Source organism: Protomyctophum bolini, assembly GCF_963924005.1.
Source record: "Protomyctophum bolini genome assembly, chromosome: 19".
Taxonomy (NCBI): Eukaryota; Metazoa; Chordata; class Actinopteri; order Myctophiformes; family Myctophidae; genus Protomyctophum; species Protomyctophum bolini.
Window position 1 is genome coordinate 33671429 of NC_137880.1, and position 72089 is coordinate 33743517.

At 43.6% G+C, this 72089-nt stretch overlaps 1 protein-coding gene across 2 annotated transcripts; it reads right to left on the reverse strand.

Annotated features, from left to right (window-relative positions):
* Positions 1-19280: 19280 nt before the first annotated feature.
* Positions 19281-59488, reverse strand: flrt2 (fibronectin leucine rich transmembrane protein 2). 2 transcript variants are annotated; one of them, XM_080790319.1, is made up of 2 exons: positions 59332-59488; positions 19281-27413 (listed from the first exon to the last, which is right to left on the reverse strand). In XM_080790319.1, exon 2 carries the CDS (start codon positions 26950-26952, stop codon positions 24964-24966), a length of 1989 nt encoding a protein of 662 aa, XP_080646445.1. In that variant the 5' UTR covers positions 26953-27413; positions 59332-59488; the 3' UTR covers positions 19281-24963. The 2 variants fall into 2 exon arrangements, with proteins under 2 accessions (XP_080646445.1, XP_080646444.1); XM_080790318.1 differs by lacking the exon at positions 59332-59488 and adding an exon at positions 30357-31040.
* Between the last annotated feature and the right edge of the window lie 12601 nt (positions 59489-72089).

Consider the following 72089-nt stretch of genomic DNA (forward strand, 5'->3'; position numbering starts at 1 on the left):
TATGTGTCACTCACTCAGAGTAATCTCTCAAGACAGATTCAGCTTTCTTTCTTTATCCAAATGGGTTCCCAGATTGCTCATGCAGGTACAAGCAGTAATATGTTGGCACTGACATAATGTCTTTACATTTCACATTGGGTGACTTGTATACAAATGGAGTGTTATAATTTCTTCCTCTTACCGATGTATGCAATGCATGCACCATTCACCGCTTGACAACATTCCATACAATTCTATGATTTATGTATTACTATTTTCATATGACTGCATGGTGGTGCATCTCTTTCGTCTTAGCGTCATTTGGCCATGTTTTGCTGAGAGCCGTGTGTGTGTGTGTGTGTGTGTGTGTGTGTGTGTGCCAAAAGTAAAAGCACTTATTATACTACACTATTATATTATACAGCACTGAGTAGTGACTCCTGACTGGTTGAACTCTGTGGTGCGTTAGTGGACCCATGGGCTCTGTGTGGTTCAGAGGGCTGTGGACCCATGGGCTCTGTGTGGTTCAGAGGGCTGTGAGGATCTCTGAGATGCACGTTAGCTCAGAGGGACTCGATACCATTACTATGTCGCACACAGAGAGCCATTCCCAAGGCGAGGCTGTGCAGGCTTTTTGGAAGAGGGAGAAAAATCATTATCTATTTAATACAGTCTCTTGGCCTTAAGTCAGGAGATAGAAAGAGGAATCTGTGGTGTACGGAAGGTTACTATGCTGTGAAATAGAAAAAAAGACTGCTAAAAGTTTTCTCTTTGTTGTGGTTGTTTTCCCTTTTGTCTGTCTTGTGTTTGAAGATAATCTTGCCCCCCCACATGTTTTAAACATTAACTAAATATTGCACTTTACTTTTATTTCAGATATACCCAAAGTGGCACTGGTCTCCAGCCGAAATCGAACTGGGGACTTTGCAATCATGTGGTCGGTACACCATCCCAAACAGAAGCCAACCAGTGCCCCCCGAACACCTGCTCGGTTGCCTTTGTGGATGTACAGTAAGTGCGTTGCCCTTTTATGTGTTAATGTATGCATTATCTTCTTACTTATCTCCTGCTGAACTGAACTGCTCTTGGTCTCTGCTCCGCTCTGCTATACAATTATGCCTTTTGTTGGCAGGGTCCCACCTTTTCCTCTCCTGACACTCCATGTCTACTGTAGGTTGTCTGGGTTAGGGTCAGGTGCCCAAATCCCCAAAGGTGTGATCTTGCTAGATTTGTTGATAGGCTTTTTAACAGGTCAATAGGTAATGTGGATGGATGTGGACATCCATGTGCACGGTTTATGAATTGGGTTTATCAACTGGGCTTAACTGAGAAACACTTCTCATATAGAACCAGTGTCTTATATATTAAATATATATATGTGAAATCCTGATTTGTTATTGACGACTCTGAACCTCCCATCAGTTTGCTCTTGGATTATACAGGAGCCTTTTCTTAATGTTTTTATTATTACTATGACTTTGCACTGAGCGGATCATTTGAGTGGTCATGATTGAATCCACCTGCACGATACAGTATATTATGCCTAACCCACATCACCACTTCACTGTTGGTGCTGCCCTCCCAAATGTCTGTCCATGGTCATGATGTTACAGAGTGCACCATTCAGCTGCATCTATAGACCTCTCTGTGATTATTTCTAGTGCTAAATGTCACTAACGCCAGCCCTTCAGAAGGCAGATGACTTTAACCTTATTCATTGTAGGAAATACATTCAAGCTAAAGGGCAATTAAAGTGTTCCCACCTCAGGTAGTGTTAGTTTTGTCCGGTTAGAATATGAGGTCATGGCCCGGGCCGGCCTAGCAGTGAGAGCAGTGCTACACTAGGATAGCTTACACTATCCAATAAAGGAAAACTAAAGAATATAGTATAGGTCATAGTACGTGGCTAATCTTTGTTTCCAGCATAGCAGTGGTCTTCATTGTGCTTATGTAAAACTGTTTTCTCACACCATAGTGTAATTTAGGATTTGTGTGGTGGAAATGTGACAGGCATTTAATTCAACTCTCTTTGTTGATAAAAGCAATTCCCTCCATGTTTGTCTCCACATTGGAACCGGTGTAATCTCCTCAAAGGTCCGACTATATCACCCTATCCCTTAAAGTGTGAGGAAGTATTTATTTAAATACCTTTTAAGCGTCGTGCAAAGCCAACTCGAGTTGTGAGAAATCATGACAACAAACACAATTTTACGGGCAGAACAAAGAATTAGAAAGAAGAAGAAAACGGCAGGTTACAAGACTTCTTTTCTTGTTTTTCTTCTTTGTAATTATTTTTTTGGTCCAAAATATTGTGTTTATTGTCATGATTTGTCACGACTCGAGTTGGCTTTGTACGACGCTTAAAAGGTCTTTAAATAAATACTTTTTGAAATGTCTATGGGGAAAGAAATGCATTGGGAATTATTTCCTGGGCCTGGCGTCGTCATGAAAGGGGGCTGTTCTGCGACGCTCTATGTGTCCAGAACATTAACATTATTACTCAGATCTCAACTAAAGATACATCCCCTTACAACAGCATGTGGTCTGATCTGACGATTGGTGTCTAATGTTGCTCGTGAAGCAAAGTCCTTGCTTACTTCACATCGTCCTTCTGCTTCCAGTCAACTTCTGAGTTTAGCATCAGCGTGATGGAAGCCTTAATTCGCTGGGTCCCGTATTGATTAGGCCCAGCCATCACACTCTTAAAGGCTCCGTCTTAAAACCATGCCCCGACAAATTTATGTGCTTTTCACCGAGGTTTATCTTTGCCTTAATGCCTCTTTGTTCAGCGCCGTATTGGTGTTTCTGTCACGTCATTAACCCATTTTTGGCGGGAACCCCTTTTGGTGTTAGCATTACGTCATGCTTTAGCTTTGAAAAATAGCAGATCTACAAGCTCATAGCGCGCCACCGAGTGGCGCGCTACGAGCTTGTAGATCTGCTATTTTTTTTAAATCGTGGCGCAAATTTGGAAACATAGGTAGAAACATACGTAGGTATTTCAGAAAACTCATGATTTAGAAGACATTTTTTAAATTTCGACGTCAGGCCTAAATGGGTTAAAATCTATGGCGCAATATCAGTGGCTTGGAATGGGCTCGCCGAGGTGTCAGACCCCATGGATCTATGGCTCAATATGGCCAGGGGAAAGACAGAAAGCAGTAAAACCACAAAATACGAGTACTATCTGTATGTTAAACGATTTATTGCATTCGGTTGAAGAAGGAACATTTTGCAGTTGAAAGTGCCTCAAATGAATTGGCTTGATGCAATGATGATCATGATGTTCGCCAAGGACAATTTCCTCTGGCATCTCAACTCATCAGCAGCTGATGACTGAAGATCGAATGATACGTGGATGCCTGATGTTTTTTATTTCAATTAGGTTTCATAATTGTGTTTTCTAAGTAAATCATATCAGATGCTGCATTCAGAGAAGCACCAGCTGTTCAGGACCAGCTGAACGTATACACGTACGCACCGGTATACTGTATGTACGTACTGTAAGTTTCTTAAGGTCGGCATATTGAATGATCAGAATTATCCATTTCATTACTGTACCTCAGACAGGCCCAGTATTAGATGACTGTTGTGTTAAGCAATCGTCTGGAATTACCTCCGGTGGGGACTGGGGAGGGTGTATACCCAAGAAATGTTCTGTTATCTCTTTAAGCCTCTCATTCACATCAAACAACCAAAACCTTGTGAAATGGAAAATTATCAGGAGAAGAAATCAAAGCTGTGCGATTATGACGGAATCTAAAGGCATCCATTTCATGTCATTAAATAAGTGATATATTTTTTTTTTATAAAAAAGAAAGGGGGGGGGGGGGGGGGTTTAAACTCGAGTTTACAGGATCCTCTGACCAGCAATGATGATTTAGTCTCTCTAACCTGGCAGCGTTAACCTTGCAGTTTTGCACACCGATAGATCCCCGCCCTCTCCCTGGCACCCACACAGCTCAGATTGCCCAGAGGAATGCTTAGTTTCAGGCTTCATAGAACAAGCCAGACAACGGCTGTCCTTTTCAAAGGGTATCGGGGATTGGCACGGCCACCCTCTCCCGCTTCTCGCAGGTCTTTTGTGATTCCCTCAGGGAGCCGAGACCAGGCGAGCTCCCTGGCGCCACTCTGCTCTTTCACCCACTGTCAGCCTTCATTAGCCTCTAACCTGGCATTCCTATAGCGCTGGTACTTCAGAAGGAGTCGTCTGTGGACATAGTCTATATCTAATGCCAATGGGTGCCTGCTCGTGAAGCAGCTGAAAAGAAGAACACATTGAGGATTACTTGCCACTACTCATATCAACATATTAGATCTAACTGTGATTTACCATGAGATGATGACAACTAATCTCAAATAAGCACTCCAATTTTGCAATACTTTGCTGCTGACAGTCTCAGGGACCGTCTCATAATCTTCAGAAGTTGAATTGACTGCAATGACTAAATTGATAGAGCACCGATCCTTCCTACAATTATGCCGTGGGGTATAGCATTGTTGACGTGAGGGCACTGGGATCAATAGGAATCGATGGTTTGCATGAGTGGGTTTTGCTAGTTCAGCGCTGAGCCAGGCAATCAGTCATACTGATAGGAAATGACCTCTGAACCCTAAATAGGGCCAGTCGCAGGTGATGAGCCATTTAATCAGAGATGACCTTCCAGCTCGGACATCTACATCAGGCTATCTGCACTATCTTGAAACATAGAGTGTGATCAGCATTTCAGTGACTGCACTAATTGGTAATAGTGCATGTATACGTACAGTACACATATGTATTTTGTCATGCAATCATGCCTACATAAGACTTACTGTACTTACTGTACTGCCTTAATATTAAGCCTTGAGTCATAGTGTGTTTCTGTTGTCAGTGTACTGGTGTGCATGGTATGTGTGTACTGTAATGTGTTGTTTTGTCATCATTAATTAGTGTGATATTTTTTCTTGGGATTTAAATTTGCCTTGTAGTGTACACACATGATCCAAAACTGGCTTGCGATTTGACTCACATGTGAGTGAGCCCGCACGCACGCACACGTGCACACACACACACACACACACACACACACACACACACACACACACACACACACACACACACACACACACACACACACACACAGTCACTCAGAGATTCACAGAGCTCCTAAGCAACATGTCAATGTCCCTGACTAACTCAAACATGCTTAAGGGACGCTGCTTATATATTTTCAAACACTGCCTGATAGCAAATAATAGCAAATGCCACGATAGAGGGGTATAGAGGAGTGAACAAAGTTCTTGTCAGAAAACACGGTAGTACTCACAGTAAAAGATGGTGATGCGTGGTGTTAGCTCATTATTACTCTACATGTAGGCCATGAGACGTACAGATCTGCAGTGTGTAAAATAAACTGATGGGAAAGAAAGAGAGACGAAGATAGACTTCATACGCCATTGATTAATCAGACAGCGCTCAGTTGCATAGCCCAGATTCATTACATTTTGCAATAATGGCAAAAGTAATTCACGCTGCAAGCTATACTGTCTAGAGTGTGTGGTTTTTTTTCTCTTCTTCACATGACCGTCTGAATCACTGATAATGCCTCTGTTAGCGTATGTAATCCAATTCCTGCTCATCTATCATTTAATGCATAGACTATTAAAGCCCCTGAATGCCTTCCTTTCAACACATTGCACTATGGGGCTGTAATTAAAGGCTGAGCAGACCCTACACGTCTCTCATAGCCAGTGCTGTGGAAGTGCTCCCTCCACGACCATTATAAGCTGACTGACACACAGGAGTAAAAGTGGAAAATGAAGAAGACAACTTTGCCGTGTCCCAGAAAGTTCTATGGTGACTGACAAATAACAGGGTATGGGTAGAGCAATAAGCAGGGAGCAGTCATTGTAGGTGGGGGGGGGGTGTGTGTGTCAATTTGTCAGACACAGATGTGAAGTACACAACCCGACGTGAGTTTAGTGTTTTTATACACACATTAACTGTAAGTGCTGAAATAAATGTTTTCAGCTGCAGAACGGTCAACATACAGTACAACCCTGTACAGTTTTCTTGCTTAGTTTTTAGTACTCTATGCTGAGCAGACACTTTCTGTATAGCTGTGCTCTTGATAATACAGTCAGTCAGAAGGTGCTTTCATCCGACCATGCATGGGAATTCAAGAGATTTGAAGATTAAACCCCATGTTATCTTTCACATGAGGGAGCCAAACTGTGGGTCTTGGTTCCACTTCAATTAGTACCGAGTCCTTCAGTATTATTATTATTATCGCCTTTGGTGCTGAGACTTTGTAACTTGTTTTTCATTGTTAGATTTTATGTCATTTTTGTGATCTATTTGTCAATCAGAAAAGGAAATCCGATAACCATCATAGATGGGGAACATGGCACTTGCCTGCCGTTTTTTCTCTGATGGGAGAAAATCCCTCTGATTTAATTATGTTAAAACTCCTCCCTGAGGCTGTTTTATGTTCAACATTGTGTGCGTTTTGATCCTTTTTCTTATGATATGCTACATTTGAAGAAACACATACGGTACCTGTAGGCCTATTGCAACATACAGAGCAGTACAGTATGAAACGGGGTATATGCCGTGACCGAGATAATCTCAGATAATGCAGAGCCTCATGGCTCTATTGATCTAACTGGTGTAAAGGAGCCTTCGCTGGGACTGTATCGACTGCATCTATTGTACCTGTTCTGGAGATATTTTGGAGGCATCACACGCACGCACGCGCGCGCGCACACGCATGCATGCAGAGTATATGTGATATGGAGGCTGTTGTCTGTAACAATTCATAACACATTGAATGCTAATCTAATGAATCAGTTTAAGTGCAGTCCACCCTGTCTATTTATCAGCTAGCCTGTCTAAACTGCAAGCTGATAATGCTGTGCGATGCACATTAAGGCAGAGCCACATCGACACACCGTGGGCACCCATTTCACGCCTTCCCAGTTCAGGGGTTAATGACTGCAGTTAGCATCTCGCATTGTGGTCTATAGCTGGCCACTTTCTTGATCAAACATCATTAATTCCACTAACATTCGTTCTGTAACCAAATCAAAGCCTATACACATACAGTACTACCGGTAGTACTTTAGTAGCGCTGATGGAAAAGTAGAGGCCATGATAAGAGAAATCCCTCTAGATCCTAGTAAATTACGCGCATGAATGCTGCAGACGTCTGTGCACGTTATTGACGGTAGTGGAAGTTCAATATAATCTAACTTCCACTTGTTAATTATGTGAGCGGCTTCTCTCTCGCTCTCTCTCTCTCTCGCTGTTTAACTTTGAGCAAATAAAAAATCCATTTAACACCAGCATTCACCTTGAGTCTCCAGTGCTCCAGAGTAGTCATTATACACTGACTGTATCGCCCAAACACTGTGTAACCTGCTTGATCTATTGTTTAGTCACTATCGTACTATCATTTAGCACATTGCAATTATCCCAGTGCATGTTCCAGTCACCATCCAGAGACTTCTATGAATATGATGATTAATAATGAATACAGATGATTTGATACAGTTGCGTCCACATTAGCAGCACCCCTGGGTACACGCCGAGTGATTGATGAGGGGACCTCTTTTCTATTACTGATGGTTTTGTGTGCATGCACGTTGTACATCAATAGTTGTGGTACAGGGACATGCTTGTGAGCACAACGTGCATCAATAGTTGTGGTACAGGGACATGCTTGTGAGCACAACGTGCATCAGTAGTTGTGGTACAGGGACATGCTTGTGAGCACAACGTGCATCAGTAGTTGTGGTACAGGGACATGCTTCCGTGCACGATTCAATAGTTGTGGTACAGGGACATGCTTCCGTGCACGATTCAATAGTTGTGGTACAGTACAGGGACGTGCTTGTGAGCGGGGATTGGGCACAGTATAGACATCTGCTGTACCTATTTTTATTCCGTGGATGTACAGGAACAATGACAATGTGACCATGGTGGCCCTATCAGCGTTCTGGCTATATGATGCTGAGAAATGACCAACATATACCGTCCTGTACTGAAATCAGGTTACTCCTCCATCTCCTTGTTAGAGCAGTTTGTTCCCCCAACGTGTCTAGTGACAGTGAGAGCAAGTATCCCAAAGCTGCTTATACCAGCAGCAAGGCATGAAACAGGGTATTGTACTCATGTGTGTGTGTGTGTGTGTGTCTTTTAGCAAAATAACTGAAGAACAGATGGAAACAAGGACAGAGAGCAGGGGAAAGACACACAGCAATAACACGGAACACGCTGTACAAGGCATTCTGCACTCATGCAGTACATGCCCTAACCGTTCTAAAATTGGGTCACCCCACAAATGTGCAGATATTCATGAAACATGTTGAGAAGGATTAGTAGACTGCCCTGAAGAGATAATATTATGTTTGGGGGTGGGGGGGGTGGGTGAGACACAACCAACCGCTGATACGAGTACATAGTGTACAGTGCAATGAAGACGTTCAGATGTGCCCACCCAGAACCTCTCATAAAAAACAAGATGTACCCCCGGTACGCTGGCTGACTGTGGTCTTTCTCTCCAGCCCCAGCCTAATGAGTTTTCCAGGTACCCCCCATCAACGTCCCGTACGCTCCTCTCAGAATGACAGGAGACGCCACGGCGCCCAAAGAGCCTCTTCTGCATTTCAACAGCCATTAATTGAGTATCTGCCTGTCATCCCGTCAGTGATTGATGACATAATTATAAACGGACCTGTTTGATGGAGACGTCTGGCACACCGCAAACTCGTCAGCCTGTTGGCCTTTTGTGTCGATGGCAGGCCGGGGTCCCGAGAGCCCTGGCATATCCCAACCTTGCTCTTCAGCATGGGAAGGTGTGTGTGTGTGTGTGTGTGTGTTTTTGTGTGTGACTACTGTTTTAGCATGTGTGCAATGTGCATAGACACACAAACACGCACACACGTGTGCACACGCCACACGCACACACACACGGATACTATATATACAATAGTATACACTAGTGTGCATGAGTTGTGCATGCATGGCTACACGTGCTCGAGTGAATCCTGGTCCCTGGTGCTGCTCTCCTTAACAATGAGCCCAGCTTCAAGCTTGGGGAAGCTGATTAAATTAAAGTGCCTCACAGGCAATCATGCCAAGGTCAAAGAGATGCCGAGCAAACTGCTTTTGGCACCAACTTGCCCTGGCGTGTGGAGGCGGTTATCAGCAGATGTGTGTGGTTTAGGCTCAGGAGTCGCCGAGCCGTCCTGGAATGCGGAAAATTGAGTTGTCACTGTTGATTTTGCCACATGCATATCGGGGAGAAAATGAACTTTCAACAATGGCGCAATATGAGGCCCTGCTCTATGCGATGTAGGACAAAGTGACCACATTGTACGAGAGTCTAGGATCACTGCCTTTTTGGTTACGAGGGGAAAAAAACTAAATATGACCACATTGTATGAGAGCCTAGGATCACTGCCTTTTTGGTTACGAGGGGGAAAAAAACTAAATATGACCACATTGTACGAGAGCCTAGGATCACTGCCTGTTTGGTTACGAGGGGAAAAAAAAACTAAATATGACCACATTGTAGTACGAGAGCCTAGGATCACTGCCTTTTTGGTTACGAGGGGGAAAAAAAACTAAATATGACCACATTGTACGAGAGCCTATAGGATCACTGCCTTTTTGGTTACGAGGGGGAAAAAAAACTAAATATGACCACATTGTACGAGAGCCTAGGATCACTGCCTTTTTGGTTACGAGGGGGAAAAAAAACTAAATATGACCACATTGTACGAGAGCCTAGGATCACTGCCTTTTTGGTTACGAGGGGGAAAAAAACTAAATATGACCACATTGTACGAGAGCCTAGGATCACTGCCTTTTTGGTTACGAGAAAAACAATTAAATAAAGCATGCACTCTGTGCAAATTATGATAAACACTAAAAGATAAAAACAAATGGGATAATATGTAAAACATGGAAGGAATTGAATACAGTAACTCTAGCGTACGTATATATTGTTGCTACTAAAGTTACTAAAGTTCTCTAAACTTTTTACCTGTATCAATAAACAAAAATACACTGTACAATAACATAATGTAAATGCTCATTCAATTTATGCTACAATGTATCTCAATGCAAATGTGACACATTGTTACACGGCTATGAGACAAACGTTTTACATTACTTTAAATAAATAAAAACATAATATATCATATCAGTTAAGAAATTACATAATGTTCTGTAACGTTTGGTTGGTTGGTTGGTTTTTGCAAATTTTACACAGCAGCATGGTAAACTAGGCAACAACTAGGCTAAACTAATTATATATCATATCCAGGGGTGCCCAAAAGATAGATTGTGATATACCAGTAGATCACGAAGGCTGTGCAGGTAGATCAACCCGACATGCCCTAAAAATATATTATTTAAATGTAAAAATAAATAAATAATCTGCAACTTGTATTAAGACAGGGCCTGTTAGCTCAAACCTTGTTTTCAAGTATTGTATCACAAACGTCAGTAGCATAAAACCCTACCAATTCAAAATGTTCCCTCTGTATTTCCAATTCCAAGTGCATTAGTCTTATACTGTATGTAACGCCATCGCCACTATTCCAAAGCCCACTCAGGGACATTGTTTAACTATTTTCAGCAATTGGATAATATCTTTTGGGTGGGTAGATCTAGTTGAGCTTGTCATTTTGAAAGTAGCTCTCAAGTCAAAAAAGTGTGGGCACCCCAAATAAAACAGAGACGATGACGTGAGTATGAAAAAACCAGAAGCAAGGCGCTGAAACGGAGAGAGAAAAAGATAAAGGGAGTGGGAAAAATCAGAGATCAAGAAGGCAAAGTTGAGCGAGTGCGATCCCAATCACCAGCTGCCTTTATTCCTCGGTGGTTTCCATGGGACGTCTGTGGCTAATGACTCAACCGTTGGAGTCCCTCCATGGCCCATGGAGATCTGCAGGCCAAGCCCAAGCGCTATCAGATGGCTGTATAGTCTGTATGAACACCAGTGGTGTCTGCAGCATATGCTTAACCCATTCTGACCTGAGATCAGATTCATACGAGGTTTTCCACTGGACACACACTGGTCTGATGAACCCATTCTGACCAGGGATCAGATTTTTAAAAATGTCAGTCGTTCTTCGATTTTTCAAAAATAGCAGACCTACAAGCTCGTAGCGCGCCACTCGGTGGCGCGATATGAGCTTGTAGATCTGCTATTTTTCAATAGGTAAAGCATAACATGATGCTAACACCAAAATGGGTGCCCGGTCAGAATGGGTTAATTGGCAGTTTGAGCCTCTGCTTTGCTGTCCGTGTTCCAAGTCGTTAACATGTAATGTGCACCCCAGACCCGGGGCCTGGTAAGAACTGTCCCCATCCGCCATAACATTTAAACAGCTATACGAGCCAGGCCTTTTCCCAGCAGTGAGATGGAAGGGGGGCCTCTGCGTTTCGTCTCAAGGCAGACTAGACTCTCTAGCCGGTCCCCTCGTGAACTGACACCACCTCTGAAGGGCCCTGATGCCTTTTCTCGCAGCTTCCTCGTGGGATTCCTGCTTCTGTTCAGGCCTGTGCTGTTCTTTGTCTCTGCTACTTGCTGCACGATGAAACCCAACGAGAGTATAAGGGGGGCGTGAGAGAGGGGTGTCTGATGAGAGTTAACAGCTTGTTAAACATTTGTCTGTTTAATTCAGGACTACTCGTCTCTCACTATCTCAGCTCATCTCTAAACATGTCCGTTTAATTCAGGACTAATCTCACTACCTCTGCTCATCTCTAAAGCGGCAGCATTCATCTTCTCTAATGCTAATTCGCTTGGCTTTATATGGTCCAGAAATGGAGGGATCAATTCATAAAGTCTGGGTTTTTCTTCACTGTGAGGAGATGTGCAAGGCTCATGTGCTCCAGATTTATGTGCCAATTGTTTGTTTTGGGTCTGCCCAGGTTCAATAAGGACGTAGAGTCAGAGAATTAAGTTATGAACAATTCATAATAGGTCGTGGTGTCAGCAACTAGTTGGAAATCTCAGTGGAAGTAATGTAATTTGACTGTGGTTCTTTCAACACAGATCATAGTCTCAACAAAAGTCAAGACAAAATGCTTGTCAAGAAAACAGCCTTGTATGCCCTTGTGTACTTGAATCATCCCTGCCCATATCTTAACAGTTAATGTATGTACATTTTTAACAAGTGTGTTCGAATTTTGGAAAAGCCAATACTGTATAAGTCTTCATGTGCGTGCGATGCATGTGTGTGCATATTTGTACTGGACTTGCAATGGGCATTCATATACACATAAAGACTTGCATACAATCTTTTCGTATGGATATTACACCACATCATTTCATAGCATATCACACAACATGAACATACTTTACATTATTATCAAGACTTCTTTAGGAAAGCAAAAAAAATGCCTAACATTGATGGACAACACCAATTTAGACCGCTGTCTAATCAAAGCCTCATAGAACCTGGCTGCGCTGCTTGGATTTTATGCTGTATCCAACATGACAGCCATGTAAACAAACACACAATGTCATTTACAGCTTTTGAAAACATTTGAAGCGAGAAATTGTGTCTCCCTGTATCTCTAGCTCTTTAGTATTACCTACAGAAAATGTATTTTCACGTCGGATGACAATTTCATCTAATCAGAATTGAGAACTCAAACGGGATAGATGGGATGACACAGAATGAGCAGATACATTTTAATCGGAAAATACTGTCAAATTAAAGCTGATTTATGGGTATACTTTCTCCTGGTTGGATGGAATTTGCAACCCAACTGGAAATGTATTTTCTGTTTTATTAAATAAATGGTGGGACAGGGAGACCCCTGTTACTGACCGAAATTGTGGCAGCCACGTCTATGGACTTTTAATGTTTGTTTAGAGCCTAATTATAAATTCCCTGTAGCCAGCCAAGTCTATCTACTTTAATGTTTGTTATAGGGTAATATGATTATTTTTTTGGGCAGTAAATTAGGTGTTAGTTAACTGCAATGATTTAGTGATAGTGTTTTTTAACAAACTATCACTAAGTATTAACTAACACATGAAGCTAAAACAATCCCATCTGCTGTTAGTTAGTCCAGATCAGAAAGCATTTTACTAGCTGAACCAAATTTCTGAGCTGAACAAATACAATTATGTTTTTGCGTTACATGTGAGATCAATAGAGTTCAACCTTTCATTCAACATGGGCATTTATTATTACACCACTATCTCATTCCATATAGTACAGTTGGAGGATCCTACTACCCATGCATAATATTTATCTAATACTGTGACAGAGTGCGAGGCAGCAGAGATATTTGAATTATAGTGTAATGCTTAACTACCAGGCAGCATACCTCAAATTATCTCCAAGATGCTATTATCATTATCCAGCCCAAGTGTGTGTGTGTGTGTGTGTGTGTGTGTGTGTGTGTGTGTGTGTGTGTGTGTGTGTGTGTGTATGTGTGTGTGAGTGACACCATTGGACTGATCAGCATGAAACTTTGTATACTCCCAGTAGGCCATGGAAAACCTCTGCCCCAAATATTTCAAATTGGCCTCATGGTGGCGCTATAACAGCCCGGTTCACGTTTTGGCCTATTATTCTTGAACCACAGGTCATGTTTTTCCCCTGCATACCCTGGATAATGATGATAATAATTATGATAACTACCCGGATAGACTCCACCATAAACACACACTACTCCTACAGATTAATAGGACAATTACAGGCCCCTTGGCCGGTAATTTTTTGGGGCCCCCCATAGCGCACGTGCGCGCACAATTTTATTTTTTTACCTCAATCTAACACAATCAACTGGCCAATGAAGGGCGATGCCCTTGTCAGGGCTTCAAACCTAGTACTGCACAGTCCAGTTTCCCCAAAGGGCCCCTAAGCCAAGAACCTGGCCCCACCGGCCCAATAGCTAATTTGGCCCTGATTGTCTCTGGAGACTTGTGACTGGCTTCCAAAGTTTGACCTGTGCTCCGAGGAGCACACTTTTCTAGTCTGCTGCTGTATATTGTTTCCCCAAACATAATTGTATGAAGACCTGACCTTTGAAACTCATCTACCAGTTTTTGTCATTCTTGATTTCATGGTAGCTCAGTTGCTAGAGTATAGGCTACCAGCCTTTCTACCAGTGATTGCTTACTTACTTGCACTTAATTTTAGACGATGGATACAAGAAGTGGAGACACTCATGCATATTCATCAATAATGTTAAGGTTTTCGTGTTATCCTCGTAGAGAGTTTTTGTCGTGCCAGTTTAATCAGGCTGACGGTAAACGAGGGTCGGAGATTAAGTACTCGACCATGGCCATGCAAGTACAGTAGCATCGGCCTCAGTATCAAACGATGGTTACTGAATGAAGAACAGGTTGGTTATTAGCATAACCAACCTGGGGCGACAGTGGCTGGTATAGAACGGCCAGATGGGAAAACCGTGAGGTTTCCAAATGGGCTCTCCCAGAGCTTCTGTGGAAGTGTCCTTGAGCAAGACAAATGCTCCCGATTTGCAGGTTGGTGCCTTGCATGGTTTCCTCTGCCATCGGTGTGTGAATGTGTGTATGAATGGGTGAATGTGAGCACTTTGGATGAAAGCGCTATATAAATGCACCATTTACCAATACATTGGACGATTGCTCTGCGATTGGAATTTGTTGTTTGGGTCAAATAGCTGACCAACGGTGTAACTTCATCAGTCAGTCAGAGACGGTAGTGTTTATAGGGATGGCCCCACTGGTAAAGGTCCATGCTGCCGATATAACGTTTTGCCTGCACAGCAAAATCCTCAGAGTTAATTTAATCTCTCTATACAACCAAAAAACGGGCACATCTTTACCATCTCAGGGTTAAATTAACACAGGATCTACACATTCTCTATAAAGGAGCTGAGGCCTCAGATGCCCACCGGTCACAAGCCTAGGTAATCCCCACTGGTAATCCTTTTCCCAGAACACGTATCTCTCCAATTATGCGCTGTAAATCTTAGCACAGTGTCAGTTCCATCTATAAATGTCCATTGATTGAGCCGTCTCTCTCGCACACATCTGACCACAAACTACATTTAAGGAAGGACAAAAAAAATGTTCCTCCTTCCTTCCTGGCCACTTCTCCTGAAAAGCTGGGAGCCTTTCACCTCAGCTATTCATCAACGTCTTCATTCATTATGTGCTTTACCCAGACGGGACGGAAGTCCTGCTCAAGGTCACATCTGCTCCATCCCACCTGGGATTGTGACCCCTCTGGCCCTTTGGTTTGACACGTTATGGGGTCCCTATACCGTACTGCATGCTATCCAGCTGTGAGGCCTGACTCACACGTGACTCAACAGATTGATGTATAGCTGATGCATGAGACTTGTTTACTTTTTTTCTTTTTCAATGGGAGTCACATGGTTTGACACAACATTTTTGTTGTATGAGGGGGAGGGGGGCAGTCGAAACACAGCCGAAAGCCGTACAACAAAAAATGTTGTGTCAAACCATGTGACTCCCATTGGAAATGCATTGGGAGCTTGCATCAGTAAACAAGTCTCATGCATCTAGCATGCATCAATGTTGTATGCTAGATCGAAAGGTGTGAGTCAGGCCTTAAAGTGACAGGTGAAACTTATTATTTTAACCACATGGACACTAGCCTCTCTCTAACGGGGTGAACAGGGTGTAGCGGGGGAAAGGGAAGTGGCCTCGCATAGACCTCTGTGAGACTCCGGTCAGAAAAGGATTTAGGGTTTAAGTGGTTAAAGGCTTCGATTCATGATTGATTAAGCTCAGACTGCCCTTTTCAGTAGTACAAGTTACAAGCAGTAAACAATAAAGTTATTGCCAATGTGGAACGATTTTGTGCATTCTGCCCCTGCTGAATGAGCCATTGCAGGGTGTGCTGCGCATGTGCTGCGCACATGCACTATCTTTCTAATAAGCATCTGCTGCCTGCTGTGCTGCAAACCTTCCTGTTTTTCAAAAATGCAAGAGGCCATTTGGAAGGACTGTAATTCCTTTCAATCAAGGATGCCAAGCGTGGTCTAGAGATGCTGTTGTTCCAATTATTTCACCTGAGCGATATGTTTGAGAATCACCTTTCTCACGACAACAACCTCAGAGGCTGACTCAAACAGCACTGGAATGGGTCCAGGACCAAGAAATTGCCAATTAGCATACAAATATGCCAAAGTTCCTCCCAGCACAAATTCATGTGTTATAAACAAAGACGAAAGTAGGGGACATTGATGAGATGTGGCTGTGAAGCTTTGAATACATAAACAAGCAAAAGGAGCCCACTAGGTTTGCATGTTCAAGTACTGTAATCAATTAATTATAGCCGTAGGTGCTAGTATGTTTATGAACTGAACATACTGTATTATTATGGCATATAGTGGCATAGTATTATGTTTTTATAAGTAAATTTCACATTCTATCGCCTCCTCGTATGATGTATAATCCTGCACTTAATTATAGCGACAAAGCATTTTTCCTACATTAAAACGTCTATTTAACCCATTCTGAACGGGAACCCATTTTGTTGTCAGCATCATATTATAAATAGCAGATCTACAAGTTCATAGCGCGCCACCGAGTGGCGCGCTATGAACTTGTAGGTCTGCTATTTTTAGAAAAATCGAAGAACGACTGACATTTTTAGAATCTGATCTCAGGTCAGAATGGGTTCATCAGACCAGTGTGTGTCCAGTGGAAACCTCGTATGAATCTGATCTCAGGTCAGAATGGGTTAAACATCTATATACTTAGTTAACCCCCTCCCCCCCTCCCAGGGATCTATACTAGGCCTGGTAATTTTCCCCTCTATACCAAATCTCATCCCTGGAAAATAGTAGATAAGCTTACAATGTTGAGCCGCCTATTATGACATGCCCAGAATAGGGTTCATGTGGTTAAACATATACATCAATGGTTAGTATGAGCATGTGCAGTGTACAGTCTACGGAAGACCATGCCATGGGTGACAAGTTCTGGCTTTCAATCATTCTCAAGAAATTAGGTTTTGTAAAGTAAAGCCCTCTATGCACGGCAGCCACGGTACTATAATTATCTGGGTCATCCAGATGATTATCGGGATCATCTGTATAATTTCTTTCCTGTGCAAATCTGCCTATTTGTATAATATAATAATAAATGTCCATGTTAATATTTCAGGGTGAATTACACAGCATATACGTTTGCTAAGAAAGAGCTGGTGCCATGAAGGTGAATCGGACTCAGTGATTTTAGCTGTAACTTTAGGTGTGTGGTCCTCTTTGACTTTAAAATGAATGCAGCAGTGACATCAATGCAGGAATACATCTCCAACGTCTTTCATGGATGGACACCATGGAGTATAGGACCTTCATATAAATGTTACACTTAATGTTTTTACAAATCTCAAGTGGTCACTGAAAGCGTGGCTCGACACTCTATTAACATAAAACATAAACTAGTCAATGGACATAGAACTACATCAAGTTCTGTTATTATTATTATTATTATTATTATTATGCCATTATGGCTCGTCATTAACTCGCTCTGAGAAAATAGAAAGTGATGGGATTTTAAAATGCTGAGCTTCAGGAGAACTGGTAAATTTGAGCACATTTCAGACTTTGATTTGTCCTGTGTACACAAGGTCCTCAAAAGCCAGTGAACACAGGTATTTAATTCCCCTTGCAGGAACTCAGAATTTGTCTTGTATTCAAAATGTTCCTTTTGATAAACGGGCTTTAAGTGGTGTTTATTTTACTATCACTTCACATATTTTCCACTCCAGCGTGCCATGAGTGAACTGCACATCTTGTAGTCGTTGAAAATAATAATCTGGTTTTGAAGGAATTTTTTCCTTGCAAAGCGGTAGGTACAGTAATTCACTGAACTGTAAATGAATACAAAAAGTAATTCGAACAAAAACAATGCATTCTCTGCTCTCTCACTCGCAGCACCTAATATTCATGACTGAGGAAAACTGTGGTGCTTGAGAAGAGAGAGGACATAAAATGCACATTTATTCGACTTATTCTCCTTTTGGCCCTCACTTCCAACAATTCAATATACAACACATTTTGAAAATAGCCTATCTAAATATTTTTGAATATTTTCGAAAATGTTGAAAACATTAGGCTCATGTATGACATATTGACAAAGAAAGAAATATTTGGACATTTTCTTTGTAAACGCACAATACAGTTAACTATTTCAGTTAACTAAAATGCTTTGTCAATTCTAGTTTTTTTGTTATTTTGTTCGTTTTTCTTACCTATAACAACCCTGGTAAGATTATGGTCCTAGATTGAACATCACTAGAGAACACAAATAAGCAGAAATCCATAGGCGTCAACCCTGACACACATAATGTGAAAGAAGGCAAAGATCTCACCTTCTTTCAAGAGCAACCAAAGGCAATTTTGAATGGGAATAGGACCAGGACAAGAGCCCTTGGCAAGTCGGTTCCATATTATGAGCACCAGATGTCCATGCTTGAAGCACCTCAAAGGGGAATGCTCTGAATCTCAATTCTTTGTCTTCTGAATCGAGGCTGTTTGTACACTTAATATAGAGGAAGATGTTTAAACACGGTTTACAGAAAGTGAAGCTGCTCGTGTTCTTTTAATAAACGGAACGACAAAAGCAGACCAAATGTTCTTTTCTGGGGGCTGATCATGTAAAAAGAAAAAAGAGACTGCTAATCAGCAGGAACATCTGTTCACTGAATCGGCTGTAGATGAAACTCCATTATTTCATGGGACTGTATACCCCTATGGAATTTTGAATTACCAGACATTGATCATTTGAATCAATGGAAATGGAAAATGGAAATCAATGAGTCCCATATGGTCCTTTCATGAATGTTGGGAGGGAAACATGTTCTTGGACAATATTTATATCATATGATCATCAATTATAGCAGTGTATGTAGTATGTCAATTACAAGAAGTGGCCTTATCGAACACGTGCTCTACTAGTAGGACTATTAACTTGGTACTCACAACTCAGAGAGAGAACGGCTAATGGTGTTATTTTAGTGCCAACCGCCTGTTAATTGTACCCCTGTGTCCTTTGAAAGAGGCAGCAGCACTGCAGCAACAAATCACATGTAGGCATTGCGGGATTTTAAGACGATTTCCAATTTGCAATTTCCGCCGCAAAATACCAAAGTGGCACACCCTGGTATGTCTCAGATGAATGCATGTGGTTAATTGTCATAGTAAATTAAAATTAGGCTAATGTGGTTTATAGCGAGCCTGAGGTTATGAAGGCAATGTTGGGATGTGGTCTGGATGGGAAAAAATGATTTGGACTTTGAAGACAGGGATTTGGAGCGAGAGAGAGTGTACATACAGGATTTATTTGTGCCATACAAGTCTATTGAAAGTTCCTCCTCGATTTCCCCCAACTGAAAACTAAGCTGTGGTTCCTAAAGAAGTATCAGACTCTCAATAGAAGGCCGCACATAGAAATACGAGGATAACTTGGTACAGTGTGGTAGAGCATAAATCTTTGACCCAGAATTACAAGTGGCTGACCCAAAATAGACTTAGCCAGACCAATGTTTCCACACAGACTCTTGACAACTTGGCAGTTTTAGATGTATATGCTTGCCAGTAAAGAAAACCAATGTAATGTAAAAGAAAAATAAGCAGTATCAATACTCTTAGATCGCAATGGGTTGTTGCACAACTGTAAATTTCCCCTTCTTTAAGTGAGAGTCAAATAACGTTTCCAGAGGCTGTACTGTACAATATGTACTATTAGCAATGTTTGGAAATGAAAGTGAACAATCAAATCCCATGGCTCTTTTATTTGCAAAAAGCTTCACTTAAGTATTTACATTTTGTGCAAAAACATTTAAAGGTTTCAAGGACTTTACATTGTAAGTTGAACCTCAAGGCACATACATGGAACAACATCAATATTTAATCATGACAACAGAAATGTAACTTTGGTTCCTAAAAACGCCTCGCTGTGTATGGTTAAAGTAACACTGCAATGTGTTTATGAAAAGCTAGGATGGCAAATGAATGCAACACAGCCCATGTAATGCACCGCACATTTCCAATATACTCTCTCAAATCACACGAGAACATTTTTTCGTACGGTTTCAGACATGGTAACTCAGTCACCACGTGCAACCCAGTGACTGCATAAAAAATACTTTAATCAGGAAAAAAAAAGAGATATGAAGCTAAATACATGCGAAAATCCTTGAATGAAATTCACTCTTACATCAGCGGTGAGGGATTTGCCTGCAGGAAACAAAATTAAGGAGCTATGTGGAGAAAAACAAAAATGATGAATTCTGCTCTAGTGCTTTGTCTGATATATCTGACCTTTTGAATAGCTTAATGTAATCATTCCAATATGAATAAATGCGCTTTGGGGGAAATTAGTCGTAATAGTTGGCTAATGAACGGAGGATAGCTCTCTAAGTGTGTATGCGCTTTGTGTCATTCCATTGGTCGTGGCGCTGTAACTGTGTTCTTTCATCGCACGGAAGGAAATTAAGACTAATGGAGGCTGCACAACAACCAATGCTCCTTCCCTGCCCGTTTGTTTCATTAGCCCCATACCACTCGAGGGCTGCATGGGGCTGTGGATGGAATCGTTTTGCTGTTCCTGCCTTGCTATTTTTTTTACCTGAATCCCACTGCTCCTTTTTGAAAAAGACGTGAGACAATCGGACATAACACTTTCCACACACAACCAGTGTGTGGAACACAAACACAGCCAGTATGTGGCTCTCACTATAGCGATTTCCCACATTTTCCCATTCAAAAGGGCCAATAGGATTCAAGTTAAGAATTGGTTCCCCCGTATCTGCATAATGCGGTTGATGTTTTTGTCACTCTCAGTCTTGAGGAAACGTTTGCTGTCTTTTCAGTGCCCACTGGGGTACTGCCATTTCCTTTCCACACCTCATCTTCTTAGCTCCCCCCGTCTCCCTCCGCCTTTCTCTGTAATCCCTAATGATTAAATATCTCTGTAACATCCTGGCGCATGTCATTCAGTGCTGCATAAAAGGTAAGGCAAATTCCTGTCTCCAATCTCCATTACACATTCACAGATGTGGACGATATGCTACGATAGCTTGACCTGAACTCACGTTATCTGTGTCTGATCGGAGGGGAAAAAAACGTAACTGTAGTCATAACAGAAATCAGCCTGCATAATAATATGACATGTTTCTATGTGGGGTCAGCTAGGAAGCGGAAAAAGCACATGGGGAGCCGTGTTAGGGGTAACTTATTACATAAAGTAACACATTACATAATAACATTACGTTCATGAGAGTCAAAGTAATGTATTACTTTTTAAAATTGGATAATATACAGTTACTATGTCAAGTAATGCGTTACGTTTAGAAACTGTTATTCATAGGGTTTTTTTATAGCTTCTAACAACTTCATGCACACTAATGACAATGCAGTTTAGTCTACAATTAGCTATTTAGACTTGCACCGATGGACGCTGCAGGTGCTGAGTTGTTTGTGACATCATGAATTTAGGCTGCTAAAGTAGCAGTATAGTAATATTATTGTGGCATTCTTCACTAGTCCATTTAACCTAACAGGAGAACATAGGTCCCAGGCACTCAAAAACTAAACAAAACCAGTAATGTTTCTGTTACAATTTGTATCTACTGCCTGGAACCTGCATTATTTTCTTTTTCTTTTATATATAGTACATATCTTCGTTCTTACCATTTCAAGAGAACTAGATAGTATTTTGTTCAAAGACTTTGTACACAGTTGATGTTTCTGCCATTTAGTCTACCTTTTGTTGCGTGAAGGTAACGCAAACGTGCATTACTTGACATAGAAAGTAGTACTTATAAGTAATGAGTTCAGTGTAATAAATTACATCTTTGAAGTAATGTCCTCAACACTGATAAGGGGCTATTTGCGTACGTAATCTTAAAAAAAAAAAGAAAAAAAAAAAAGATCCTTGTGAGCATTAAGCAATAGCATCTTAGTTCAATAGCAGGTCAGGGTCTGGACCGCATGTACTGGTTGCATCGACATGTCAATTGCTAGGAAAACAAACAAATGCACACAAAACGTCTGAATTCTTTGATAACCACAGAAGACCCCATAAAGTGTATTGTAAATTGTTTGGTAAAAAAAAAAGATAAAGTAATTGTAGGAGTTTTATTTGCCTCAAACCCTGGAGCTCTTTGTAAGTGTCTGCATGTGTCACCTTGAGTCAGTATAGTCAACCGTGTGATTATGCTATCGGAGCGTTTTCTGGAATTATGGATTTACATTATGGATGCAGCTTCTATGCAGTGCCCTACTGCTATGTAAATCCACACGGATAATCTAGACACTTTGGCGTAAATCAAGTTCAAGCCCTTATTAACCACCATTTTTACTGCAAGTACTGTAATACTTGACATATTCAGCCTTGGTTGTCTTGTTGCTTGCTATGTTTTTATGTAGCTTGTTGCTCACAAGGGGTTAACTCACGTTTGCCTTCCCCTTGTTCTCTTCCTCTCCCTCTCTCTCTCAGCATGAGATCCATGCAGCCAAGTGAAAATAAAAGCCTGCATATTTTTCCTCCCTTTTTTGGACGAGGATTATGAAAGGGAGAGGTGGGAGGGGTCAGGAGCAGTGGGGTCGGCGGTGGGAATTCCTTAAGCTTGGCCCCTCAAAATCGAAATCCTTGTCAAAGCAAATAAAGTCTTCTTAAGAAGCGCATAATGAAGACCTCTTACTGGCAGCACAGATCCCCAGAGCTGCCACCAGAACCCATGGGCTGAACCATCAGTATGTGTTTTAATTGAGCCCATGCGGGGATCAGAGGAGAAGAAACCGAGAGAGAGAGAGAGAGAGAGAGAGAGAGAGAGAGAGACGACCGGAGAGTAAGACAGACACAGAGAGAGAACGAGAGAGTGAGAGAGAGACACACACACACACAGAGAGACGGAGGGAGACAGACGACCGGAGTGTAAGACGGAGTGAGACAGACAGAGATCTGATAAGGCTAGGCTCATCAGTGGTAGGAGGACTCCAGTGTGAGCCAGGTGCATTGTGGGAGCAAATGATAAATGCGAACGACAAACAGGCACATGTAGACAAGAGAATAAATGATCATTTATCCTCATCAGTCTAGACGAGCCACTCAGTCAAACATTTCTGCTCAATGCAGATGAGCACCACGGGCGCAACGTGAACGTTGTGTTATGATTTGCTAATTTATCAAAAAATACTAATGAATGGAGGCATGAATGTGAAATAAGTGGGTGTGTAATTAGTGATATGAGTGTGCCTACTAAACATTCATCATTCTCTCTCTCTCCCTCTCTCTCTGATACACACACGCCCCCATGGTAGACCCTGGTGATAATAATCCATATCATTTTGCCAATGAGCAGACAAAACAAGAGAGCGAGAGAGTGCACTGTTAGTTTTAAATGATTCCACATCATTAAGTACCCTAAACAATGCCTTATGAACATGAGTAATGTGGCCAGGGTAATGTGCTCCAAGGGAATACCGGAGGTAAAGTGATCTACGCTGCTCTGCCTGTTTTCTCTACACCCCCCCCACGCACACACACACAGACACACACAACACACACGACACACACGCTGTATTGAGAGAAAGTGCCCCCTTGTGGCTCCTCTTGTCATAACATTTTGAAAAAAGGCAATGCAATGAACAACAAAAATTAAAAAGAGGTTAGCTTTTAAAAGGCATGTAATTTATTATTTTCTTTTACACATTCACGTGTTACCTTCAGGCTATCACGCCTTATAAACACGTTTGCCTGTGTGTGTGTGTGTGTGTCTCTTAACACACATCTGACACGTGATCAAATGTAGTGCAAAAATGACACGATCCTTTCTCTGAAAAACCTCTTGGCTGGGCCTTTGTTGCATCATAAGGGAGCAGAACAAATGATTCTAGCTAGCATTAAGGTGCTGAAAAGGTGTTGAAAACCACATTGAAAACGCTCCGTCATCCCAACGAAGGCTAAAGGCTTGAGTATAATTTAGTTTCACACCCGCGTTGCCCGTTGAAAATGGCCGATCTACAAGCTCACAACACACGTGAGCTTTAAGAGTAAGACTGTCTATTTTCGGCACGCAACACTGGTGCGCAACCAAGTCTAAATCAGTCTTAAGAGGTGTTAGAAAGTGTGCCCTATAGTCCCTCCAATGTCATTCCCACCAAAAGCTAATTCTGTGAATTGCTGCTTACGCCCTTGGTTCCATTAATAAGAAAAGTGCACTTCAATTGATTCTATTTCTGTCTCTCTCTCTTTGTCTTCGTAACAACCCATCACTGGCCCACTGTTGTTTTTCTTTCTTTTTTTCCACAGTGCTTTAATCAGCACTGTTTGCTGCTCTAGTACTGTTCTGTAGGGGTTGTACTGTATGTGTGGGGGTGCAGGGGTCTTTCTTAGCACAAAAGGCCATAATTTTGCTTCTGTGGTTAGCAAAGGATCCCAGCCCTCACGACATCCGAGGCAGGCGTCCATCAGAACCTATAGTATGCCCCAGGGTGCCGTGATTGTACAAAATCCATCCATTCATGTACAGTTACTCAAGACCATTGAACCAACATTCAAAAAACCCTGCTGGTTATTAAAAAAAGGAAAACATTTGTCTGTCTCTTTTTCTACGGATAAAAAAGATAGCAGAGAATCCCCACATTATTATCCACAGTATAAATTACATTGTAGACGGAATTTGGAAATATATATGGTACAATTATATTTAACTAGATTTTTTTTCTTTTTCTTTTTTCTTTTCGTTGTCTACACAAACTGTATGTGTACAGTAAAATCCTCAGTGTTCAGTGTTCATTCGTCCATTTGTAACTCCAGGAGTGTACAAATGTGTTGGTTACACTTGTACACTCAAGTTAAATGAACACTCAGAATTTTAGTGTGGGTTGTGTGTGTGTGTGTGGTGTGTGTGTGTGTGTGTGTGTGTGTGTGGTGGGGTGGGGTGTGTGTGTGTGTGTGTCAGAGTTAGTTCACATGGGCAAGCATCTGTACTACCACATCACGTGTGACAGAACTCTGTACTGGGCACATTGCTGCTCTTGCAGTAGGCTATGCTGTTGTTACTGAGATGACAGTCTCTAAATCCAATGCCCCCGTTGGGTGTGTAAATGGGCTGGATGTGGAAATCTCCCTTGAGCAGCTGCTCATTGTTCAGCGACACTATCTGGAAACTGGTCTCTGTCATCTCCAGAATGGAGTTATCCTTCTTGGTGCCAGCTTCACAGTAGTCGTCTTTTCTCCGGCCCCGGTTGTATTTCCACTTGGTCGTATCCGACCGGCTCTTCTTATGCATGTGCCAGCAGAACAGACTGAGCAGCGTTACCAGGACGATAAGCACCGCCCCGCCTATGATCCCAGCCAATAGCAGCGTGTGCGTAATGTCCTGCTGGGCCGCCTGCTCCGAGCCCGGCGTCTTGACGCTGGAGGCCGACTTGGTCCTGGCCTCCGAGCATATTGTATCCTCTCCGGGCCGGTAGGAGTTGAGGGTGTCCAGCACGTACACGCAGATACGGTACACGGACCGGGGCTCCAGGCTGGTGAGGCTGAGGCGCCGGAGGTCCCCGCTCACCGTCCTCTCCCGGGTCACGTCTCTCATTAGGCTCTGGCTCCTCTTCACCCAGGTGACCTTGTAGGCCGTGACGGTGAAGTAGGACGACCAGGTGACGTCGATGCAGGTGGAGTTGACCACGTGGAAGGAGATCTGGAGAGGGTCCTCGTATGGCGGCAGGGGCCCAGGGGGGTTGTGGGGGTTCGAGGGTGGCGGAGGAGGGGTGGGGGAGTCAAAGTAATAAGGGGTGGAGGTGGGGATGAGCGTGGTCAGCAGGGTGGTGATGGGGTTGGTGGTGGTGGGTGGACGAGGCGGCGTGGTGCGCAGGGTGGGCCAGGGAGACTGGTCCGTGCTCTCTGGGCACTGGATAACATCCAGGGTGAGCTCTCTGATGGCCATGCCGCGCACCTTTTCCGGGCTCTGGCACATGAACCCTCGCACGTTGAGGGAGGCGGGCAGCGACTTGAGCCACACCACCACCCACTTCACGGCGCAGTCGCAGCGCCACGGGTTGTTCCGCACCGTGAGCTGCCTCAAACTCACGAGCGCGTCGAACACGCCCTGCGTGAGCGTCTGCAGCTGGTTGCTCGAGATATCCAGCTTCTCCAGCTTGTGGAGGCCGTCAAAGGCCGCGACCGGGATCTGGTCAATTTGGTTCTCCTGTAAGCTGAGCTTGACCAGCGACTGACCCGGGAGGAGGGGAGGGGGGAAAGTGAGCGAGTTGCGGCTCAGGGCCAACTCGCGGACGTTGACCAGGTCCTGGAAGGTCCCCGGTGCGATGCCCTCGTCCGTCAGCAGGTTCCCGTCCAGCAGGAGGCGCTGCAGGCGCGTCACGTTCTGGAAGGCCTCCTCGGCGATGATGGCGATGCGGTTCTCGTCCAGCCGCAGCTCCTTCAGGTCCTCCGGCAGGCCAATGGGGACGCTGCTCAGGTGGTTCTTGGTGAGGAAGAGGAGTTTGAGGCTCACCGCCTCCCTGAAGGCCCCTTCCTCCACCCCGACCGTGGAGATGGAGTTGTCGTCCAGATGGAGCTCCTCCAGGCGGGTCAGCTGAGCCAGCGCTGCCCTGGAGATGGTCTGGATGTTGTTTTCCTGGAGGTGCAACACTCGGGTGTTCTTGGGCAGGTTGATGGGGAACTCGTCCAGCTGGTTGCCGTAGAGATAGACGGTCTCCACAGAAGCCACGTTGTGCAGCTCCAGTGGGAAGCCGGCATTGTTGATCTGGTTGTTGTGGAGGTAGAGGACCTTGTAGCCCTCCTGCACCCCGAGAGGCACTGATGTCAGGGAGCGCTCATTGCAGTAAACAAAGGTTTTGTCGCAGCGGCACTCAGTTGGGCAGGAGGCACCCGGGCTGAACTGCATTTGGAGGCTCAGTATAACAGTCAACCAAAACCGCATGAACGAGGCCCAATCTTTATTCCAGTGCCCGGACAGAAACTCCATAGTGGAAAAAATAGATGGGGGAAAAAAACAAAATAATACAACCAAAAAAAGCAAATGTCAAACTCAAGCAGGCAACAAAAATATACGTATATCCACCAAGTAAAAAAAAAAAATAGACCCAAGTCGTCCTTGGAGAGTTCGCTTAACGACGGGTCAGTTCATTGGGCAGAGGATAGGGAAACGGTGAGAGTAATCCGTGTGCAAACGCTACAGTAGACCTCAGCCCGAAGAGCTGTCGGTCTCATTAGTGGCGGTCAGTCCTCCAACTGACTCCATCCATGCTGAGACACATCAGACCATCGCAGGACTCTCCACTTGTCGCTTCACGCGGAGCCCAGCCAGGACCAATTTGAAGCCAGGCAGCAGAGGCTCCACTGCGGGCTCCACTGGCCTGTCTGTCACACACTGCTGATCCCCGACCGGGGCCGCATCCATGGGGGTTGACATTTGGATCCAGAGACCTGGTGAAAACGAGAAAATGTTATGTTAATATTTTAAAGGGTGTGCTCTGCTCTTTGCGAATATAAAGGGGCCCTGTCTGTTTCTCTCTCTCTCTCTCTCTCCACCCGTGTCTTTAAAATCTACCATGCTGTGTCATGCTGCGAATGATGCATTGTGAACTTCTGTTGTGAAGATCTGCTATTTTCGTTGGCACCGGCACACAACAAAATATAAATCAGCCATATCTCGACTCTAACCCCTAAAGCTAACCAATACATGCTTTATCCTAAACATAAACCCAACCTGAATCGTTTTCCTAATTGTAAGTCTGACAAAAATAACATTCTTTATCATGAAAACAACAGTGAGGACTCGAAAATTGTCTTCACAATGTCTATTTCTCAAATTCTACTATACACACACACACACACACTCCTTTCCTTCTCTTACACTCTCACTTTCTCTCCCCCTCTCACACACAGAGCCATATAGTCACAAAACACAGCCTTCACTGATATACTTGAAATTATGCACTGGCTATTTCAAAAAATGTCAAGGGATCTGATAAATATTCAGAACCACTCTTGCACATCCGGTTTCACAGACATAAAGGGGGCATTTATCCCTTTTGCCCCATCAAAAGAGGGACTGGAACACACACGTACGTACGTGCGTGCGCGCACACACACACACACACACACACACACACACACACACACACACACACACACACACACACACACACACACACACACACACACACACACACACACACACACACACACACACACACAGATTCACAGAGCTCCTAAGCAACACGTCAATGTCCCTGACTCAAACATGCTTAAGGGACGCTACGAAGGCTTATATATTTTTAAACACTGATAGCTAAGGCCACGATAGAGGGGTAGAGAGGGTTGCAAGTGAACAAAGAAAAAGAGACTATATAAAACAGTCTTTTTGTGTTCTAGTCAGAAGACACGGCATAGTATTCACAGTAAAAGAGGTTGATGCGTGTTAGCTCATTATTACTCAACATGTAGGCCATGAGACGTACAGATCTGCAGTGTGTAAAATAAATTGATGGGAAAGAGAGAGAGAGACGAAGACAGGGGGGGGAGGAAGAGACAAGGGAAGCTGTAGGGATCCTACAACCTCTCCCAACCTTCCCGCCTGAGTGACATACAAGAGCTGTCACATGAAATGGGATTGGAAAATAATTTAGCTCCGGCACCTGCAATAAATGATCGATACAGGCTATTCTTCAACTGGGGGAGGTTCTGAGTCCACAAGGCCATGGGATTACAGTAGAGCACTGATCCACTGTGCCACGTTTTATGACCCATCACACCTTTTTCCCCCCCTTTTTTTATTCAGCCTCATTTGATTGAAAGATACTGGTTGTCAGGGATGCTTTCAACTGATCTGCACGTCCTCCTCCCCTCAGTAAGTGCAGGACGGGCCTTTGAATAAGTAATAGCGAGAGCGGGTTTAATGTTAAGCAAGGAGATGGATTGGGTTTGCATTTAGATGCACTTTGTTGTTTATGTTATGATAGATGGTATATTTAAATAAGAAAATGTGTTAGCCAGGCCACTGTGGGGATCATTTTATTTCTCAGGAAAGAGCTTAATAAGCTTGGTTGTTATAGTTCCTTTTGTACGCTCTCCTGACTCTTGCCAGTAATGTTAGAATAAATGAAAAACATTTAGCTGAGCAGTCCTACTTCTTGAAATATCCTCAGCTGGTCAGTGGTCCCCCATGTTGTTTGTTGATGAGATGGAGACTCCATGGGGCTCATATGCTGCTTGCAGCAGAGATACAGCCCTCTGCCTGACATACATTTGTGATCTACTTCTCTCAATTGAAAGAGCTAAATTTAATCAAATAAGCTTCAGGGAGGGAATAAGCAACCACTCAGGGCGATCAAAAATGTGCTGCCACACAGCAGTGGAATCAACAGCAGAAGGCAAGGCACCGCCATCAAGATGATTATAGCTGTATAAATAAAAGGCACCGCAGAAAACCAAATAATACGTATGAATAAAAACCTTCGCAGGAAACATGAAATTAGCCTACGTTGCTCGCTCTCTCTCTCTCTCTGAAGTTGAAGCGATAGACTACAAACCTGCTATTTGGTGGACTTGGTCATGTCGGTTTAGGATAGTTGTTGTTTGTGTCCAAATCAAGGTGTTTTAAGGACGAATTATTTATTTTATTTGCAGCTGAGGGAGCACACAGTTCTCACTCACTGTCGGCTGAGCAATAATGTGCAACTGCGCCAGGGCAATCCGATTGGATTACTGACGAGAGACGCAATTAAAAGTTTAAAATGGATAGGGTATTTAAAGGCGATGAGATGCGGATCAGATGTATCCCACTTCAAAGCCTGCCAATTGAGCGGCGTTCATGTGAATGCCTTATTACAAAAGAGGATTGAAAACTGTGCAGTGCATTGAGACTGAAAGCCCCCCCACCACCAGTCCACACACACACACACACACACACAACACACACAGGAAAAGTCTGGCGTTCACGGTGTGAAATGTGGAGCTGCGTCAGTGCGTGTTGTGCATTGATCGTTGACAAGATTATGAAAAATCTAATTAGCCTAACTAAGCAATGAATAAATTACAATCGGGTGATTGATAACAAACAAAAGTAATCAGGCAAGACGCACCTTTTCCTCCGCGGTGAGCAACATACGTCAGTATACGTGCATAGATAAAACACGAGCTGGTCTTTTTAATTATTAATATATTTTAGGTTAGCTAAATGGCTGCAATTGCAAATAATTTGACATTTTTAAATCCGAGTTTAAATTTAAAGTTTTGAGATTGTACAATTAAAACCAACTCGAGACTCACGTTAACTCTTTTTTTAAAGTCAATTGTTTTCTGCCGTCGCCGACTGCTGTAAAATGTGTGGACAGGGTCCGAGCAAATGCATTCACTGTAGCCTACCTTTGATGAGGCTTTATCCGTATCCACCGAGAACCACATCATCACGTATAGGCTACTCAACTTTTTTTTTCCTCTCTCTTTTTGTTTTTCTGTCCTTCATGCGATCCCGCTGTATGAGCGTGCGTAATGGCTCGGCGCCGTTCTGTGGTGGCGGTGGTGATGTTCGTGCGAATCGGCTCCGATCGGCACGTTGCGACCCGTCAGTCTGAAAAACAACATCATGCCACTGAGCTAGTAGGGTCCCGGCCCGGGCGAGAGTCAGTCCGCAGTGCCGTCCGACTCCGATCACTTTATGTAGGCTACTGTACTCCCCCAACCAACCGAAGCGAACCGACCGACCCAGCAGCAGCACACGGAGGGAGCCTCGGGGTTCACTCAGAAGAATTCCTCCTCAACGCATAGCGACGACATCGGAGAGCGGCGCTCACTTCTCCGGTCCACCAAGTCTCCCGAAACACAGTGAGTGAGGAGGACGCACTGCTGGCCACCGTGTGGTCCGCCACGGGCCATGACCATGACGGCCTGCGCCGACTTGATGGACGGTGGTTAAAAAAAGAAGAAAAAAAACAAAACAAAAAAAACTTGCCTTGTTCTTATGTTCGTAGCCTAATCCGTGGGAGATGTTTTCGTAGAAGAATCCACTTGATAGTGATCCGTGTGTTCCTCGCACCTCTCTCTCTCTCTCTCTCTCACTCTCTCTCTCTCTCTCTCGCTCACACACTCTCTCTCTCTCGCTCACTCTCTCTCTCTCTCTCTCTCTGTCCCTCCTACTCAGAATAAAGAATGCGTCTCTAGCAGCTCCTAGATGGCTGTAAGCCACAGAACCTCCCCGTTGCCCTCCTACTGCAGAAAATAGTTTCTTTTCAAGACGTTTTTAGCTTCGTGTGCAATTAGTTAAGCCTAACTAGGCATGTAGTATATTGGAGTTAATTGGCGACCTGAAAATCGGTCAGCAGCACAAAGGCAATGCTTTAAGTAGGCCAGTTTAGCTTATGAATTATGATAAACATGAACAATTTTAATTTCCCCTAGTCCCCCCAGATAAAATCAGAAACAACATATGGTATAATATTGTGAGCATAATCGCCCCATGGATATTTCTTTTTGACCGTCGACGAGAAGCATTAGACATGCACTGTGAATTGAATTCTGTCTATTTTGCACACACACACACACACACACACACACACACACACACACACACACACACACACACACACACACACACACACACACACTGTCTGTGACACACACACACACACACACACACACACACACACACACAGTGACACTGTGACACACACGCACACACTGTGACACACACACACACACACACACACACACACACACTGTGAAACACACACTGACGCACACACAGTCACACACACACATGAACCCACATCTCTGTTTCTGTTCACCCTTTCTCAGTCACACACGTACATTATGAACTTGGTATGTTCAACAATCGTCTGTGATCCATGGTTCTGGGAAACCGTGTTGTCATATAGTTCTCAATCTTCCTGAGACGTAAACGTTGACCCCTGCATGAAAGGCACACGTACGTACGTGACAGAGTCATATCAGTCCCACAGATCAGCAAGTAAAACAAACGTTGTGCCTTTTGATCATCTGGCTTCAGTTGCCAAAATTGCATTAATTTAACTTTTTGACATTTGGTGACCCACATCTAACATCCAGCATCGAGGGGCCGTAGAGTAATGGCGAATAAATGATGTCGCCCGTGGCTCCCGTTCAAATGGCCAGCCTCATTTTGAGCAATCAGGGAGTCTGGTGCGCGTGCTAGCTATTGAAAGTCTTCTAATACATCAACTCCCCAGGAGATGATTTGGTTGTTCTCACTCTTTGCCTTTCATGTTTAATTTTGGCAGACACATCCCAGAGATGGACTGCCTTGCCAGGCTCAGTCCACAGCATTTAATTCCTTCATAAATCAACCAGCTGTACATGGCATGAATTATAGATTGCGAGAATTCAGAGGAGGCGGCGTCCTATTTTTATTTTGTTGCTGATGGACATGTTTCACAGCAACCCACCTCGTGTCATTCTACCGTGTGTGTGCTGTGTGGTCGCCAGAGGTGTTATGACATTTCTTTTTTCAGCTATGAAAAAAAAATGTTTTTCTGGTCTTGAAAATGTTGCTGCAGTTTTCAATCAGACGGTTAAACGGTGTCATGGGGTTCCAGGGCAAGTAGAAGCTCAGCTATTTTCATGCCGTGTTAATTTGTTCTGCTGATTGTTGTCAAACTAAACGGGGGTCTGGCTTTGTAAGAACATTGTTCTTGTTCACGAATATTGATTGCGCTGTCATGGAGGATAAGAATGACAAACAGGAAGTGCTAAATTGAGCTGTATTCCCCTTAAAGGTGTTGTAGGCTACGACAGAAGAGGGAAACAACCTTTTTTGTGCCTTTGCCTTGTCGCAATCGCTGCAGTATACAACAAGGCAGGTCCTCGGCATTACGGTCAATAAATTAAAGCATTACTTAATTCCAGCCTTTAATTACAGAAAAGCAGTGAAACAGTGAAGCATGAAGCACCTTTTGTTATCTGAAAGTGGAAACTCCCTGATAGACGCCCACCCCGTCTCCCTCATAAACTCCACTCTCGCCTTCAGAGACCCTCCTAACTTTTGGTGTGTTTTGTTTACACAGCAGAATTTTATCAAGATGATGATAAAACCTACAGTACTGTAGTATACACTGCCCCCGGATCTGCTCCCTGTGGAAGTCACAAGATTTTTGTTTCTTCTTCTTTTTTTTAATGGCAGGCTATGATGCTAAGATGTGTTTATTCCTCTGCCATATATTTTTCTCCGGCCCCAGGAGATGTCATTAGCTTATCACATTGCTTCTACCATGTGTCCATATCTGGATGTTAAAAAGGTTCTACTTCAAAGAGGTCTCAAAAACACTACTGTTTAAAACTCCTTTTGGGAGAGACCAAACTAAAATGTGATGGATTAAAAAATATGTGGCTGATCAATTGTGTTTACTTAAAAAAACCATGCCACTGTAATTATGTTTGTCCCTGTCAATTATCAATCTACACGCTATCTTATTTCCCAGTGTGACTCCCAGAAAGGGATGATTTATTGGCTGTAAAAACTAGCTCATGACTCACACTGCATCTTGCGCGAGAGTGAGCTCAAAAGTAGCAAGGCCATTTCATGTGTCCTACAACACCTAAAGCCTGCTGGGTCAAGACCATACATTTAAGTGCCTGTGGGTGGTGCAGTGACGTAGCAGGCACTTAACCCTCCATCCCACACGCACCCCCAAAGCTGTCTTCTCAGACTTTAAATCATTTTAGCCTTCTGTCCTGTACTTCAAACCCCACACTGTGTCCCTTTTGAACTTCTAAAATGCCTACGTAAATACGGGGATTGGAAGCCCCTCTCTAGTAAAAAAAATATTCTAAAGCTTGCTAATGTACAAAAGCGTAATTGCTTATTGCTATATGTCCCTGATTATTATTTTTTTAATCTTTTTTTTGTTGCTGTTCTTGGCTCCATCTGAAGTTTATCGGAACTCAACGGAAAGACATATATACTGTACACACAAGAAAAAACAAATAGTGCATGGATGGATGTAATGAGAGGACACATCTCTACGTTTATAAAATATATCCCTCTAATTGTAGATCAAGAATAAAAACAAAATACTACTTCCCTTCTTCCCTTCCTTCCTTCCTCATTAAGAACAAGCTGACCACCCACTGTCCGGCATATACAGTACATTCAGAATGAAGGGACTCATTCACATTTAGAATGTCTTATGCATATTTGTTGTTCCAACTATATTTAAGACATTATTATCCATTTGCAAAAATCATGCTGGCCTCAACTAACTTCGTTGATATCTATGTTCTCTTTTATGACCTGAGCATGTGTGTGAGAAAGACGAGTAGGGTACAATTACTCCACTGCTTGACATGTCATTACTAATTAGTCCATGACGTCCTGTCACATGTGATGTTGTTTTGTAGCCACGGGTTTTACTGCTTGCCTTCATTCTCTAAATGATGTGATGTTTATCAGGCTCTTCCATAACTTGCACGGCTTATACTGTGTTCTATCAGGCCCTTTTTGTGCATCCACAGTATAGTCGAAAGCGTGGTAGTCTCTCAACATTGGCATGTGAATTATAGGGGGAAGGTAAATGCAGGGCCCTGACTGAATGCTGTCCTGTGCTAATGCCAGGCTGTAAAAACACTGACTGACAACAAGCAGGGCCCTGTAGCTCCGCCGTGAGAGCGAGAGAGAGAAGGAGAGAGAGAGAGAAGGAGAGAGAGAGAAAAGGAGAGAGAGAGAGGCTAAGAGACACACATACATACACAGGGAGCTAGCTGAAGAGAAAAGGGAGCAGGCAAACAAATCGCGAGAAATAAGTCGAGAGGAAGAAAGAGTATAGACAGTTAACTGCATGGGGTGGTGGCGGCTTGAACGCTATTGGACTGTAATTGTAGAGGCTGAGACAGTGAGATGATGTAGTCTCTTGCCAAATGGCAGAGGGATTTGCAAAATAAATACAAAATAAAGTGGTTGATGTTTAACGTAAATCGCCTTTTCGGCACTGGACAATTGCCATCTTTGCTGACTCAACACATGATAGTATATATTCGTGGTATTGAAAACGATACACTTCACACACCCACGAAGCAAAATGTTTGAATTAGCATTTAGCATCCTTGATTGAAATCGAATAAACAAAGAAGCTACTTAGTTCCGCCAAATAAAGGGTTTTATAATCTTATGGAGGATGGCTGATTTTAATCAAATTAAGAACGACACAGCAACTTGAACTGACTTCACACAGTGACATCAAACCAGAGACGCAGACGGAGAACGAGCGAGAGAGAGAGAGAGAGAGAGAGAGAGAGACAGTCAGACAGAGAGACATATGCCAGGAAGGAGCAGGTCTTGGGGTCATGCAAAGGATGGGCTTGATCCCACCTCCAATCCCTGCAGCTTTTCTCCTGTTTGAAGACACATCTGGCCTGAATTTCCCTTCACGAACAGATCGTAGAGGAAGTCTTAGCCTGCAAATACTCTGGGTGGATGGAAAAGGAGTTCCAGGCAACTCCAGCCTCCCAGGCTAAACTGTACAGATACTGTATGTCCATGAGTCACCTAGCTGGGCCAGACCTGTAGCCCGGCCTTCATCACAGTGGATCCATCCTGAGTATTAAAGGCACGGCTATTATATATGAGTCATTCATATGCAGGCAACAACGTACTGGGCAGGAATTATGTTTGAGCTGTAGTTATACTTGACCACACTGGATCAACTTGCCTCCAGTGTGGGTGTATTGTGTGTGTGTGAGATGAGGAAACGTTTGTGCTATGTATCCCCCCCCCCCACACACCCCCCACCCCCAAAAAGTATTCCACAATTACGGAACTATTTATTTGACTCTGTGAACTTGTGAGGCTTTAACATGGAGACTTGCAAGCTGAAGTTCAAAGTATTTAACCCGGCGCAGACCCGTGTGCTCCAATCCTAATGTGTCAGACTCAATTGAAGTTCCCCTTCACTGGTCAATATGAAATCAACCAAACTGTTGAGAAAGCCCTCGTAGATCAACAATAGGACTATACTGAAAATTAGTTTTCACTCAAATTAACGGGGTGTTTGTGTGGGCTTGCTATCTAAAGCTCCTGCCATATCACTTCACTGTGTTGTGTTTAGACCGTATTGTGAAAGGCTCCTTCTGCTTGAATGAAAGTCAGTGCTTATCATTAGCTTGACTTCTGGCTAAGTAACCAAGCCCCCAAACGCCATGCTCCGTGAACCTTCGCTTTCTGACGGCAGTCGCATCCGTCTGAGTTAGGTTATTGTATTATTTCTAATTAGAGTTTAAGGTGGGGAACGCCTCATACCAATTTGCACCCGCATGACCTGCGATGCTTATTCATTTTTACATTTCTAATTAAATGTAATTACAATATTTCATAATGGGACTTGAGTGTTTTGTCTTAAGCTCACGGGTGGCTTTAAAGTTTTAATGTTGACGTGGAGTTTATTTCTTGTCATGTTAAACAAGAAAAAATAGCAGAAATCTTTTAGAGCTCTGATTAAATTAAATTTGTATATCTTGGTTGTTTACATTCAGCTTGAGAACACACACACACACACACACACACACACACACACACACACACACACACACACACACACACACACACACACACACACACACACACACACACACACACACACACACACATCTCTCTCTCTCTCTAGAGGGTTGCTGGGGCTGAGGCAGGGGGAATTTTCTTCCTAATGCCTGTATACTCCGGTTGCTTGCTTGGCTTTTGGAGTCAGAATCAGCTTTGTATTCTTTGTTAATGCCTCAGAAGAGTTGTAAAAGGCAGACGGGGAAGGATGATGAAATCAGGCGGGGTACCAAAAAGGATTCCGTAGTTTTGATCTGGCTTTTTATCACCTATTGTTGTCAGCTTTTTATCTTGTCTTTCAAGTTCAAGGGGAGGAATAAAGGGGTGGGCAGGAATTAGCATAAATCCAGATTACGTCAGAAGGCAGGTGAAACAGCTTTGAAAACAGACAGTTAACCCATTCTGACCGGGCACCCATTTTGGTGTTGGCATCATGTTATGCTTTAGCTATTGAAAAATAGCAGATCTACAAGCTCGTATCGCGCCACCGAGTGGCGCGATACGAGCTTGTAGGTCTGCTATTTTTGAAAAATCGAAGAGCGACTGACATTTTTAGAATCTGATCTCAGGTCAGAATGGGTTAATCAGACCAGTGTGTGTCCCGTGGAAACCTCGTATGAATCTGATCTCAGGTCAGAATGGGTTAACTAGATGATTATGCTATCAGACGACGTTCATAAGCCGCTGGTTTTAATCCTCTGCTATGCCGTTGTTGTAGCTTGCCTTAACTGTTGGTATTTTTATGTTTTCATTTCACCTCTAGGCCTATCCTTGCTTAATTCATATTGTGCGGAACATTTGGCTTAACAACAATAAGCCTCACTCACTGTCGCAATGTTTGAGATATTTACTGTAAACTAAAAGCTTTGCTTTATTCAATTGACTATAAGTAGGCTACTTTTCAAAGTTGTGCATTTTGCTCACATCAAAGTACAACTCTTGGATTCCTTGCTATGTTGCATATTCTTTGCTGCTTTATAGCGTGACACTGTCAGACGACAAAGTAGCCTATACCAGTAAGACGCCCCGAGGGAAAGAAGAAACGACAGAGCTTCTTAATATGGTTGAGAAGCAGAAGCTAAACTATTAATCTGGTGTCAATGAGGCCAGATGTAGAGTTGCTGGCCGGCTCATACGTGCAGATGTAGTACGTCAAACCATGTATGGCTATCCAGGGTTTGATGAGGTCAGTGTTGGGATCTTCATATATGGAGATCCAGGTGATGTACCAACTTGGTTCATTTGCAAGTGTTACACTCGTGTTGCTGCAACCACACTACACTGGTGATCATGAGACTGGCCTAGTATTGATGACATCAGCGATCTCCATATATGGACATAACAGGGATTGTATTAGTAATTAGGGCATGACGTCACGTGATGTCACGAGGCGTGACCACAGATGGAGACGTGATGTCATGAGGCGTGACCATATATGGAGGTGTGATGCCACGAGGCATGACGTCATGAGGCGTGGCCATATATGGAGGTGTTACGTGACACATGGAAATGCAGGTTTTCATTGTAAATGTGACCTACTGTCGCAAAAATAGGTCAAAGTGTTTAAAGATGACAGAGTAGCCTATAAAATATAGGTCAAAGTGTTTAAAGATGACTAATTACATTCATTTACCAGTAAGACGCCCTGAGGGCGAGAAGCGACCTCGCCCTTTATCCGCTTGTGTGACGGCAGACTGCTGGCCGAGTGCTGGCGCTTTGGCATCAACATATGGAATGGATTCTGTACTGGCCATATATGGAGCGTGTCTTGAGTGTACAGGTTTTGATGAGGTCAGATCAATATATGAAATGTCAGAACAAGTCAGCTCCATATATGGAGATCTAGGTGTGACGGACTGGTGATATATGGTGATGTGACGGAGTCACTGATGGAATCACTGACAGGTTTTGCAGGGTTTCATAGTAATCTGCGAATTATGGTCGCAATGAAAAACTGCGGTTCCATCTGGTCATAGCGGTTTCACCCCCCTCACTAGTTTGTCCCCTTTTGCTTTCACTTAATGCCACAGCAGGACCACAACCGTTTGAAAATAATCTAGCACAAAACCTCCGTCCTTTGGGGGGTGTCTACACGAGCATTGCCACTCTTTACGGGGGGCTTCTGGGACGCCTGATGGATCAGCGCTGTGTTCCAGGTCTCGGTTCTATTGGCCGACATCACAGGAGGGAGGGAGAGAACACAGAGAATGCAGCTAAAAGTCAACTATATGAGAGTACTCGAAGGAGAAGGGATGAGTTTTCTGTGCGTGGGAGTGATGGTGTAAGTCATATTGATTCGAAGAGGATCTGTTTTCATTGCTCATCCTTCACTCGGCCAGGCAGAGATCAGTCTTCCTCCCTCCCCTAGTCCCTCTTGCTCAGGTGGCACGGGGCCCAACCCTGGCGCCTGCCACCCTGCCCAGATTAATTGAGGCATGGCGTTGTAAATGAATCACATATGGCTAATATCTCTCCACCCCGACTCCCTCCCACCCCTCTCACCTCTCTTCTTTTTTTTCTATTTTGGGAACAGCAGCTTTCGCTCTTCTGTGCCACTATTTCCTCTTCTCAATCCTTCTTCTCTTTAAAGAAATACAAAAGGGAAAGAGAGAGTGGGGGGGGGGGTGACAGAATAAATGAACCAAACCGGAGGAGCAGACAAGGTCAGGTACTTGTTGGCTTGAGTTTGCTGCAAAATTCATGACTTTCCCTTTTTGGTTTTTCATTTTTCACGCTCTGCAGTCCAGTCTCTGTCCTTAAACTGGGCACCGAGCAGATTAATTGCATTGTCCAGGGAGAGGTATATAGAAGGAACCGCTGCTTCTGTCCCTGTTGCCACCTAGCATTAAGATGAAGAGATCATACGTACGGTAGCTTTTGGTCTTTATCAATTATTTATGACACCCCAATGCCTGGCCAGAAAGAAGATGAGGAGGATGAATGGTCGTTAATGGCTTATCAAGTTAATTGTACTAACAAAGTGTACTAGAATAGTATTTGACACAGTAGGATATGGTTACTTAAATATTTATCAGTTAACCATGGTGGTGTCTGCCATCCTTTTAGGTCAGTGCTGACCAGGCCGACTCCAGAGGATACTTAATTGTATGTCAATATAGCAAAAATACCAGCTCTAAAACCTCTATTATATTGAAGGTTCATTAGTGCAATTTTTTCCTGATTATAACAGATAAGTATAGAGTGAGCTATATTGTAATTCTTGCATTTCTTTATCGTATAATATAATTTATTAATTTACAAAAGTATAGTGTAGTAAAATGCTTCAGCATAATTTAACTAGACTGGTGCCCGGCTGTAAAGCACAGAGTCGGTAACGATGGAAGTTGGAGATCCATGCCCCACCTGGCCATGCGATACCCGTTGTACCCGTTTCAGAGTACCCGTTCCACCCATCTGTCTGTGTCCCTTTTATCCTTTTATATGGAGATTTCTGTATCTGTCTCTCTATGTCCCTTTATTCCTATACATGTATATGGAGTTCTGTGTCAGGCATGCCCAAATATGGAGTACAACACTCCAGATATGGAGTGTTGTGATGTCTGAACAGGCCAGCTCCATAATATGAAGCCTAGGCAGGGGCCCAGAGGCCTTTTGTGGCGGTTCTGGACAACCGTGGGTCCGACCGACTCGACACCGGGATCTGCACTCCCTGTGGGTGTGTGGAACATCTGTGTAGAATTTGAATTCGGTGGGTCGAACGGTTCTCAAGTTACGTGGATTACAGACGTACACACGTACATATAGAGTTCTGTGTCAGGCATGATATCCAGTTAAGGAGTGTTGTGATGTCAGAAGAGGCCAGCTCCATATATGGAGCCTGGGCAGGGGTCCTGTCCAGAGCCCGGGCAGAGGCCTTTTTGACAACCGTGGGTCCGACCGACTCGACACCGGGCTCTGCACTCCCTGTGGGGGTGTGGAGCGCGTGTGTCGAAGTCGGTTGGCGAACAGTTCTCGAGTTACCACATTATAATTACAGTAATGAGAGCACTTGAAATTAGTTTGTGGTCACCTCTGGCAGGACATAATATTAGAGACTGAAGTCATGAGTGAGTTAGCTAAAAGATCACCAGGAAATACTCCCGTCACAATCCTCCGTTTCCTCAGTTGTCGGGTCAACACTGCATTGTTGAATGAACTGTAGCATTCCTATTCTGGGCACAACGGCACGTCATATAATAGGCGAACGTTTGACAATAACTGGATAACATTTGGCGAAAATAGCCAAGCAAAGAGATTTGGTGTAGAGGGAAAAAAAGAGGTGGCCTATTAGACCCCTGGGGGAGCCGGGTCAACAAAGTATAGGTTTAAGTGGTTAAAAACACAGTAGTTGTCATTTTTCGTTAGAGGAATTCGAGCCATGCAGCATCAGTCATCGCGTTAATCTGTTCCTGGCATACTGGATGTTTTAGATGGTTGCTTGAGAAGGTAATCTTCTCAACTGAAGCGAATTGTTTGACCACTAACGAGAACACTGTCTCTCACAGAAAAAACAGTGCTCTCATAGTCCCCTCTTATCATCAGCCTGATCAGGGTGTATTCACTTACTTGGCGAAGCCTCTGATTGTATGGTTAGAAATTAATGTGGTAGATTTATTGGACGTGATACAAATATCATGTATATGTGGTTTGCCCATGGGGACAATTCCATTTATAAGAACCTCCCCGCTTTGACTGAAGCAAGAGTGAACCTTTTTTGGATTTGTCACTCCACATTTGCTTTAAGAGGTAAAGCATTTGAAACAATCTGAATAATGGAATACATGTTCTGGTGGTGACATTGCTGTGGCTCCATTTCAAAGACATCTGGAAAAATATAGTCCCAGCCGGGTTTTTTTTTCAAAAGCGCATTCATGCCGTTTAAATGGCATTTCTTGCATTTCCGCTTAACATCCAGTATTGAGGGACATGTTAGTAAATCAAGTCGTGCAGACGTTCTAACCAATTGTACATCAAAACAGCTTGAAGACGATGATGCGTTATATTTAGATGCCGTAAAACTAAGCCCTTGTCTGTCATTGCGGTCGTGTGTATGCCTGTCAGTCTTGTATGCCTCCACATTTTGTGATCTATCCATAAAAACAGATGTTCATAAGATAGTCCTTCCTTTTTGATTTATTGACTTTGCAGCCCATATGTTCTTATGCACAATGTGTTTGCGTTTGAATGTGGGCACCCTGGTTTTTATTAAATGTAATCTCGGAGGGTGTAATGCTTGCAGTAAATGCCATGTTTCTGTTCTCAGCGTGCCTTACCCACACACATTTGTCATGCCTAGCCACTTGTTCGGCTTACTGTTGTGATTAATTGTGTGGTCGGGTGCAGATTTACTGGGATAGTTCCCGCTGTCGGGACTCTTGTGTGGCGATTGGCCCCACAGTCCATGGGAGGCCGGGCGATGGTTAAACAAATAGTCGAGACACACAAAACACACACAGGCACACACGTTGAAACAGTAGGTTCACAGCTTGGGCCTCTGAAAGGTGGTTACCACACACACACACACACACACACACACACACACACTGAACCTCTTTGTTCTCGCTGCGACTTTCAACCAGACACTTTTATTTGACAACAAGGCGTGTCCAAGAATCGCCGCTTACAGACGATGTCACTGTATGCAGCCAGCAGCCCGCTCAGTGATTATTATGGCCATCATAAAACAACCATGTCACCCCTTTTTCCCTGGGGAGAATATTTGTATTACAAGACCGAAAGAAAGAGAACGGGGGAAAAAGTAGGCAACACACACACACACACATGTGCGAGAAGAACAGAGAGGTATGGCAGAAATCCCCTTGCTGTTATTCAAAACTGTTATGGCAACTAGAGCTAGCAGGTATTTCTCATGACTATCTGCTTTCCCCTGGGTGTCGGGTGTCTTCAGGGAGCGACTCGGAATGCTTCAGAAAGGTAACTTGGAATGCTCCGGCTGCACATGGAAGCATTTTGGAGAGAAAGGAGGAAGTGGAGGGAGTCACCAGAGAGATGTAAGACGAAACATTGCTCAATGTCCTCTTCAATGTATCTCTTGGAGGGAGAGAGAGCATTAACACATGTTCCATTGCTGATCTATCTCTCTCGCTCGCCCTGCATGTCTGGAGCGGTGGACGCTGAACGCTGGCTGTGGTCCAGTTCCACTGATAGGTTAACAAGAAGAACTTGTTCTTATCAATGGGGTTCTTTATGTTGTCTGTACACACTCTGCGCAAGTGCGCATGCGCGTGCAGGAACATACACACCAACGTACGCACGCAAATGTACACACAAACGTCAGCAGACTGAGTAACAGAAAAACGTTGTTTGTGTGTGTGTGTGTGTGTGTGTGTGTGTGTGTGTGTGTGTGTGTACACAAATAGAGATGCGCACATGCACGCACACACAGGCGTGCAGACACACGCAGGCACGCAGGCGCAGGCGCAGGCACGCACGCACATCTCTGCCCAGGGGTGCTAGAGTAGTGCTGACATCAGGAAGGTGTTCATCACAGCACTTTAGTAACGCTGTCAGGTATTCACTGTTATTATTCTTAGCTGGAGGAAATTGAACCTCCTAAGCAGGGAGGGATTCTATAAAGACTGGGAGAAGCGTGTGCGTGTGTGTGTGTGTGTGTGTGTGTGTTGCGTGTGTGTGTTGCGTGTACACGCATGTGTGCAAACTGTATGCATGAGTGCACATGAGCGAGAAACAAAAGATATGCAGGCGAGGTGTGTGTGTGCGCGAGTGTGTGTTTTTGCACACGCACTCGTATGTGTGTGTGTTCGTGCATACTGCATGCATGTGTGCAAACTGTCCATACATGAGTGCACATGAAAGAGAGAGAAAAGATATGCAAGTGAGATATGCCGGGTGGATATGCAGGTGTGTGTGTTTGTTTGTGTACCCATAGGTGATAGCAGGATAAAGACAGTATAATGCAAGACGAGGTATGCTGGAAGTGTATGAGACACACACACACACACACACACACACGCACACACACACACACACACACACACACACTAGTGCGTGCGCTGACCTGGGGCAGGGGAACACAAAATGAGTAATGGAAAGTGTGATCATTGCCGATCAGCAAATAGATGATAGGAGAGGGTGAATGTTGTTCTTGGCTGCCGTTGATCTCCTCACTGAGGATGAGGTGAGGTCTTGGGAACACATGCCAGTGCCCAGGCTATATACCCCCGTTGGGCCCAGTCATGATAATCTTTCAACACGGCTCACCTAAACGAACAGGCTTTTGGACAGCCTTTAATTACTAACAGACAGCGGTGTCAGGTAACTCTCTCTCTCTCTCTCTCTCTCGCGCTGTATCTCTCTCTTCCTCCTCCTCCTGGCTCTCTCATACTTCCTCCTCCACCACAATTAGAACCCTTCACTCATGTCAGCGAAAGCCTTGTTTTTCTAGCTTGGAATACCACACGTGCACAGTGCACACGTGCACAGTGCACACGCGGGCCGGCTCGCACAGCCAAGAGCCAGACGATGCCCGCACTGTACTACTGTATGCACACTTGGCAAGCGCTCATGTACTTCAGAGCGTGGATGCACACATTAATGCATAAATATGCATGACAAACGCAAACACTCACTATGACAACATAGTGTGTGTGTGTGTGTGTGTGTGTGTGTGTGTGTGTGTGTGTGTGTGTGTGTGTGTGTGTGTGTGTGTGTGTGTGTGTGTGTGTGTGTGTGTGTGTGTGTGTGTGTTATTTTAAGGGCATATTTACACACTCAGATTTAAATTTACACTAAGATTTAAATTCACACTCAAGTTCCTACTTCCAACAAGTACAGAGGCTATATCATACTAAAATTCAGCGAATGTCTGTCTGTCTGTCTGTCTGAATGTCCCTGACAGCGCTTTATCTCAACATTGGCTGGCCCAATCACTCCCACTTTTCACACAGGCATGGACCATAATTATATGGAGGTCTTAATGGAGCCCTTTTTCCAATTTGACACATTAATGATTTATAATGAATTTATTAGTGGATTAAAAAATGCAAAAATGGGTATTGTACTGTCAATATCACATGAATATGAATGCAAAGTAGCGGTCCATGTGTGGACAGGCTACCTGTCGCCGTTGTGCATGGTGAGATGTGTGCAAACCGTGTAGTTTATCAGGAGAAGAATACCAAAGGATGCAAGATTTATTAATGAATTAAAAACGCATCGGGCGCAGTACCCCCCCACGGCCACAAGAGGGGGGCAAATATCTCACAACGGGTAAGGGCTAGTAAATACAATACTGTATGCTAACATCCCCCGCAGTCCTTGCCCGGGAGTAGTAGTGCACGTGATGTCCTAACATCAACAAAACATTTCTCAATCTTGAATGTTTTCCTTGAGGGCAAACAAGGTAGAATGTTTATCATCTATCTTAATTTACTTAAGCTACTTACAGGAGAGCGTGCTCTTATTTCAAAACACCATTCTGTGGCGGGGCTGCCTCTAGGGATATTGGGGTGGTGGGGGAGTCTAAGATTGGCTTGAGGGATATACATTGCAAATCGTTCTAGTTAAACTTTGGCTCATTTAAAGGATATTTACAGACTAACGGGATTACTTGAGGGACACGCAGCACTAAAGTAAATTTGAGTCAGCAATTGATTTGGTTGTCTGGCTATGAGATGATTAATTACTAGAGCCGTGCCCGCTGACGCCTCTACAGTAGTATACCCGTTGGCCCCTGGCCTACTTGGAACGATGCAAGTTGGAAATGCATGCCCCACCCAGATATTATGTCAGTTCTTTGTCAGGCATGCCCAAATATGGAGTCTATCTATGCAGATGTCAGAATGATGTCAGAACAGGCCAGCTCCATGTATGGACACTGGGCAGGGGCCCTGTTCAGAGCCCCGGGGCAGGGGCCGTTTGGGGCGGTTCTGGACAACTGTGTGTCCGACCGACTCGACACCGGGTGCACAGTGTGCCGAATTTGAAGTCGGTGGGGCGAACGGTTCTCCAGTTACGTGGATTACACGCGTACAGACGCACAGACAGAGCCTTGGTGCATTTATAGATAGATGTGTTGAGTGTTCACAATAATCGTTTAAACTGAATGTTGTATTTGTATTTCAGAGAAAAGAAAACATTGCATTAGGTATAGGCTACTGTGAAAACAAAAAAAAATCAAACCACCAGAGACCATTTCTGCCACTGAATGAAAATAAAACGGCCTCAATTATTTAGAATGATTAAGTTGGCGTTGCCAATCTCAAATTTGTGAGAAAGTGTACTAGGCATTGTTTTCTACTGGAGTTGAACTGGGGACAAAATGTACTCGGCTACCAAGTTACGTTAAGTACCACCAAATAAGAGAAGAGGGGGGGGGGGGGGGGTCCATGAAGCTTGAGGCAACGTAAGCTTAAGTACATTTCCAATAGGGCTTTTTCTCTCCAGCCATTTAAGGTATAAATTCAACTCGTCACTCTCCCTAATGCCTGCAGTGCTTATGAGAAAAACAGGCCAGAGAAACTTCATTTCCCCCTGAAACAGTTTACTGATCTCTGTGTAGCTCTGAGTCAATAAATACAAACACATAACTTTAACTGCCCCACCCCTCAGTCTTTATGCCATCCAATTCCTGCCTGCCTGGCGGAAGGAAGGAAGGCGATGGTTTCTCGGGGCTCTCGTTCAAATGGAGGCCACTGGGCCATTTTACACAGCGGTGCGAGAATGAGAGATTTCTAATGACTTTGCTCCCAGGATTGTGTTCCGATGGGAGCCCCAAGGCCCCTCGCCAAGGACCTTCCAACTCACCGCAAGTACTCAACAACCAGTCCCATAATTCTGGACGCGGGCAGAGCGTGGGGTGTGTGGGGGGGGGGGTGTTTGTGTGTGTGTGGAGGAAGGGGGGTGCGACTGTGTGTGTGTGTGCATGCGTGCTACTGCTACCACATGCTGAGTCTCTCTCTCCCTCTCTCTCTCTCTCTCTCTCTCTCTCTCTCTCTCTCTCTCTCTCCAATTCTGAATATCAGCCAAGTATCTTGAATCTCACACCTCCTAGGATATTATCAGTGTTTGTATGCCGACGTGAGGGACAATTCATGATATGGATATAGTTTTCATTTCTGTGGAATATTAGGCAATGAAACCATTAAAATGTAATGGAGAGAGAGAGAGAGACATAGAGAATGGAGAAAAAAACATTTGTGGTTGATCTACTCTACCGAGTATTATCTTGTTTCATGCAAATGTAATGCATGAATAATGAGTGCTGAAATGTACCGTGTCAAAAATTAATGATCACTTGTAATTGTGAAATTAGTGGTTTGTTTGTTCAGTATTTTGTAACCCCCAAAACGTCCTAATTGTTTTTCAGAAAAGTAAAAGTAATAAAGATCTCACATTGGAGGCTTCCAAACGTAACAGCGCAGTCGCCGTTTGTCTGGGGGTTTAATACTTTTAGTGCATTGCAAAATAAAGCCCCATAAGCCTTATATCCATTTCAGCGCCGGGGAAATGTCAAGTTTATCTTTAAAATATCCAGTATTTCTCGGTAGAGACTGAGAGCAGAGGACTCCAAAAAACTCTCAAGATGAAGGAAAGAAAAAACTCTAATAAGCTCTCTGTCATTCTGAACAGTAGGCCTGTACATAATTATCTTCTCAATATACTCAGTTTTAAACTGTAAAAAATATCCACAAAAAACATTGCCATTGAGACACAGTATTTAACTGAGCTTCCATCAACCCATTTAGACCTGAGCTCGATTCTACAAAATGTCTTCTAAATCCTGACAGTTTTCTGAAAACCTATATGTTTCTACGTCAGTTGTTCTCAAACATTTTCATGTCAAGGACCCATAAAAATATATGAAATTGGCCGGACCTTCCAGAAGCAAAGATTTTAGTTAAAAACGTTCGCTCTGAAAGAATATATATTCAAAGATTTGCGCGCGATTAAAAATAAATAGCAGAACCTACAAGTTTATAGTGCCGCGCTATGAGCTTGTAGATCTGCTATTTTTCAACGGCTAAAGCATAACACAATGCAAAACACCAAAAGGGGTTCCCGCCCCAAAATGGGTTTTAAACCATCTATTTGAAAATCATTGTCCGTAAAGTGATTGTTTCATTACAAACCTCTGTCATTAATTGGGCCATGGTCCCTTTAAATCAAATGGCATTAGCTTGTGATGTCATAGGAAGAGGAAGTAGAAAGTTGGGGAAACAAAAGGAACATAAAATTGTTCAGATGTTTTTTCAGGTTCCAACCTTAGCCAACACACTGTTTTTGCTGCTTTACTTTGATGGACATGACATTATTTTCTCGTCCGAGAGTTTGCTTTGGAAATATAACAGTTTCGAGAGGTGTTGTTACTCTAAAGCAAATAAGAAAGAAAGTTTCCCTGCTGAAAATCAGGAATTGTGAGATGCCTGTCACCAGGAATGATTGATGGCCTGTCCAGCCAAGTGGAATTCTAGTAGTGAAAGGGTAAGTCATCTTTGAATAACAAAACACGTGTTCAAGCCTAGGGAGAGTCCTGAGGAGTCACTGTTCCATTAGCCACTTAAGCCCTATACTTTGTCCTGTGACACTTATAGTGAAAAGGGCAAATCTACAAGCATTTTAGCTAACTTTGGAAAATTATTTTTTGGAAAAACCTACATTACATGCCCAAAACGGCTGAATACAGTTCTTGGCTCATAATTGCACCGTCGGGGAGCCTTTAAGTGCACTTTAAGTGTAAAATTCCATCAGAAAGGGTTTGGAAGTCCTCCTTGTGTCCCTGAATGAGTATTGGGTATTAGGGGGAGAGAAAGAGGAGAGCACTTGACCCCCATTGTCCCCGTGTTCAGTCATATTTCCCTGTCAGGGTAATGGGCCCACGCAGCGCCTCCTCTTTCTCTACCATATCGGTGTCAAAGTCAAGGTATAACACACACACACACAGGCATGCAGCAATACACACACACACACACACACACACACACACACACACACACACACACACACACACACACACACATACACATACACATACACATACACATACACATACACATATACATACACACACACACACACACACACACACACATTTGTCATTGTCACTGCAACATGAGTTCATCACCTCCATCAAGAAAGCTACATCATATCCTTTCAGGAAGGGAGCTACTGTACACAGTCACACACCTGCCCGTTCAGGCGTGCACACACACACACACACACACACACACACACACACACACACACACACCCAGACAGACACGTATAACTCTGCCTTACATGTGGCATTCCAGGATGTGCGTGTTTTATCTGCATTCTTCCCGTCACATTATGCCTCCTTTGACATTTACAGTATCTAAGGCAAAACAAATTGCACAATGGAGCACGTTATATAAATACAGCAACGCTAAAAACAAACCCCAAACAGACATGCTGTAAGACGTGGGAACCGGCATGCACATAGCCGTGCCGACACCACGCAGTTTTTTAGTGTTCAGTTTGAGTATTCGACTGTTTAAGACTTTTATTGCATTGTTAGTTGTGTTTATATTATGTTGCGTCTCGAGACGCAACGGTTGACATAGTTTTGTCTGGGGAAATAATAATCCATTCTGTTTGATCTGTGTATATATGTATGAGACATAATAAGAAATCTACATATGGCGTCGTGAACGGTTGACTGACAGTGATACTGACAGACTCGAATGCTGTGTAAGAGTTCACAGGCTTGTGATTGTATATAAATGAGGCGGTTTAGTTGCAAATAACGATGCGGTTTTACACGAATGTGCTGCTTAATTTCTTACTTTCTTTCATTCTTTTTCTTTTTTTTTCTTTTTTTAGAAAAAAGACCACTTTGAATTTTGATCCGGTAGGAATTCGGTGGTTTTATTTCTGAGGCGGAGTTCTTTTTTAAGAGTAGTCTCTTGAAACCACCGTTACTTTTACACGTCTGGGTCCATTTATGTGAACAGTCCCTGCTGTACAATTTCTCCTGTGTTAGCAATACTCTTGGACTTGGTTTTCACCAACTGTACTCCCCCCTCTCCCTCTATCCATATCTCTACTTCTGGCTCTCTCTCTCTCTCTCTCTCTCTCTCCCCCTGTTACTCTGACTACAACATGTGGGAGACAGAGACACAGCAGGTTTTCGGAGTGGAAAATTGATTATAAATAGGCGATGTGAGGGATCCACGGTAATAATGGCGGAGAGTGCTCCGTCCCGCGGCACAATGTCGCCACAAGCTATCAGCTGCCTTAGCGGCCGTGCTTTGATGCTGCCCAGTGCATATTCTTCTGCTTTGACACTGGTAAGCCTATATGCCTCCAGAGGGCTCGGCAGGGGGTCAACTAATGGGCCCACTGCCATCTTCCCCTTTGCTTTGGAAAAGTGGCAACAGCTATTTTATTCCCGCTCCTTTTTTTCTTTTTGTGTGCTAAGGACATGGTTACAGAGTACATTAAAGTGCAGCCCCTACAAACCCAGATGGGGGGGACGTGCTGGAGCAACAGCCATGCAAAAGAGACAGGCTATAGTGTACGTTAAGTAAGCGGCTACCATCTTTAGGGCCAACACAAACTGACTCACACCTTGGAATCTTTCAATTTGCCTATAATAAATTGCAGTGGGAAGCAATTGCCGGGGCCATGTGCTGAGGAGGTTGAAATTGAAGCCTCTCTCGTGTGAGGACACTCAGGCGAAGAGAACAGTGGGGTGGTGTTTTTTTTTCCTTCCCTTTAACAGGGATGGAGGGGGGGGGGGGGGAGCTCACTAATTGTGGGTCTGACTAGCTAGCTGAGCAAATGGAAACGATATACAATCACAGAATGTAATGCATACACAAACACGCATGTATGCCCATGTGAACACTTGAACACACAGCCTCAATGAAACAGAACGTCCTTGTCAAATTGGCGACGGCAAAGCCGTATTTGCGCCTCAGTGTCGCCCCTGCTCGGCATGCACGACAGTGCTTCTCCTCAGTCACAACAGTAACCGGTTGGGGGGAGAAAAGAGAATTGGCTCCAAATGCAGACACTCAAGTATATATCCAAGCAATTGACCGTATTCAGACAGCCGCCATTTTGGTCTCACGTCACTCTTGGCCGGGACACAAGACTAAAATGGCCACCATGTGAATACGGTCACTTACTTACACAGCCAGAACTACAGCTTTATCCGAGAGAGAGACGGATCTACGTCCTAGCTAGTGTGTATAATATATTCTGTACGTCCGTCTAGATGACCTCGGTCAGCCTGTGTAGTAATACACACCCGATGTTCCGCTGCTGGGTTTGTTTTGGGCCCTCTCTCCTTCCTGCTGCATTAGTGCCCAGCTGAGTGGTGGCCTGAACCGCTTTTATTTAACTGCAGGTGGCATTGGTGACATGCATTAGTCGTCTGTTGCCCCCTCGGCGGAGGAGCAGAATGCAGACTCCCCGGTGGGCTATGTATGCCCAGACGTCGTAACTGGATAAAGGCCTCTGAGGTGCTGTGGTGGGATGGCGCTGGGGGTGGGTGGGATTTGGGGGACGATGGGGTGGCGTCTGAGCCACAAGTGGAAACACAGGCACTCAGGCAGAATCTAATAAGAGTCCAACCCGCAGTGATGCAGACGGTATCAAAACAAGTATGGGGTCTAAGCATGGGGTTCTTTTGCAGGTAATTTGGTCTCTCTCCCCCACCGACACACACACACACACACACACACACACACACACACACACACACACACAGCCACCATCATGCTCCCTCATCATTGCTCAATTTCACCTCAGTTAGAAGTGGTTCATTGCTTTTACAAGAAAGGAATATTTGACGTTGGCTGGTTTTACGGATTCCATTCGGTCCCATTGATTCAAAGTGCATTATGGGTCAGCGTCTACAGTGTCTTTAGGATTGCTAATATCGCTCGGGACTGCATGAACAGCTTGTGTTTTCCAGACAATATGACCTGATTTTATTTCCCTATATATATATAAATAAATATATCTTTGCGAGAATATATAGCACCAAAAAAAGGATTGTTTGAAGAGACAGAAGAAAGAGAATGAGAGATTGGCAGGACCTTGAACCGCGCGGTCAGCGTGCGGGTATCGGTATCAGATAACGGCGTGCATGTTTTATTGGGTGACGGACAAATAAAGAATAGCAGAACAACGTGTGGGAAGACAGACACTGGCCTAAAAGCCTCCATTCATCCCTGAGTCATGTTTCACTGGGGCTGCAGTGTCAGGTTGGGCCCTAATCTTCTCCAGATGCCCCACCGAGAAAACAACATCTCTGGCTATACGACCACAAGGCATATATATATATATATATAAGAACAGAGCAAAATGGAACGGAATGGACGGATACCTGATAAGGTCATTGATTTGCATGTGTGCATGGTCTCTCTCTCTCTCTCCCCACCGTAACAATGGAGTCTACCCAGGTCTTTATCTGCCTCATGTGTTGTCCCTGTATGTGTGGAGCGGCCGTCTCCCTCCTCCACGTTGCCGTCCCGATCAAAACGATACCTCCTGCCTCTCCTCTCCTCTCCGTCTGCTCCCTTGTCCTCACGCTCTCTCTCTCTCTCTGTGCGCTCGGCCGCTTATTGCCGTTGGAGGGGAAGAACAAGGACAATATATGCATAACCCTCCGCTGACATGCTGTCTCGTTTGATGTGGGGTTCTCAAACAGATGCCCCATCCCCTCTTCAATGTTATTGGAGATATTATAACGCTGCCTGGTTCCGTCTCCGATTCCCTAACTCAAACTAGTGTGTAGAATGCTTTGCTTTGCGCGGGGGGACACATTTCTTCTTATTTGTTGATGGGACTAGCAGGGCTCTATGCTAGCAGTGGTACTTGGCCCAGGTCTGCATGACATCTGCTAAAACCTAAATCCAAAACATCAATCCATAGTAAATTGGCTGCTGGTTTGATTGATCTAGGACTAACGGTGCATAATATTTCCGATGTGCCCCTTGAGCAAACATCAAACTGCTCCATGAAAACGGCAGTATTAACTGAATACGTTAGTGAGAGGAGATGGCCAGTTTCTCACAGTGTTTAATTGTGGTTCCTATTAAATTGTGTTTAATAGTATATCTGCCCTAATGAAAACGCACTATAAACATGCACATATTTACGAGCTATATCCTCATTTGCTCATTCCCATCCGCCGTTGTGTGTCCAATGAAGCATTTGGCAATAAAAGTTGAGGAATATGGGAGAGGAAGAGGCATAGAATGGAGAGTTGTAGGTCCCCTTAGAGCCACAGTGTGAGCAGGAGTTGAAATGGAAGTGTAACTCGTAGGGATGAGACTGTGCGTTAGTCGCTGTAGGCCACAGGTCTGAACGAAGGTCATATTAAAAATGGAATGTGTTCATGCTGAACGCAAGCTAGAGGCTATCATGAGTCAACACAAATCTTGTTTTTCTTAAAAGGAGTTGTGGATAATAATATGCCAAGTGAGAGATATTATTGCATGAACTGAAATATAGTAATTTGATTCATTGGCATATTTTTAATAGTGGTGATGTCTTACAGAGATTTGAAACAAATCAAATCATCCCATTCCAAATGGTAGAATTCAATTGAACTGTTTTTCCACAACTAACTAAATAAATAAATAAATAAATGAGACTGAATGTGTGAGGTTGCACCACCTGCCGAGTTGGATCTGTTCGACAGTGTGGGAGTTCAGAGTTGCGTGGCTGAACAGGGGAGGTGAGGGGATGTAAGAATGGATCACACACACAGGGCCTACGCACGCTGTTCCACTGGCCTGACAATTACAGAGCCATTTGCTGTGAAGCTGGCGTGTACAGAGGACGAAACGCAACACTTTGCAAGCAGCTGACTACGTGAGCTAACTCAGCAAGCAAGGTGTAAAGTAGAAAGACAGAGTATTGGATGATATGTACACAATGTTAACCCATTCTGACCTGAGATCAGATTCATACGAGGTTTCCACTGGGACACACACTGGTCTGATTAACCCATTCTGACCTGAGATCAGATTCTAAAAATGTCAGTCGTTCTTCGAATTTTTCAAAAATAGCAGACCTACAAGCTCGTATCGCGCCACTCGGTGGCGCGATATGAGCTTGTAGATCTGCTATTTTTAAATAGCTAAAGCATAACATGATGCCAACACCAAAATGGGTGCCCGGTCAGAATGGGTTAAAGCTGGAGAGCACCCGTACAGAAAACTAATAATGGTCGCTGTTGGGCAGAAATGTTGTACATGTATTTCCAAACACTATTTATTATTTGAAAAAGAAAAGAAAAAAGGAATATAAAATAGTGACATTTTCTGACCTACAAGCTTACAACGTGCCATATTACGATGCTTTGAGAGCTTGCAGATCTGCTATTTTCACGATTTTTGTGCGACACCCTTGTATGATGAAGTAGTAGGGCATGAATTTACGGGGGAAAGAAATAAATGTTGAACTATGGAGATAAAATGCTTTCTGCCTCACAGCAACAATATGAATCGGAGAGAAATGGCCAAACATGCATGTATACATGTACAATACATGTGTGATGATAATAATATACAGAATGTATTATTAAGATAATGATATGACACACACACACGTACACATGCACACCTTTTGAGTGCTGTCAAACCATGGGAGCTGTCAGTGTGCTTGTGCAATGTGAACGCAGTCAGCTGAAACAAGAGGACGTAGGCAGTGAAGCCAGGGAACCGGACACACATGGCCATGTTCAGAGACTAATGACACACTCAATTATTCACCAGCCCCATTAATCATCTATTTATTGGAATAAGAGCAGCATTAGCGACCAGAAAGGTCATACGACATTGAACCTATAGCATTAACTACATGTCATATCTATAGTTTATTTTTTTGTCTAGTACTTAATTATTGATTAATTAATTTAATGTATTGATCTACTTACTTACTTACTCACTAACTTATTTATGTCTAGGCTAGCATTTCGTCAAGGTTTTATGCTTTCGTGCAAGTGTGTGTCCGGGCAAAGGAAAAGGCCATAATTTGACAGCTAACAGGAAGTACTCGCATATTGACTACTTTTGTGTGTGTGTTTTCTTTGGACTGGAGGCTGTTGATTTATGCTGAGAACCCACATCACGGAACTGAACCCCAGAGCTCCAATGAGCCTGGGTGTTGCAACTACATAAATACCAGCTGATATTTCATTATCTGGCCCAGAAGGGAGATATGAACACCGTGAGAGAGAGAGAGAGAGACGGAGTGAGAATGAGAATGAAACGGTTAAGTGAAATATTCAATTTGATTCAGTATAACAGATATATATATATCTACAAATCGGTTTACATAATTGGTTTTGGCAGGAATTTAAATTTGGCTTTTTTTCTTTCACATTCATAAAAAAAAAATTTTAGCAGCTCTACAAGCTCACACTGTGTGTTGGGAGCTTGTACAACAGCTTTTTGTTTTGCTATTTTTGTGTGATACTGTTGTATGACGGATGTATAGATAGGGCTTAAGAATTTAGTCAATTACATTTACATTGAATCGTTGATATATTTAAAAATATATATAACTGTATTCTCAATTATTCGAAAATAATCAATTGTTTGCAGTCCTAGAATTAAGGTGAGACAGACAGACAGACAGACAGACAGACAGACAGACAGACAGACAGACAGACAGACAGAGAGACAGAGCCAGACAGAGGGAAAAGTAAAGCTTGCAGAATGCATCAGTGCATGGTAAAAGTCTTGTGTGGAGTGTGGTTGGCGGGTAAAGTGGAGGAGTGCAGCTATGCTGGCATTGCCCGCGTGGCCAAGCACTCCACATTGCTTTTTAGCTGCCTTCACCAGGCTCCAAAACAAACAACAATTGCATGTCCACCCTGCTCACAGACCATAAAATGAGTGTCTCAACCTCTAGTCTACGTAGTGCATTACGCTGTAAGAAATGACAATGGAGCGAGCTATAGCGTTCTCATTTTATTACCGATTTAATTCAATTCGGATCGATTCGATATGATATGGGGATTAGGTTATATCACCCTGGGTGATTGTTTTCCTGTCTCTCTAAAAGTTTTGGTTGCTTCATAAAATTAAAAATAAACTATGAACTTTTGTTCCCATTTGTGTTTTTATTATTTGTACCCTAACCTAATAATCCTCAATAACTGGTGCAACTATAATTTGACCAAGAATCTATTAATGCAATTTTTGGATTTACATTTGCACCGAGCTTGTTAATTTCTTGCAGTGTTGTAGTCCCTGAACCTCTCCACACATGAGCTTGGGGGGGGGGGGGGGGGGGGGGGGAGAGAGACAAGCCAGTCTTAAGTGGATACTTTGAATGTTTATAGGGCTTCTCATCCCTAAGTGGCTTAAATTGCAGGTCTCTTTGAGAACAATATGTTACTTTGGCAATCGGAGCTGTGATTTTACCTTAGTACTTTGCTGTAAATGATATTCAAAGGTGTTGTCTGATGGACAGTGATTATTATTTTTGAGGAAATCATTAGTGTCCCTCCGTAGTCAAATTACCTTTCACATTGATTGTGAAGTACTTGTCTCGAGAATGAAAAATATTTGAAAAACGTGTCGAGTATAAATCAGTAAAGTATAAACAATTAAAGGCGGTTGGTGGACACTTTCATTCCGTCATTAAGAGATGAGCTCAGTGCGAGGGGACCACAGACAGCTTGATCATCTTTTATCTTATCTTAGTTTCATTTATATCCCGAGCAGCTGCGTGTTCTCGTCTCCTCCAGAAAGACCATTCCCACATGCTTTACAAACTTATCGAAAGGCTTTACGGGGTGCACTGTAAGCAATGTTGACTGCATGTCAGTAAACGGATCCAACTCTCCAGACTGGAGCCACCAGAGCAGCCGTGGGAGATTATGAGTGTTTCATGAAATCTAAGGCAATGGACTTTGTCATGGAAGACTGCGCTAGCATCTGTCCGACTGTGCGCACCAGACATAGAAAATCTGTTCTATCGCTAACTGAGTCTATCACAATGGACATTGTGCTTCTTTTTCAATTTGGTGGAAAGAAACCTGCACTGCACATATTACTGTAATTCAAGGATTTGATTCGGCATGCCATGCCCAGGTATTATACCTTTTTGGAAAACACACATTCACAACATTCCTCGCGAATTACAGAGATGTGTGTTTATTTGAGTGGTGGTAATAAGAATCCAGGCCCTGTCTGCAGAGTGTGGACTGAAAGCTGAGTCACAGATGTATATATAGTATCTTTCTTTTTTTTATGGACACTTAGCTTCAATTAACCCTCATTCTCCTCTTTGCCTATAATCACATTATCCTCTGGTATTTGGCTGTGTTTTTCTTTCATCCAGGGGAGCACATCTCCTCCCAAGCCCCATGCCCAGGGGAGGGAGAGGCGATGTGGGTTCTGTGTTTCAAAGTAACAAGCTTCTCCCTGTACTGGATCTCTCAGTTGGCCAGAAAGCAACAGTCTATCTGGTCTCTCTCTCTCTCTCTCTCTCTCTCTCTCTCTCTCTCTCTCTCTCTCTCTCTCTCTCTCTCTCTCTGCTGCTTTTGTCTTTCCCTTGCCCATTCTGTCTCAACTTTCACCCCCTCTTTCTTCTCTTTAATTTATATATATTTTTCTTCTATGTTGATTTCTTTCTTCCCCCTGTCTCTATACCTTTCTTTCTCTCTGTCTCCAACCCCCTTCTTTAGCCTCCTCCGTTACTGACCCGGCCATCTTCCTCCCCTCTGCTCCCCCTCTCCTCTCCCCTGCATGTCTGAGCTCTGCCTCCAGGCCACATCCAGCACCAAACAACGTCTGATTCATGCCTTCGTTTTGGCTGCTGGTCATCTGACTCTGGGACTGCATGCAGGGTTGGACTTGGTTTGATTTGATTCACTAACCCGTCAGTGCCCCCAAATCGATTCCAGTGCAACCCCTCTAAATCAGGAAGTAAGCGGATACACCGGTTCGATCATTTAAAAGAAGGGAATTTAGATATTTCAGATGTTTTATAAAGGAATCGTTTTCATGTGCGCCGCTTGTGGAGCTATATCGAATGCATTCTAATACCGCTGATTGAAGTAGAGTTATGTTACCCAAGGGATTTATTAATTTCCAAGGAGCCATGATAAAATCCACATGGAAATCCTGTGTGTGCCAGAGCCAACATATTATTCTCAGCGACAATACATTGTTCAAAAATGTATCCCCAAAAATCCCAGAAATTTCCGGGCAAAAAATGTAAGTTGATGAGTTAATGCCGAGCATCCATATTCAAAAAAAGAATGTTCTTTTGAAACAATAGTGGGCTTGAACTTGAGTGTTTCCCCCTGCCGCACAGACACAAAGGTGTTCCTATAATGTGTCACATTTGTCATGTTATTTTAGGTGCAGGGCCTGTGCTCTCACTCAGTCCTTGTACAAAACCATAGCTGCCGTAGGAAGTTTACAAAATGTTAAGATCAGTGGAAGGATAAAAGTGAATTTATGTGATTGCATTTCAGGTTACACATTACAGGCCAACAACACTGTACAGTAATGTAGCATTAAGTACATTAATTTATCATAATGACTACTCCATTGAAGTTCAATCCAGTGACTAATTGGCAGGCTAAGTCTCAGGGAACTGGAAAAAAAGTAATTGTAAAATAACAACAAAAAATATAAATAGCCTATGGATATAGCTACGTGGGAAAAGTGCGTAGGATATATGAGCGTGTAATATTAATAATAATACTAAACAGCACTGCCTTTTCCATTGTTTATGTTGAGAGTGACTTAATTTATTCACAGGAGCCATGAGGCATTTACTGTCTAGTAGAAGTACAGTTCACACCTGTTGGATTAATTTGAGGTTCACAGAAAGTATGGGGGCTAAAGGGTTGACTTAACTTGTTTTCCATTTCATAAATAAGAATGATTGATTAACAGTCACAAATGGTTGAAATTACTTCAACATAACTTTTTAGTTTTAAACCTTGCACTACATTTTTGTCTGTGTAAAATAGCAGAAAGAAGAGAGAAAAATGCCTTTATAAAACAGCAACACCCACAGTGCTTAATCTTTTCTTATAAGTGCCTTTTTAGAATGCGACCGTTTAAAAAGGCTGTAACTTTGCCTCGGGGGAATTTGTCACTTAAACGTTGGAAAAAAGTGTAAGTGGTCAGGAAGACAACAGTGTAAAATATGTACTGGAAAGAACTGCATCAGTTGTAAATAATACATCCGTATGGAACTTCTGATGGCACTTTAAAGACTCAATTTGTCTCATGGCTGCACAAGTTAGTCTCAAAACAAAATAAATTCCCAACTGATTTCGTTTTCTGCGGGAGTCCTCCTTAACAATGCAGGGCTTTTGACAGAGAGAGATTCTGATTGACTTAATTATAATTGCGTTGTATAAGTGCGTTGTAAGTATAGTTAGTGTCTTAATGGCACAAGTTAAAAGTCTGAGACTTGAATTACAATGATCCTGAGAGGTGACATTAGGGGATAGGATATATGAAGTGCACAGTATAATAATCATCAGTGTTAATTTAACCCGCTTCCATTTTTGTACTCGCTCTGAGTTAAATGAACACGGAGGGTTTCACTGTGGGAGCGCAGCTGTGTGTGTGTGTTGTGTGTGTGTGTGTGTGTGTGTGTGTGTGTGTGTGAGCCAGAGCCAGGCTCTCTTTGCACTCGCCGACACTTCCCAAAACAGACAGACACACACACACTGACACACACACGCTGACACACATACAAACACATGCGCACACACACGTGCACGCACAAGCACGCGCACGCGCACACATTAAGGGCACTCATTAAAAGCAGAAGCCTTACCGTGTTTGGGCAGCCGGTGGTCATCCCCGTGTCAGAGAAGAAGAGAGAGAGAGGGCGACCTCTCGGCGCTCCACACACACATTCCCTGACGACGAACCCAGACCAAGAGAACGGGGCGAGCGGGACTCGTTAACTTGAAAGCAGGGGGGGGCGGAGGGGCGAACGTAGCGGGCTGCCGGAGTGTGTCCGGAGGAAACTACAGCCACCAGTCAGCCTTTCAGCACAGAGGGAGAGACAGACAGACAGACAGACAGACAACCCTTCAGCAGACACAGACGGACAGGGGGAGAGAGAGAGAGAGGGAGAGACAGACAGACAGACAGACAGACAGACAGACAGACAGACAACCCTTCAGCAGACACAGACGGACAGGGGGAGAGAGAGAGAGAGAGAGGGACAGACGGACAGAGACAGACAGACAGACAGACAGACAGACAGACAGAGCGGAGAGAATTCAAAGACGCCAGCAGTTTCTCCTTTCCTTTCCTCTTCCTCCTCTCTTTCTCAGAGTGTAACTTAACCCCTGAGGAGCCCCGGCAATGCAACACACACACACACACACACACACACACACACACACACACACACACACACACACACACACACACTCAGAACCAGTTCCAGACCTGTCCCATGCCAGCAATTGCCTCCTCCTCACCCCCTTTCTTTCTTCTTTTTCTCACTCACTCTCTCTTTTTCTCCCCCCTCTCTCTTCTCTCTTTATCTTTTCTTTTCTTTTGTTAGCTTTCCTTTTTTTTTCCTCTTTGGGGTTTGGTATCATTTAAGTCTTGATTCCGTGGCTGCCGATGAGCTCACTGCAGGCTCAGGTTACAAAGGGCTTGGTTAGCCTTACGGAGGATTTACTACTCGGTCGTACGCCGGTATATATATCACCCCCTCCGGATAAAACGGCGGATCTACAAGATCACAACGCGCCGCATCCGCAACTCGTCGTGAGCTTGTAGATCTGCGGCTGTAGATCAAGCGCGCGACACCGCCGCGCGGCGGGAACATATAACTTAGGCATTACTGGAATGCGAGGGCAGCCTGCTGGCAGAGGCTGAGGTGCTGCTCAGGTCAAAGGCTCCTGGGAGTGTGTGTGTGTGTGTGTGTCTCAGAGAACAGAGGGTGGAGAGTAGCAGAGGGGTATTATCTGTCATCTGAGGGAGTTTGAGGGGGCGAGTGTTTGGGGTTTGTGGCGGGAGGGGAGGAGGGGGGGGGGGGGGGGAGGCAGTCTGGAGTGGCGAGAACAAAACAGGAGTTATAGGGGTTAGAGGTCACGTATCCTGCAAAGAAGCCATGGGCAGAATTGACGGCGCTGGAGGCTTTACGGACATGAGGACACTAGAGTACATTTACACCATCTAGACAGAAACACACACACACACACACACACACACACACACACACACACACACACACACACACATAGGCAAACACACACACACACACACACACACACACACACACACACACAAACACACAGACATAGGCAAACACCCTCTTGGTGCCAGATTTATCGCTCACTTACAGACCGGGGGGGTTTTTCCTCTGGGGAAAAATAAGGCTTAAGATGAGGCCGACATGTTTTACTGTCCCAAGTGCAGCAGTGGAATGACTATAGGGCTCCGACTTATGAACTGTACACAATACAATTATGTATATATGTGTGTGTGTACAGCATATTATGTGTGCAGTGAATTAAAATGACTTTATTGTTCTCTCAACAAAATGGTAAACTTTGGGGGGGATGAGAAGACTGTGTGTTTTCATTGGCCTTCATGTTTGTTACATCATCTTATATACAAGTGAAAAGGTGTACCCATACTCATTCTTCATGCTCTATCTCCGACCGAACCACACTTTTACCACACATCTCTATATGCAAAATAAATTCGCCACCCTCCCCGAACTGACATAGCCTATTTTTTAGCCGTTCAAGTTTCTTATTTACTCTGCAAATATTACTTTTATGAAAATCACGATCGAGCCAGCAGATAAACGGGTGCCACAACACGCCGAGAAACAAGGAATTTAACCACGCTACTTGCATACACTGCAACTCGCTTACAATTCGCAAACCTGGCAACACTGCCTGCCTCTTACGTCACCAGCTCTGCTCCTCCTGGCCTCCGTAGTCCGTCGCGCTCACAATCTGTCGCAGCCATCTTGCTTTTCTTTTGGATGGGCGAGTGGACATTTAATGCTAATAAATTAATTATAGGTCCAGCAAGCAAATCATGATGGTCTGATTGTGCTCAATAGGTCACAATAACATTCCGAAATTAGCTGTTGTGTTTTGTATGGCATTTTCCCCAGTAGTAGTTGCATATCTATCTCAGCTTTTGCCTGATAGCACACATGCTAACGTCAGCAGCCATAGCAACATACAGTGTGCGCAGACATAACATGAGTTGTTTACAACACAAACACACGGCCTTTTCACCACGCAATACACACAACAGCTCGGGAGTTATTAAACCGAACGTGGACGCTGTTTCAGTGTTACATTTGCTGCGCATATCGGAATAATTGTAACGGCATGCATGATAAATGTAACAACGCTAAAAAACACCATTAAACATATCGTTTTCACCTTAAAGCTATTACATTTCATTGAAGCAACTCCTTAGCATTGTTTTCATACCATGGATGTGATAAGATAATGTATCAAACATAAGGGAAATATTAAATAGGATCGGGTGTAGCCTACCAGTTTGGCCATTTCTTTTTTTTCAATGGGGCAATACATTGATTAAACAAACGTTTGATTGATTGAGTTGTACAACGTTATACAACCCTAAACTAATTTTAGAATACACTACACAATACAATACAATTTTAGAACATATTTTGCACGTTCCATTTTTTTACTCAGAGATCCCTTTAGCTACACATGTAATATTTCCAGGCAACGGACCTACACATGTCAGCTACCATAAACCACTTCAAGTTATTAGGACGAAATAACTGACAGGAGTGACGGTGCTGTGCTGTGAGTAAACTAATAGGGGAGAGCCGCCAAGGATGTAACATTTTGCACGTTTCATTCTTTTACTCAGAGATCCGTTTAGCTACACATGTAATATTTTCAGGCAACGGACCTACACATGTCAGCTACCATAAACCACTTCAAGTTATTTTTTTGATAAAACAGGTCGGGAGTTATTCAACCGAACGTGGACGCTGTTTCAGTGTTACATTTGCTGCGCATATCGGATCAATTGTAACGGCATGCATGATAAATGTAACAACGCTAAAAAACACCATTAAACATATCGTTCTCAGCTTAAAGCAATTACATTTCATTGAAGCAACTCCTTAGCATTGTTTTTATACCATGGATGTGATAAGAAAATGTATCAAACATAAGGGAAATATTAAATAGTATCGGGTGTACCAGTACCAGTTTGGCCATTTCTTTTTTTTCAATGGGGCAATACATTGATTAAACAAACGTTTGATTGATTGAGTTGTACAACGTTATACAACCCTAAACTAATTTCAAAATACACTACACGATACAATACCATTTCAGAACATATAATATTGGCCAATATGTCAAATATGTAAATATTACATATAATGGCATTGAATGGAAGCGGACCATTTGTAACACATGTTACAAATGACCCGCTTTTGCAAGTTTTCTTTGCAGTTGCTTACAGACCAGAATGAACGTGAATTCCGTCTAAACACGATGCAAACTAATGAAGAACATAAGCATGAACACATCCATGTGGATTTTTATTCACCAACACCAAAGACAAAAATTGTACCACACATATACTCCAGGTGTAAAATTAGACGCATTTTGAAGGTAAACACTTCAAACTTCAAACTCCTGGCCACGTAGAGTACGTTGCTGTACACATACTGACGCGATGGCGTCATGGTGGCGTTGACCAATCAAGATATAACGTCCATGTTACAACCGTGAAGCGTTACAACCTTGGCGGCTCTCCCCTACATTTGTTACTAACATTAGGTTGTGGCGAAGTAGACACGTGGCCAGCAGATACTGTGTTTTGGACAAACAGGCTAGGTATTGGTGTTGATTTGGGTCAACTGGACAAACAGCGTGGTGTTGTTTTGTGTCTGTGTTTGTGTTGGAGCGCCTCAGTGTGGCCGTACAGGTCATGTGCAACCTCTTCCACAGAGAGATGGAGACACTAAATCTCAGCTGGACAAACATGTTTGCATGCATGCATCGCTGCCTTGCATGCTGTGTGCTACTGTTGAGTCTGTCACTTACTTTGACTGATTTATGGCATTGTCTTTCTGTTAAAATCCAACTATGTTAATTTAAGAACTCTGGGCATATAGGTCATTGTTTATTCACTGTGCACACGTGTAGCCTATTGTATGTCAGACTGTATGTCTGTCCCACAGTCACAATCCTTTAGTACTTAGGCTGTGGAAATATTCAGGACAAAACAATGGTACATTTCCAATAACCCATTCGTTACTACATGTGGAGTCAACTCCCGCCATTTATTTCTTCCCATAGTGCGTGGCAAAGTCGCTCTGGGATGAGTGCGCGCGTAGCGCGCACGAAATTCTAGTTGATAACAATGGAGAAAGCATTTTCTTTCCTCCACCTTGTGGCCTCGATCATTTAACTGGTACTTTCAAACTGCAGTCACATTTTTTCTGATATATACACTGTGTTTTTTTTCCGTCAAAAAAGCATCTACAATCTTACGCATTGGATCGCCGCCGCTCCCTATAGTGCTCTTGAGTTTTGTAGGTCTGCTATTTTTGAAAACGGCTAAGCAAAAGTGGTTAACCATTATCTGCACTGCATACGTCAGAGCTTGGTTTTTTTTATGCTAAATCGCAGTACTGTGTGTGTGTGTGTGTGTCCCTCTGACTGAGGCCTATTTTTATGCGACTGTACAGTACAATATGTCCTCCGGGGACGATTTCCATACAGCAGTGTGTAAACAATTATACTGTACTCCTGCCACCTGTGGAGAAACAGTGGACGAGTGAGCAAAGGTGCTAATTCCTCCTGACGGCTAGCTCTAGAACACGAGCCAATTAGTGAGAGAGAAGGGAAAGGAAAAAAAGAAACCAACGAAAAGCGAATGGAACAAAGCGTCTCCTTTAGAGATGCATGATCAAGCCTGCGTCCGCCCCCTTCTTCCCCATCGCAGATTGTAACGCTATACAAGAAGGGCAGGCCAGGCTGGTCCCGTTTTGTTTGTTTATTTTTCGCACCAGGCACATTTTGTGTTGTTTACGTCTTCACCCTTCCCCTTTTTCACGTCTCTGTGCTTTGAACTGGGGCTCCGCCGGTCCTCCGGGCGGGCCCCTGGGTAAATGTGTGGTCTCCATTAGGGAGAGGAAGTGTGTGCATGAGCACTGCGGGCCCCCACGTCTCAGGAATCCCCCCTCCCACCCCACCCCACACTCCTTGTGGCACTTCTCACAAGCGGGGCCGGCTAATCGCTATAGTACTGATAGCAGGGCTCCGTGAAGCCCCCGCCGTTATGGGAGAAGGAGAGAATTTAGGGGGTTGAGCCGTGGGGGGGGGGGGGGAGGCAGGCATACTGTGTTCTCGTCAGGGAGTGCAGACTCGCACGATGTTTGTGCAGATGAGCGTCGGAGCGGGCACACCCTCAACAGCCCCCGTTCCCATGGGGACGGATGATAGCGAACAGCTTGTTCTTGTGTTTTTTGGCGAACGTTGCCGCTGCTGGAATTTTGAGTAGACAAGCACCGCGGGTACGTGGAGGTCTGACACGCCAGGTACACCTTACGAATGTACAAGGAAAGTGTGTGTGTGTGTGTGTGTGTGTGTGTGTGTGGTTCATTTTGTGTCAACCTTAGACTTTCTCCTTCTTCTTTTTTTTTAGATACTCTGTTACACCGCGTCAATGGAGTCAATGTTTTTCACCTTGGTGATCGGATGCCACACAGTGACAGGCTGAACTTGTTCTTGAGGGTTCACAATTCTCAGGTGATTCATCGGATCCGTTTTAGCCAAATGAATGGCTATATGAGTTAGTGTTACACGCCTTCGCGCACTTGGCCTGCACACACTCGGCCTGGCCCGTGACCTCTCTGCGGCTCTCGGGGGGGAATTCCACACTACATAAACAGGAAAATATCTTTTTTTTGGGTGTCTAATGATAACATCTCTGTGTTTTTTACGGTTCATTAGCATATTTGTAATTGGAGCTTGCTTGTTTTCTTTTTTCTTTTTCTTTTTTCCCCCCCCCAAACTCGCCTCTTGAAGCAACAGCAACAGTGTGCTTTGAAAGATTTGCTGGCTTTCTCTTTGGTATTTCGCTATGCTGTGAAGTCATAAACAAGCTCTGTGCCTCGTCATCACGCGAAAGAAAGAAAAAAAACTCATTAAAGAATTGATACAAAAAAGAATATTCTTTCTCTCCTTTTAAAGAGTTTATGACTGGAATGAGAACAAAAAAACCTGTTCCTGCAGATTTATGAACACCAATAAAGGTTTTTATTTATTTATTTTGGACAAACTAATTCGCTATCACTAATCCAGCTACGAGGAACAAACAGTCCTCCTCACACATCAAAGGAAATTCCCAAAACCCACAAACTCTTTTTTTTTTTTTTTATCCCAACCCGCTGTTCTTAGAAACGTTAGAGACGTTAGAGGTTTGTGAACCGCAATGGCAGGAGAGCTCGAAATGAAATTAACCCATTCTGAACGGGAATCCATTTTGGTGTTAGCATCATGTTATGCTTTAGCTATTGAAAAATAGCAGATCTACAAGCTCATAGCGCGCCACCGAGTGGCGCGCTACGAGCTTGTAGGTCTGCTATTTTTGAAAAATCGAAGAGCGACTGACATTTTTAGAATCTGATCTCGGGTCAGAATGGGTTAATCAGACCAGCGTGTGTCCAGTGGAAACCTCGTATGAATCTGATCTCAGGTCAGAATGGGTTAAAGTGTACGTTTATTGTGCAAACGACTACCTCACTTTTATGGTGTTTGGATTCCTAAATGAAAACATACTGCAAAGAAACCTTTCAACCAGGCTTCTCTTCTCGCTGAGAACGCTTGCTAACCCAAGCTATAGACGGCGAAAGAGAGAGAAAGAGAGTGAGAAAGACAGACAGACAGACAGACAGAGAGCGCCACTCCTCTCCAAAAAGGGGTCGGACGGAGCCTGGCATCCCTCTCATTCGTGCACATGCAGGGACGGCTGGGTAATTACATCATTTGGAGAGGAGAATGAAAGCACTTTACAAGCAGAATGTAAGTGAAATGCTTTATTGCTCACGGAATTGGCAATTAACCCATTCTGAACGGGAACCCATGTTGGTGTTGGCATCATGTTATGCTTTAACTATTGAAAAATAGCAGATCTACAAGCTCATAGCGCGCCACCGAGTGGCGCGCTATGAGCTTGTAGGTCTGCTATTTTTTGAAAAATCGAAGAACGACTGACATTTTTAGAATCTGATCTCAGGTCAGAATGGGTTAATCAGACCAGTGTTTGTCCCGTGGAAACCTTGTATGAATCTGATCTCAGGTCAGAATGGGTTAAAAAGCAACACCTGGAACGCAGAGGCTCCGCCGAAATGGACGTCTCTCTCCGGCATGACAGAGGCCTGCGCTCCGAGACAGGCAGAGAAAGAGGGCCCCGGAGAATGTTTTTCTTTCCACCCCCCGCCCCCCTTCTTCTGCTTTACCCTTTCTTTATTTGTTAAAAATTGCCGACAATGCACCTTCACATTGGCTCACATAGCCCATAAGTCACCCAAGCCTGACGTGCTCTTAAACGTATTAATAAAGCCCATTTCCTGGGCAGAGCATATGGCAGCGCTACAGCGTAAACCTGTCCAGGGCACGCTACTGAAAAAGAAAAACAGCATTGATTCTCTCCAGCACCCAGTCCACACGCTCTGACTAACCCCCCCCCCCAAAGTGTCCTTGAGGGAGTTCCAGGGGGTCCCCAGCTAAATGATAGTTTGGACTATAACCCATTCTGACCTGAGATCAGATTCATACGAGGTTTCTGCACTGGACTACACACTGGTCTGATTAACCCATTCTGACCTGAGATCAGATTTAAAAAAATGTCAGTCGTTCTTCGATTTTTCAAAAATAGCAGACCTACAAGCTCGTAGCGCGCCACTCGGTGGCGCGCTATGAGCTTGTAGATCTGCTATTTTTCAATAGCTAAAGCATAACATGCATGCTAACACCAAAACGGGTTCCCGTTCAGAATGGGATAAGCGGTCCATTTGGTTCCATTTGTACACTCTCAGAGTTAAATTAACATTGATTTTACAATATAAATTGGGGGTCCCAGAGATAGAAATCCGTAGACTAATGCATATGTTTCAAACTGAGATTAAACGGGTTGAGAATCACTGCTAGAGCTGTAAAAATCTTCTCTTATGGGAATTAATTAGTCTCAATTTGGGGGTCCTTGACATGAAAAAGTTTAGGAAGCACTGCCCTATTATACCATGTTCCACACCTCGTTGGGATTCGCATGGGGTCCGTGCACGCGGGACCTGTGGGGGATTTATTCAAATTAAACGAGGAGTGGCCGAAATCTTTTCCTGATCCACGCTCGCCTAGATACTGTACTGCTCACTAGCATGGAGCAATAAGTTTGCGAGAGAGTTGCTTCATATTGTACTGTATATTCCCAGCAACAAGAACTAAGTGAAGTGAACTGTGCTGTGCTATTGTATCATGATTGACAAGTTCTGGATTTGTTTCCATAATGCTATGGTTCGGCCTCAGATACGAACCCAATTTGGACCCTGCTCAGAATGTGGTATTAACTCTGAATTCTGGGAACCGGAAAAGGTGTAAGCGTTGCTGTTGCTCTGGATTTGTCAAGCTGAGACAAGCAACACAACATCGCCATTCTTAGCCCTATTTAATACTTTTTTTTCATCAGCTATTTTAGGGGACAGACTATTTTTGGAAAACAGTTAACAGCTAAATCAAAGTGAAAAAAGTTGTGGAAGGTTATTCGAAAAGAGCCATGAGAATGTCCATTTCAAATTGGATCGTTGACACATATTATAAATGGGAGAAGTCAAGAGTGAACACATCTGAAATATTACGGTGCGAGTAGGATTATGAAAATAACATTTGATCCCTGAACCCTGAATTAAATTAACTTCACACATTCCTCCTACAGCTTGATTAGGAGCGTTTTTTGGGGGCCCACGCAGTAGCAGACTTGACACATTAACCACACCCTGCACTCTGGGCAACTCAATGTCACACCCGCCGAAAGGATTGCCCGTGGCTGCCATGGCTACGCCATCGGCAACAATGCTGACGCGTGCTGCCATGGCGACAAACATTCATCACAGGCGTACGTTTGCGGTCAGAGTGGAGGCCACAATTTGCTTTGCGAATGCCTTCAACAGCGATGGCAGTGGCTTATCATTGCATGAGCTTAACTGACATGCTGCATGTGGAAAATATAAAGGAAAGAACACCCCGCTTGCTTTACACATGGAATATCACTTGAATGAGGCTGCCCCTGGTCGCTCCAGGGACGCGATATGAAAAGAAGATGGATACTTCTGGAGATAAGATCTTTGTCGCGGATAGAAGTGTAAGGACCGACTAAAAGCCTGAATGGTGTTTACAGCTTCTTTGTATAGCTGAAGTCAAAATGCCTCTCAGAGCCAGCAGCCAAGGATAAGTATATCCTTCCCATATCCAAATAATGGCTGCTGAGCTTTGCACAACCTTATAAGAGCCTAGCCATACAGTTTAGCAACGCCAAACGCTACCACTTGTTAATCCTGCCTGGAATTCCACAGCTTTATATAAAAGTATGGTGTCATGTTACTGTACGTCTTTGTGTGTACTTTTTTCATTAAGTACTGCTTTGGGGCAAAAAGCTGGATCGTTCATGCGTGGTTTATGTCAGTGTTTTTGTACAGTGGCTGGTTTAAGGCAATTCCTGTTCTAGACTGTATGACAGTGGTGGGAAGTTTCGGTCAGAAATGCCAGCATTGTAATAGAGGCTTGGCTTTTGATGAGCCATGTAGATGCGAGAGGATAGTATTGCCTCAGTCTCAGACTCACTGCTTGATCCCCTAGCAATAATCTGGGTTAGAGTTAGAGAAAATCTTTAATTTTGGCATTCTGAGTGCACATAATGGTCCCCCCCAGTGAGCAGACAGTTCTAATTGATCAACAGATGAGTAAATGGGTGGATGGATGGATTGATAGATAGCCGAGATCGGTGACAAATTAGCCACCTTAACCAGAGCCTCTCTATTCTGGGCTTATCGTAATTGGCAAATTACATTACATTATGCAAAATGTGTACTTTCAGTGAAGAGATTTGTGCGGTCGGAAAAGAACCAGGGGACCAAGGCCATTACATACCCCGGGCCCTGGGGGACCCTGGCCAACAAAGTGCAGGGATTAAGTGGTTAAAGGAAAAGATCTACACACAGGAATAATCTTTTTAGCCACCATGAGCATCACGGTTGTCAAATGTGTACTTTCTACCACAATTCCTGACCACATTTGCTGGACTAAAAAGCAGATGTCACTTTATCCCCTGTTCATAGTGGTAACACCGGCCAGTTCAGCAGCCTGTGTGACTGAAGCTCCTGTCATCCATGTAGCAATAATGAACCCTCTTTCATAGTCACTTTCTCTCTTGTCATCTTGATCCAAAAGAGGTCAAGTGGGCCTGCTCAGCAGTTTAATATATGCCATAGAGCATGACAGGAGCTTGCTCTTTCAACCTGGCTTCTCTGTTTTGGAGCTATAAAATAGCATTTTTTTTAAAATGTTAAAGTTTCCAAACTAAGTGTTTTAAATCTTACATATTGTTGGCTATTTTAAAAGCTGTAATTCTGTAGACCAACATACAAACCTTGAGACTTTATTCTTTATTCTTTGCTTCCACAAAATGGTCGCTAGTCTTCCTGGGGCCCACACAAAAATGTATACAATAAAAACAGATGATAATTAATAATAATAATTAAAAATTGAAACGGACAAAATCTAGTTATCAGCTAAAACAGTGAAGTCGCTCTGCATTTAACAGATATAATAGTCAATAGTCACAAAATACAGTGTTTACATAAAATACAAAAAATACAAAAAATATATATATATATATATTTAAGTAACTTTTTAAAGAAAATCTGCTTCTGGTTTGTCTCAGATTTAAGGGGAGCTGAAAAAGCTCTTAGGTAGAACAGTTCTCGTCATACTATTTTGGTTGTGGTTTGGCACCAGCAGATAACCTGAGCTCACTTGACGTGTGTAATGTTCATGACAGAAACGTGCGGTGTGTTGTTCCAAATTGAACATCAAAAGACAATATTTTAACCTCACCTCTTCGGTTAACCATGATAATTGTCTATGCGCCTCACCCACATTGGTACGGGAAGAACAATTCAGAACCAATCGGGCTGCTCTATTCTGAGCGATTTTTAAGTTTCTTTATTATGTTTCTCAGCAGCACTTGACCAAATTACAGGGCAATAGTCCTGTGTGGTGTGATAAAACTAGTGACCGGACAACATCACTCATGACAGAAGGCTATATGACAGATGACCTACTGTACACTGCACGTGTATAGGTGACAGTTGCAACCAATTCCCAACAGATCCCTGGATTCGCTTCATTCAATGTCCTCCTATAGGCTGATGAGGCATAATTAAACTTTCTGTGGTTTTAGGGGGGAATGAACGTGACCCATACTACAGCATCACACAAACGCATCAAAAGTCGCATCACGTTTCCAGCTTGTAGATCGAGTTTGCTACTTTTAGCTACTTTAGAATTTGAATCCTGAAAAGTTTTTCCACCCAACAGTGACGATATATTCCAAGAAGCAGAGATCACACTAAACACCCTCTAAGCCTGCTTCCCCCGCACTGGGAGGAAAACGGCTAACTGAAAGTTTGACTTTGATGGCCATGCATTTTCACTCGTGAGCGCCGTGACCACTTCCCCATCGGAGTCTTATGCACGGTCGTCTTATTTTGTACACACAGTGTGACGTTATCCGATAAGGGATCTGTATGAAGCGAGCAGATGCCATGCCGTGCCCTTGGCTATCTAAGCTGCACATTCCATGCCTGAGTGCAGTCTGCGCTCAGAACATCATGCTGTACTTCCATATTATCCTGGGCTGTTTATGCTGCCCATGTCATACAAGTATATGTATCAAGCAGTGCACCTGTATGGAAGCATCTGCAATGAATTTGGTTTTGTCACCGGCCATTATGACTCTCCTGAGCATTAAGTTGGTGGGTGGTGGGTGGATTCTTTTCTGGTAAATCGTGCATATATATAGCACTTTTATCCAAAGTGCTTTATAGATTGTGCATATTCACACACATACACACACAGTCACACACACACACACACACACACACACACATTCGGGCGGGCGGGCGGGTACCGTCCTAAAGTCGTCTCTTCGGTGCTACTGAAAATTTCTGACGAGCCAAAATCATTTCGGCACTACAGCGGTAAAATAGGAGTATGAATTGGCCCTAAGTCTGGGGAGCCCTGGATCGAACTGAGAACGGTTTTCCCTATACGCCGTCCTCCCGGCCACTCCACCGCTGAGCCACTGCCGCCCCATGATCTGCAATGACTTCAGTTGACACAGCTCCGTTAGAGTGGGCAGTCAATATCTATCATTATAGAGAAGTGCTCTCTTCAAGAGTCAAAACTGAAATACAGCTAGAACTAATACAAATCATATGCCACAGTCATCTCCATGGCCAAATCTGAACTCCACGGTGCACAGAAG

Coding starts and splice junctions, on each gene's coding strand:
- flrt2 (XM_080790319.1), bottom strand. CDS start 26,952: ATGGAGTTTCTGTCCGGGCACTGGAATAAAGATTGGGCCTCGTTCATG.